General features: G+C 53.5%; 1 protein-coding gene across 2 annotated transcripts; it reads right to left on the bottom strand.

The window, feature by feature from the left end:
* Positions 1 to 11,005: 11,005 nt before the first annotated feature.
* On the bottom strand, positions 11,006 to 55,918 carry OLFM1 (olfactomedin 1). 2 transcript variants are annotated; one of them, XM_049896370.1, is made up of 6 exons: positions 55,586 to 55,918; positions 38,974 to 39,123; positions 32,899 to 33,054; positions 30,645 to 30,864; positions 21,714 to 21,820; positions 11,006 to 12,664 (listed from the first exon to the last, which is right to left on the bottom strand). In XM_049896370.1, exons 1-6 carry the CDS (start codon positions 55,679 to 55,681, stop codon positions 11,990 to 11,992), a joined length of 1,404 nt encoding a protein of 467 aa, XP_049752327.1. In that variant the 5' UTR covers positions 55,682 to 55,918; the 3' UTR covers positions 11,006 to 11,989. The 2 variants fall into 2 exon arrangements, with proteins under 2 accessions (XP_049752327.1, XP_049752326.1); XM_049896369.1 differs by lacking the exon at positions 55,586 to 55,918 and adding an exon at positions 41,058 to 41,294.
* Between the last annotated feature and the right edge of the window lie 14,445 nt (positions 55,919 to 70,363).

The following is a 70,363-nucleotide window of genomic DNA, read 5'->3' on the forward strand; positions in this document are numbered from 1 at the left end:
GCTAGGGGACAGTCACGCCTGGGCTTGTCTGGGCCAGGAACACAGCCTGGGATCAGGGTCAGGTGTAAATGAGGGGCTCCTGGTAATAACTGGGGTATGACTTCACGCATTCACAGTGACCTACGCACAGCCTCGATGGCTAGTTGCTGTGCTTGGGCTGGAGACCCGCGGTGAGCTGGTCAGTGGGGTCTTTGTCCATGTGGTGCTTAGAGGAGAAGTGAGGGGGCTAGAAAGCAAGCTTGCAGAGCCAGCCCAAGGTAGAACTGTCTAGAGAAAAAACAATTTACGAGTATTGCTCTTAAAACAACTGGTTGCATCTAATCAAATAATGTTTCTGTAAGCTCACTGCTAATTTATTTTGGAGATCAACCTTAGAAATTCTCCCAAGTTGGGATCTATTTTCTGATTCTCTGTATCTCTACATGCTGCCTCAGTTCTTCATTTAATTTTGGCGGTGCCGAATAATTCACACATACCAAATTGCTTCTCGCTCCCACAGCCTGATAAGGGAAGGACAGCCTGCCTCATAGGCTGCGGTGGGGGTGGTGAGCTGCTGGCTTCCTCCGCCCCTTCCCTGGGAGGGCCTGGGCGATTTCAAAAGAGCCAAAGCAAGGTGGGTGGCAGGACAGCCTGTTTCCCCTCAAGGTTCAGGACTCGGGGCTCCTGGGGCCCTTCTTTCCCTTTCTGTGTCAGAACCCAGCTCTAAGCTCCGAGAAGCAGAGATGGGAAGAGACCCTGCCCTGCAGCCAAGTGCTTCGAGGACACCGAACGGCCACCCCTCTGTAAAGTGACCGTCCAAGTGAGGGTGAGACCAATGGGTCCTGAGGGCAGGTACACACCTCTCTGTGTTCTTGCAGGCTCAGCATGCTGGGGCCCCTTGAGGTGGTCCAGAAAGATTTGTTTAATTGCAGTGGCGAATAGAAGGTGCTAGAAGCCAAGAACTGACAGCTGCCAGATTTGGGTTTGCATTTTCCCGGCCCACTCCCAGTAGGAGCACTGTCCCTGTGCCCCAGCATCCACCCCACTGCCTCCACCATGGTTCTTTGTAGGATGGGCTCAGGTCTTCACATCCCTTTTTGCAGATTTGGAGCTCAAGGCCCTGAGAGGCTCAGCTGAGGGAGTGTGCATGGCCCCCCAGCCCCAGGAGCTGGAGCGAGGATCCGGGCGGACTTTGAGCATTCACTACCTGCTTCAGTGTCCACAGACACCCTGTGGGTATTAACATCTGTGTGTTCTTTTTGAGTTCTTCGTGAAAAATGCCTCCCCTGAAAGCCAGAGCAGGCAAGGGCAGAGAAGGCAGGCTGAGGGAACCAAGAATGTGTCTCTTCTCCAGAAAATTGCCTTGATCACCCTAGGCCCCTACTTATATAATCATTATGGGGCCAAAGAGGCACCCACATTTTTCCGCTATTTTATTGCATCGTCATGGTAGGAATTTGCTGCTTTTGTACCCAGGAATATGGAGACTGTGGTCACTTTCTGGAATGGCCTGTTTGTCTCTTGGTCTCCCTCAGTCCCTATGAGCCCCTGATGCCTGGAGCAGCTCAGGCTTGTCTGAGCCTTCAACATGGAGCTCCGAGTGCATGAATGCTTGTATCTTCACGAGCTGCAGGAATCACCCCTGTTCACGTGCACCCCAGCCTTTTCGGAGGAGGGCAGAGAGACAGCCGTCTCCACAGGCACCCTGTTATGTCTAAACCCCTGCCCAGCCTGAGCCTTGCGGGCTGGGCCCAGAGTGGCTGAGCTGGTTTTTAGTCAAATACCTCCTTTTTGGGCTCCTTCGAGTGGCCCCACGCAGCCGGGCTTCACCTGCCATCGCCAGCTCAGCAGGGAGGGCGGGCACAGCCTAAGTGAGACAGGAAGGTGGAGATGGTAGGAGCCTTTTCCGTAAGTGAAGGAGGTGGCCGCCGAGCTAGGAGGAGGTGCCAGGGCTGGGGCAGGTTGGTGGCCTGCAGACCAGCGGGCACCCTCTCCATCCCTGCTGAGTGGGTGGTTGGGGGCAGTGGAGGGTCTGTGCTGAAGGAGCTAACAAAGGACCATGTTTTCAGAGTGACTGTGTGCTGCTGGTGTCCTTGTGGGGAGGAGTTGTTGGAGAGTCAGCCAGCGAGAAGGGGAGTCCTCCAGGAGTAACCCAGGAATTCAATAAACAAAAACGAAACAACGAGGAACGTGCTGCAGCAACGTCCTTCTCGGAGACCTTATTTTCCAGCCCTTAGCGGGAAGGGATTGATCAATAAGGAAATTACTGTTGCTTTTCACAGCGGCAGCTGCTGAACCTCCTGTGTTGCTATGGCCCTGCCTCCCGGGACCTAACTCTGGAGGAAGAAAACAGCACCCCTCCACACCTCCGGGGAGTGGGTTTCCATCCCCAGCCATTTGGGAAACTTCAGCCAATCAAGACGGTTGTGTGACATGGCTCTGATTTCTTCCAGCTCAGCTCTTCTGCAGGAGCTGGGGCTGGATGTTAAGGGACTTAGGGCCAGCCCAGGCCTGCCACTGACTTCTGCGCTAACTGGGACAAGCATTAACTGGTCCCTCTGGGCCTCAGTGCCTCCCTCCACCTGCTAAGTGGGGCCACAATGTCTTAGAGGTGGAGCAAGGGCGTGAGGTCGCCAGAGAAGGGCAGAAGCTTTGGCCCTGCGGCCCTGGCAAAGATTCTGGAAAAGGAGGCTGGAAAGGTGAAAAAGTTCTTTGACTAGAGACCAGGGAGACACTAAAGCCAAAGCTTTGTATTACCAAATTTTTTCCACAAATAACGCGTCTTCTATGCCTCTCCCCGTCTCCAGGTATTTCCTTAAGAGCCACTATGTCAATTTTTTTACATGTTGATGTGAAAAAAATTAGCATAGTGTGCTTATGAAAATACTTTGCCCCCCCCACCCGCCCGCAAGTGTGTTATTTGCATAAAAATACAGCTACCGGGTAGTGTCCTGTGTCCGTCCTGACAAACCTGGTGGCTGAATAAAACAGAAACCTACTGTCTCACAGCTGTGGAGGCAGAAATCCAAATCAAGGCGTCAGCAGGGCTATGATCTCTCTGAAGCCTGTCTCTAGGGGAGGATCCCTCCTGGTCTCTTCCAGCTCCCGGTGGCTCCTTGACTGTGGCCACATCACTCCAGGGTCTGCTCTGCCTTTACGTGGCCATTGTTCGCCTGTGTCTGTGTCTCTCCTCTTCTGTCCTATTCAAGGACACTGGTCATTGGACTTAGTGCCCACCTGGTAATCCAGGATGACCTCACCTTGATATTAATCGTATCTGCCAGGGCCCTTTTCCAGACAAGGTCACGTTCACAGGTTCCAGGTAGACATGTATTTTGGGAGGCCACCATTCAACCCACTGTCTCATGTCGATGAGGTCATGCTGAAGTGGGGGGGTCCTGTTCCCACCCGAGTGGTGCCCTTGTAAGAGGAGAGGAGACACAGACACGGGTATTAGCGTGTGAGAGCGTGTGTCCACATGTGTGCATGCATGCACACATGGGAGTCTGTCTACACATGTATGTGCACATGTGTTCATGTACACGTGGGAGTGTGTCTACATATGTACTGTGTATTCATATGTGCACATGTGTGCATATGCATGTATTTTGGGGGTGTGCACACACGTGTGTGCATTTTGGGGTGTGCACACATGCGTGTGCGTGTTGGGGTGTGCACACATGTGCGCATGCATGTGCCCACGTGTGGCAGGGCAATGGGATGGAGACATGGAGAGGGAAGCCCTGACTCCCAGCCTGCCAGCCTCGCCAGTGAGGGCAGAGTCAAGAGCAGCTGCCAGCCCTTCAGCTCCAGTCCTCCTTGGCCTGGGCCTCTTGTGTCCCCCATCCCGCCCCACTCAGTTCCTTGGCAGCAGTGACTCACCAGGACCCAGGAGCTAGAAGACAGGGCTGGACCCATGCCCGGCACACTGTTCTGGCATTTTCTGGTGCCTGCTGTGTGATGAATAAGCGGCTGATGACTCACCAGCTGGAGGGTGGGCCGAGTGTACCGACGAGCCAGCCGAGGGCCCTGGGCTGCTCAGCCCCCAGGTGTCAGTCTCTGTAAAATGGAGATGATGTGACACTCTACAGGGTGAGAGGACGGTGGCTCCGGGGCACTAGAGCCCTGGCAAAGCATCTGGGGTCAGGTACTTTGCTGTGAACCACGACAGACTGTTCAGGAGAGACACGCTGTCCCCAAACCTCTTCAGTCACTGCTGATTGGACAAAACCGGTGACGGCAAAACGTACCACTCTGATTGGAGTGTGATTCCCAGGTGTGACTTCACGGTCGCAAGGGCGAGGTGTCATCGTACATGAGCTTTTCAAGATCACTTTAAAAAACAATGAAGCAAGTGCGTAAGCTATAGCGATCATGAATGTTCACCTAGGGGAAAAATGAAAGAAAAAACTGCTCAGCTTATATAAATGGGGCCTTGGGCCTTGGGGCAAAATTCCCAGTGACAGCATCAAACACAGGTGTAGTAAGAGTGAGGTGCAGAAATGGGCCTGAGTACTGGGGGTCAGTCGGGGTCGGGTTCAGCGGGGAGAAGCTGGACGGTTTAGTGCTGAGGCAGCCGAGGAGCCTTTTGGATAAAGATAAAACTGGATCCAGTGGGCGTGGGTTTTATTTTGGAATGATGAAAATGTGTGGGAACTAGATAGAGGTGGTGTTTATACAGCGTGGTGAAGGTACCCAATGCCACTGAGATGCGTACTTTAAAGGGTTAATTTTGCGTTATGTGAATTTCACTTCAATTAAAACAGAACAAAACAAAAAAGCATTGGCCCCACACTTCACACTCCATAAACGCTGTTTTGGGTTGAATTGTGTCCCCTCAAAAATGTGTGTCACCTCGGCTAGGCCATGATTCCCAGTATTGTGTGGTTGTCCACCATTTTGTGATCTGATGTAATTATCCTCTGTGTTGTAAATCCTAACCTCTATGATGTTAATGAGGCAGAATTAGAGGCAGTTATGTTAATGAGGCAGGATACAATCTACAGGATTAGGTTGTATCTTGAGTCAATCTCTTTTGAGATATAAAAGCAGCAAACAGAAAGGAGAGGGACCTTCTACCACCAAGCAAGAAGAGCCGGGAGCAGAGCACGTCCTTTGGGCCTGGGGTCCCTGTGCTGAGAAGCTTGCAGACCCGGGGAAGATTGATGACAAGGACCTTCCCCCAGAGCTGACAGAGAAAGAAAGCCTTCCCCAGGGGCTGGTGCCCTGAATGCGCACTTCCAGCCTCCGAGACTGTAAGAGAAATTTCTGTTTGTGAAAGTCATCCACTTGTGTGTTTCTGTTATAGCAGTACTAGATAACTAAGACAAACCCCAAAGGCATCGAAGCTCTCGGTCTAAAAAGGAGACGGTACAGGCATCAGGAGAGAAGATGGATGAGGTCTTCAGAGACTCAGGGTGGGGAAAACTTTTCTAAGTAGGACTCAAAAACCAAAGACATTAAAAGAATGATTATAGTTCTGACTACATAAACACACACACCCTATGAGCAAAATCAAGAGACAAATGAGAAACTAGAAAATATTTGCAGCTTACACCATAGACAAAGGCTAACTTCCCATACATACAAAAAGCTAATAAAATTTGAGAAGGAAAAGACCAACGGCTGAATCAGAAAAAAGGGGCAAAAGGTCTGAACAGAAAGCTCATAGTTAAAGCTCGCCAGTGGCCTTGGTACAAATGAAAAGGTGGTTCCCTGACTCTTAATGAGAGAAACAAAAATCCAAGCTGCTCGGAGATACCACGTCTTGTGATCAGACTAGCAGAACTTCCAGATTTTCCAAGCATTCTGGGGGGAATCCGCACTCCCACGGATGGCTAGAAGGAAGGCAAACCGGTGCAGCCTCTCTGAGAGGGAATTTAACAGTATCAGGCAGAGTAACGTGAGCACTTACCCTTCACCCCTTTATTCCAAAGACACACGCCAAGGCAAGCACACAGCGTGATTTCCCACGAGGTTATTCACGTGGAATTGTTTTGAAGAGCAAAATATTGGAACCCCCAAGTGTACATACATACGGGCTGGTTATAGGCACTAAGCCACCTCTACACAATGGAGTCGTTCGCAGCAACCGGCAGGAACAGGGCTGGCCTCCATGTTCCTGATGGCACCTCCAGGACGGACTGTTAAGTGAGGACAGTGAGAGACAGCCTAGGATGGAAAGCAGGCTGCCTTTCGTCTGTATCGAATCATGTCATCTGCAAAGAGGGATAGTTTCACTCCCTCCTTCCCGATTTGGATGCCTTTCATTTCTTTTTCTTGCCTAATTGCTCTGGCTAGGACTCCCAGTGCAATGTGGAGTCGCAGAGGTGAGAGCGGGCATCCATGTCTTGATCCTGACCTTAACGGGGAAAGCCTTCAGTCTTTCTCGGTTGAGTACTGACGTTAGCTGTGGGTTTCTCATAAATGGCCTTTATCGTATTGAGGGATTTCCCTTCTGTTGCTAACTTGCTGGGTGTTTTTATCATGAAAGGGTGTTAGATTTTGTCAAATGCCTTTTCTGCATCCATGGAGGCGGTCACGAGGTCCTTTTCCTTTGTTCTAGTAATGTGGTATAGTATATTGATTTTCTGATGTTGAAACACTCTTGTACTCCTGGGATAAATCCCACCTGATCACGGTGTATAATCCTCTTATTAAGCTTGTGGATTCTGTTTGCTAGTATTTTGTTGAGAATTTTTGCATCTATATTCTTAAGGGGTGTTGGTCTGTAGTTTTCTTGTCATGCGGTGTCTGTCTGGCTTTGGTATCAGGGTGATGGTACCCTCATAGAATGGTTAGGAAGTGTTCCCTCCTCTTTTGCTTTTTTGAAAAGTTTAACTAGGATTGGAGTCTGTAAATGTTTGGTAGAATTCCACTGTGAAGCCATCTGGACCTGCACTTTTCTTTGTTGGAGGGTGTTTCATTACTGACTCAGTAGGTTGCTCTCTTCACCACTGAGTTCAGAGGATTCCATAGCTTATTCTCATAGCCTGTGAAAATAATCTCTAACAATGGATTTATTAAAATGAAATTCTGTCTTAGGAGACCCACTCAGAAACCATTCACCAAAGAGGGGCTGGGGCATCTTATCTGAGGGTGAGCTGGTCTGTGACCCTGCCCTGCAGATGTTGGCTGGCACCCAGGTGTTGAGCCTGCACTTGCCGAGAGAGGGAACACCATTCACAGGAGCCTCCTCCTTCCAGCTCCTAAGGCCCTGGAGCAGGGGAAGAGCCACCCTCGCCCCACACCTCTCAGTGAGCGCCCAGGAGGCCAGAGGAGCAAGGAGGAAGTGCATGAACACTGCTGTGGATTGAATTGTGTCCCCAACAGTATATGCTGGAGCTCTGACCTCAGTACCTATGGATGTGATCCTATTGGGAATAGGGTTTTCTTTGTTATGTCAACGAGGCCACCTCAGTGCAAGGTGTGTCCTGAACCTACCCACTGCTGAGTGATATAAGGGGCTGCATAGACACAGAATAAGGTCTCTGACTGGCACAAACTGTTATGCTTGGCTGCTAACTTAAAGGTTGGCGATTTGAACCCACCCAGTGCGTCTGCAGAAGGAAGGCTTGGTGATTTGCTCTGAGTCTGAACAGACTTGACAGCACCGGGTTTGGGCTTGGGTAGAAGCTGAGAGGCAAGAAAGGCCCTGCCCCTAGAGCCACACTCTGAATTCCGACTTCCAGTCCCTTGAACTGTGAGCAGATACATTTCTGTTCTTTAAACCCGCCTGCTTGTAATATTTCTGTTAGAGCACCACTAAGAGAGGCACCAGTGCGGATGTTGCCGTCTGCTCACCTGTGCCCCCCAGGAAAGCAGCCCTGGGGAAGTTAGGGAGTGCCGGGGTGCAGAGGCACACAGAGCCACACTGCTCGAACCCTGTCTCTGAGCACCCCAAAGAACCTCTGAACGTTGACTCTGGGCCAAACTTTTAATAAAAAAATTCAAACACAGATGTTCCACCCTCAGCCAAGATACTCAGTGATTGGAATCTGGGAGATTTCGTGGCGGCCTCGTGTTGTATTTACTCTCTGGGTGGGGCTGTTTTTCTTGCATATTTAATATCTTGGAGGAATATTTTCTGTCTCCAACACTGAGTCTGAGACAAAATTCCCTCCTGGACCCATCAGGTCATTATTTTGTCTTCTGGAGGTTCACAGGACAGATATTTGCAGGTTTGTCTTTGCCTTTGTCATTAGGGGGAAATTACCTGGGAATCAGCCTGCAATTACGGGCTGGAATTATAGCACAATCCCTGCCTGATTGGGCTTGGAAGGCTTTCTATCACAGGTCGTCAGTACGCATTACTCCATCATTAAAACTCAGGTTTTCCTATTAATAACCAGCTTCTCCCTCTCAGGGAGAGCTTCTGTGTGCCGTGTGCCATCATCAGCTTGGACATAAAAGGATTAAAGGACTTCCACTTGTCAAAGTTTTAACCGGACGCTCGTCCTGGGTGGTGTGTGTAAGGGCTGTCTTGCTGGAGGAGGACGTTTTAGCTGATGAGTGAGGGGTGGGCCTGGGGCTCCCCTAGCCCCGCTCCTCCCGGTCTCCACGACCAGGTCACATCTCAGGGTCTGCTCCTGCACCCGGCCAAGGACAAGGAGCTGCCGGCAACTACAAGAACGCAGCAATAGAGTTTTTGTATTTTTATCCTGGGCCTGTACGGGCACTTATTTTGGATACCAAAAAAATAAAAATAAAAAAATTCCCAAAGGCTGTTGAGTCTATGAACCAGTAATGGTCAACGGTAGAATTCTCACCTCCCATGCAGGAGACCTGGGTTCGATTCCCGACCAAGGTACCTCATGCGCAGCCACCACCCATCTGTCAGTGGGGGCTTGGGTGTTACTGGGATGCTGGCCTGGTTTCAGCAGAGCTTCCAGACTAAGACAGACTAGGATGAAAGGCCTGGCGATCTGCTTCCAAAAATCAGCCAACGAAACCCTGCGGATTACAATGGTCCAATCCCTAACCGGCCATGGGGATGGCACAGGACAGGGCAGCATTGTGTCCCATTGTGTGGGAGTTTGCTGTGCATCGGGGGACCAGCTGGCCCAACAGCAGTGAACAACAACAGCGTGTTGTATGTAGGAGAATCATCAAGGTGAGCCTAGAGAAAGGTGACCGTGGGGAGGTGGGGAGTTGGGGCAGGTGAGAGACGGTGAAGGAGGGAAGAATGAAACCTTCAGGAACCGAGAAGAACAGTAGTTTTCCCCTGGAGATGGGGGTTTGGGGAGCTACCTTTGACCTTTGAGTTGGGTCCTGGGGTGAGGAGGGAGTCAGGGCAGTGGAGACAGGCTGCAGGGGAAGGCACCCTGGGGGGCAAGCGGGCCTCATGGTGAGACCTGCCCAGTGAGGTTTGGGTGGGGGAAGCAGGAAGTGGGCCCTGGGGGTGCAGAGAGAGGTCGCCAAGTTACAATGGCCTGCACCAGGCAGCAGGCAGGGCCTGTCTGCGTGAGTGGGGTTCTGGGCAGTTCCTGGTCAGGGTGCCAGGCCACCCCGTGTCACAGAGTCACGGCTTTAGCGGCCAATGAGGAAGGGGACTGTGGAGACCAGACCACAGTGCTGGAAGACGGCAGGGCCCTTTGAGCAATGGCCCCTTCCGACTCTAAGTCAATACCTCCTGGCACGTTCAGAGTCCTCCTCTGTCCTTCCCGTTCCCGCCCCGATGGACAGGGCTCATCTTCGTCCTGGTTCTCATCCTAGTTCCCGATTGTCAGGTACGGCTGGATCACAGGGTGCCTCTGTGACGAAGCCGGGCCTGATCCCCGAGTGCCCACAGCTGCCCCTTCTTGGCCGCTCACCATGTCAGCCAGTACCGGAACCAGTGCCAAACATTCCTGTACAGTCTCAGACTGGCTCCACCGTCTGCACCCAGCACTACAGAGCATGGATACACCCTTCTCAGGAGCCACCAGCAGCCCTGCCTGGGGACTGGCCTGCCGATTCTCCAGGACAAATGATGGTGACTTGGGAGCGTGTTTTGGAGCCATCATTTCCAGGGCTCCTGGTTTTGAGCCCAGGGCAGGCTGGGACATGCTGGCAGGGCCAACTGGCTTTTCTGGATGCCCCACACTGCTGCCCTGCATCCACCCTGCTGAGGGTGCCCATGCCCCAGCAGCAGAGGGGAGTGGAGAGAGGTGGGTGGCTTGCTACGCCCTGTGCCCTGCACTGGGGCCCTCTTCTGCTAAAGCTGAGTCAGGGAGAATCACATGGACCTGTTCCTTTCTGGCTGGCACAGGCCCCAGTGCACTCCAGAAGGGAGATGAGATGTGGCTTATCCTGTGAGACCTCAGGGCTCACCCAAACGGCAGAGCCCAGCCAGGCTTGGAGAGACATGGCCCGGCATGGACTGGGCTCCTCGGGGTTGCCCAGCCAAGAGGTACAGGAGGTTGACCCTCTCCAAGGCCTGGGGGTGGGGGCTGCAGACCTAGGTGAGGTAGCCAGCCAGGGAGAGGGGGGATTGCTTGTAGACCCTCAGCAGGTGTTGGTGTCTTGATGGGCCTCACCTACCACCCCCACTGTCTACAGCGGGTGCCTGCCCAGACCGTCTAGCAGTACCACCCGAAGGCAGAGATGGGGGACCTCCCAATGGTGCAGACTTTGAGTCTGAACAGCACTTGGGATTCACCTGGCCCACCAGGTGCCTTCAAGTCGATTCCGACTCATGGTGACCCATTTGTGTCAGAGGAGAACTAAGCTCCACAGGGTTTTCAGTGGCTGGTTTTTCTTAAGTAGGTTGCCAGGCTTTTGTTCTGGGTGGACTCGAACCACTGATCTTTGGTTAGTAGGCAAGCATTAACCATTTGTACCCCACGGACTCCTGGATTCTCCTAAGAGGAGCCTGGGGCTCGGACTCTGAGGGGGATGGGTGCATCCACGGCATGCTTCCCAAAAGAAGAACCCTTCTTCTTTTTCTGAAAGGACCACCCAAGCCCTGGGACGTATCTGCAAGGATCTGGAAGTTTCCGTCAATTTACAAATCCTCAGAAATGACAAGCGAACCAAAAATGTCTCCTAATATTTTTATTGTTCCTTGGATAACTGGAGAGTACAAAGTTTTCCTCTGGTTTTTTTTTTTGTTGTTGTTGTTGTTGTTTACTTAAAAAGTGTACTTTTCTCACGCTGTTGCCCTCACGAACATTCTTTCCCCAACGGAAACGGGGGTTTCCCTAGATAAGCCCCTCACATCCACGGTTATGTCACTTGGGTAATTCCACAAGAGGAGAGTAATTTCTTTGATTATTATCAACATGAACTTGATTATGTCTCTATAAGGGTGAACACTGATTCATTTATTTTCTTTTTAGGAACAAAAACCGTCCATTGATCAATCCACACTACGGCATGGCATTTACAACATTCACAGCATAAACTGAACACACAGAGCTACCACCTCAAGGGAACAACAGAGGACACTGCACGATATATCTACTGACACGCAAGTTCAAATGATGGGGTACAAGGACTTCATTACGCACGCGGCAACCATCGGCTTGGTAAGTACTAAGACACGGGTCCAGGAGCTACTTGAGCCTCGGCACAGTTAATCTAAGAGACGACACACCAAGAAACAGGAGCGGAGATGGGATGTCAGCTACGCTAGCCTACGTCGACCCGGCCGGCCCCTCGCTGAGCCCGGTAATCACACCCATCGGGCTGACCACGTCTACAAAGTATCCATGCGATCCTAACATGGGTTGCTCTCGGGGAGAACTGGCCAACAGTCATCGCCTTACTTCTTTAGTGTGTTATTTGACCAGGGGGGAGGGGGGGCAGCGAGGCTTGGACTGCAGTTCCAGCTGCAAATACAGGGGTTTCTTCCGAAGTCTGCTGCCGGCTTGAACTGGAGGAACACGGAGGTAACGCCATCACACAAACGTCAGAATCCACTCTGCTGATGATTCGCAAAAATCAGTATCCGGATTAGTATTTTGGCAGCCGTGTCACGGGAATTTCCTCGTGGGTGAGGACTGGGACCCTGGGCCTCCAGGCGGAGGGACTACAATTCGTCCGACCGGATGACATGGAACAGGGTCACGTTGTAGAGGATCTGGTGGCCATTGTTCCACGCGTAGAGGGCGCGGTCCTTGGGGTTGTAGTCCAACATGGAGATGTGGGAGTATTTGTTCTGGAAGGGGATGTCGATGTACTCGTAGGTAGAGGTGTTGGTCTGGTAGGCGTAGTGCACCTTGGTGCCCCCCGAGTAGCCGTTGGTGACGTAGAGCGTCCCGCAGATGATGAAGGCCTCCCCTGCGCTGCGCTTGGGGTAGCTCGTGTTCCAGGTCTGCAGGATCTGCAGCGAGACGGGGTCCAGCCTGCTGAGGACGATGTTGCCGGCGTTCTGGTTGGTGGCGTAGACGGCCCACAGCCCACTCTCATCCGCCATGAGGTCGATGTCCGAGTGGCCGCCCCAGGCGTAGTGGTACATGTTGTTGTACCCGGCGTAGTCCAGGCTGCGCGTCTTGAGGATGGTCTCTGTCTTCAGGTCGAACCTGATGACGATGTGACTCTGGAACTTGTTGAAGTAGATGGAGCCATTGTAGACCACCTGCCCCGTGCCGGACCAGGGGTGGGGGAGGCGGTGCGATGTGAAATTGTCCGTGTTCATGAAGTCGATCATGGATCGATATTCACGGACAAAGCGGTTGTTGTGGTAGCCGTCCATGTACCAAACCTGCGGAAAGAACAGACCTTGTTAGCATGTCCAGAGGCTGGCAGGTCGGCTCCTCTGGGGTGGGCGTCCCTCCCCAGGCACGGAATTCACTCCACACCCAGGACAAGTGAGAAGGAGCTGAGAGAACCAGGAAGGGACAGTCAAGATGAGACGATGCCATGTCCTTCCTTCAAACCCACAGCGCCCTGAAAAGAAGGGGACAGGATTATTTTCACCAGAGAAACAAACTGCCCAGTTTGGCGACAGGCTGGGGAAGGAAACACTACCCAGAAGGGGTGTAGGGTGAATGGGGTAGGGTCCCCACAGTCTGACCAACTTTTTTGTGAAAATATACACAACAAAGCATACCCCAATTCAATCATTTCTACCTGTACAATTCAGTGACATTGATTCTTCAAGTTGTGTAATCATTCTCGCTATCCTTTTCCAAACCATTCCACAACCATTAATGTAAACTCACTGCCCCCAAGCTTCTTATCGAACCTTTCGAGTTGCTGTTGTCAATTTGACCCCATACAGATAATTCTTTAAAAGAGCACAAAGCTCAAGGCAGACATTTTTTTCTAATTAACCCGAGCTATAAAAAAAAAAAAAAAAAATTTTTTTTTTTTTATTGGTTGGTTTAAAGATGACTTCAGGGGACAGTTTTGGTTTAAGGTTTAATGATATCTCAAGGCACTAGTTTCGGGGGGTCACAGTCCAGCTATTTGCAGGGCTGCTGCCGCCCAATGCAACCCAAGTGGGTGATGAAGTAAACCACCACAGGTTCCTTCACCTAGCTCTCTGGCTGGGACGTGGCCACATGTGGTCAGTGGCCACATCTGTGTGCCTGCTGCTGTGTCCCTGGCCAGGGGTCTGGCACACAGTAGGTGGACAGAACTCAATCAATGTGTGAAATTCCACCCAGTGAGATGTCGGAGAACAGGGCCTGGCTGCCTGGGCAAGAATGGACGCTAACAGCAACGGGCAGCTGGAACCTGCAATGGGGCCCCGTCATCAAGATCTCAGGTGAGGCGGTCTCCCCGTATTCCAGTGGGGCACCGTGCTTCAGACTCCTCCGTCCCACCAGGCCATCTGCTGGGCGGAATGCCACTAGTGTGGCCCTTGGGACGCAGGGAATGTGCCCACCGGAGAGGAATCTGAGCTTCCTGTGAGGTTGTCAAAACCCACCAAGGAGCCCAGAGTGTCCTGAGTTTGGGGCTACGGAGGGAGAAACTGCTGATTACTGTGTAAATGCCCGTTGACACACGAGCTGCCTAGACTTTTTACAAAGCGCTTCAGTCATTTTTCACCAATGTGGGAGCAAGTCAGAAAGCAGTATGAACAGTCCGGGGGCACTCTGCCAGGCGGACGCCGCCGTGTGCATCTGTCTGGCAGTGAGACGGCGGCTCCATCCATCAAGGGCCTTGGAGCACAGACAGATTAAGGCTGTGGCAGCTCTCAGCCGTGGCATCGCACACGCATTAGAAATAAAAGAAAGTCATAACCCCGTTCCTGAGACATCCATTCAGATGCTCAGAGGCAGCTACACTTTTTGTTTACTACGTTTTTTTTTTTTAAACTGGATGTCAGCTGAGGCTTTTATCCTTAGCCTCCTGCCACGCCAGCCCTCAAGAATGTGGGTCATGTAGTGCTGGGAGGGGTCGCAGAGGTACCCGGGGCCGCAGAGGTACCCGGGGCCGCAGAGGTACCGGGGCCGCAGAGGTACCGGGGCCGCAGAGGTACCGGGGCCGCAGAGGTACCCGGGGCCGCAGAGGTACCCGGGGCCGTGTGCTGAAACCCCCGATACCATTCCCAAAAGGTGGCCCTCCTGCCTCCGCTTGGCCATCTCCTGCGACAGGGAACTCACTACCTCTTTCGAGCCTCAGCTCAGAGGACGATTTCCCTACCTTCTCTACAGCAGAATCACCTTTCCCCATCTTGGCACCAAAAAACCAGCCGCTTCGAGTCAGCGCCAACTCATGGCGACCCCATGCATGTCAGAGTGAACTGTGCTCCATAGGGTTTCCAGTGGCTGATTTTTCAGAGGTAGATTGCCAGGCCTCTCTTCTGAGGCACCTATGGGTGGACTCTAAGCCCAGCTTTTCAGTTAGCAGCTGAGCACACTAATTGTTTGCACCCCCAGGGCCTCCCCATCTCAGTACAGAGAACACTGCTGAATGTGCTCCCACGTCAGCCTCCCCGTGAGCAGGCCCTCGACAGTGGGGTCCGGGTGCAGGGCCCAGGACCTCCTTCTTGTGCCCAGAACTGGGTGAAATTTGCTTCAAATCACTACGAATTTTCAAATAGCCTTTTCCTCCTGTGTCCTGGAAACTGGGCGCAGGGCACACAGTTTCTGAAAATGTAATTCGGGGTGAGGGGTGGGGAGTCAGCAGGAGACAGTGAGTGTCCAGTAACCAGCTGGAAGCCCGGGGGCAGGGCTCGGGAGCTGCTTTGTAAGCTTGCCAGTTTCTGTGGTGTAAATATTCCCCACGGCCAGGTTGGAGCTACAGGTGAGCAGCCACTCTGCAGAGGAGAGGCCCCTTGGTAAGGGCCCCCCTTCTACTGCAGGGGCCCCCTTCTTCCATTACAGCCCCTTTCTCCCACCGTTGCCCCCCTTTTCCACCGAGGCCCCCTCTACCTCCAGGCTTCTCACTCTGTTCTCACTCTGAAATACTTTACCTTTCCCTCCTCTCCAGGCCCCAGGCCTCAGGTCATATCCTGTTACCTCCAGGAGCCCCCACCCCTCAGCTCTCCAGCCTGCGGGAGCCCTGATTCCTAGAGGCCTGGAGCCACCGGTTCTCACTCAAATCCTGCGAGAACTTCCACACCCAGGCCAATCACAGCTGACCTCAGGTGGGTCCAGACCTCCGTGATTGTCTGAAGCTTCCCAGGTGAGTGATATGCAGCCAAAGTGGAGCCTCAGGACCTGGGGGCTGGCTGCTCCCCACAGGGTGTGCTCACGCCTGGGTGGTTGGTAGGCTGACCCAGGTCCCCTTCCCCGGCCCGGGCTCCTGGCCTTGGCTGTAGCCCCTGAGAAGCTTGAAGAGGCCCTGCGTTGGTACCTCCTTCTCCTCCCCTGCCCCCGAGATTCTGACTTCATTAGTTTGAGGTCTGGCCTGACTACAGGATTTAAAAATCTGCTCACGTGATTATAATGTGCAGCCAAGGCTGAAAACCACAAACCTATAGCTACACAGTGAGCATGTGAGACAATAAATTTCTGTTCTTTAAAGCCACCCACTCGTGGTACACTTTGTTACAGCAGCACTCAGTAACTAAGACAAGCGTCAGATCGGGACTTGAACCCAGGACTCCCGGCGAGCTGCTGGGAGCATGTCTGTTGGCCGTCCTTCTCTAGTCTGACGGAGGAGGGTCACAGGCCATGCCACACACATCCCTGGAGGGTCACTGAGGCCAGCGCCCACTCCCAACTGCTGTCAATTCCCAGAACTTAACCCTGCAGTGCGGCTGAGGGGGCCTGAGGAGTGCTCTCCTGGTGCCATTGGTCCCTGAATTGCCTGCCTCGGGCCTGTGCCCGTGGCCCTGCCGGGACACCCCTCCTGTCGTGAGGGGCGCCTTGCCAGAACTGACAGCTGCCGGTCAGCTCCATCAGGAGCATGCAATTTGTGTGTGAATACCAGGCTCCCCAGCGTGAGGTCCTGGAAACGAAAAACCCAAGGCTGCTGGCACGTAGGAACACTGGCCTGCCCGCGTCTAGACTGCACGTGGTGCCCTGTGGCCGGGTTGCCTGGGAATGTGGGATTTTCCTGACCGTCCCTACCACTTTCATACACTTTTGGCGAAGGGGCCCACCTCAATGAAGGGCAGAGCATGGCACCTGTCCTGGCTTTGAACCTGGCTCCACCGGATGAAACACGACTGATGGGTCCATGGGTGGTGCGGCGGGGTGCTATTTAAAGGCCTTTGCTTAGTGGCTTGGACACCGAATTCAGTCTTTGCTTTGTTTTAACAAGCATGTCACATGCCTCCCTGACGGAGTTGCTAACGTCAGGAGACAGGGCTGTGGGGAGACACACGCAGAGGGAGCCGCTCGGTGGATGGGGGGGCGGGGCGGGGAGGAGTGGAAAGAGGCTGCTTCAGGCTGAATTAGACACGTGAAGGCTGGCAGGGAGGGAACAAGGTTGGCAGGGAGTGGGAGAGACCAGCGGCCCAGAGCTCCCCAACCCTGCAGCAAAGGCTGGAAGGGCTCTGCTGTCTGTGGGGTGCCTCCTGTGTAGGACAGACACAGCAGCATCTACAGAACCCAGAGTGTGCCGGACAATGTGACCTTCAGAAAAAGGGGTTCCCTGGGAGCCTTATAAAACATCTGGGTGGCTCTGACACCGTTTAGATGACAGCTAAGCACTTTTAAAAGAGCCTGGGTGGTGCAAGCGATTTGCAGTCGGCTGCTAACACAAAAGTTGGCAGTTTGAACCCCTCAGCAGTGATGTGGAAGGAAGGCCTGGCCATCTGCTTCTGAAAAGATGACAGCCAAAAAACCTATGGAGCAGTCCAGCTCTGTAACATACGGGGTCACCAGGAGTCAGAATCGACTCGACAGCAAAGGGTTTGGTTTGGGTTTAAGGACTTTAAAACACCAGGCTCAGTCATCCCTGTAAAACCCTTGCATTTCAGTAATCGCACCATCCCATTTGCAAATTAACGTTGTGGGCATGGGGAGAGGGAAGCTCTGGCCCCTTCCTGGTGTCTGAGGCCAGTGGCCTGAGGCTGCTAAGGGGCAAGAAGGCCAAGAGGAGGAAAGCCAGAAGACAGGTTCCAGCAGAGTGTCCACGGTCTCAGCTGTGTGGCTCTGTGTTGGGAACTGTGTCCCTCGTACGCATGCAGTCTCCCTGGGGAGGCCACGCCTAGCAGGTGATGTGGGCCCCTGCTCAGGAGCTCGACCAGCCCCAGAAGGGCTGGCCCTCCTCCACAGCTAGGTGAAACAGGACGTCTCCTGCCCAGGGGACCTGGGTCAGAGCTGGCAGGAGGGGAAGGAGGGGCTCCGGGAGCCGGCGCTCTTAGAAATACATTGAGGCTCATTGCTGAGTGGAGACGGCCTCCGACCATGGTGCCTGGTCTAGTGCCTGGCTTACTGAGCCAGGAAGACTGAGTCGGAGGTGCTCTAGCTCACCTTTGTTTGAACGCCAGGGCACAGGCATCAAGAACCTGAAGGTGGCCGGGGCACCCTGGGCTGGCACCTAGTGTCCCTCCTGCCAGCTCTTCTGCAGGCCTGGCTGCCCCCAGACAGGCTCTCCCAGGATCCCCCTCGGGCCTGTGTGGGTCTCCCCTCACCCTGCCATCACATCCTCTGGTCCCAGCAGCCCAGGCTGAATTGCATGGTAGCCTGCACTGAAGCCAACATTGATTTTTAGTTTTTTTTTTTTTTGGAGTGAGTTATTGGTCTCCTGTGTCTGTGTGATCACAACTGGATGGGAGAATGGAAAAGATCAAAACAAAGCAGGAACAAACACTGCCCCTGGGTCAATGACAGGCCCTGGGACATGTCTCATAGCAGGACGGGGATGCAGGCGCTGTATTGGGTGAAAGACCCGGAGGGCTGGAGCCCCAGTTAGGGCAGAAAGCAGCCCGGCGGGCAGCCAACACCCCACGTGCTCAGGCCAGCGCCCAGGGCCTCTGCCAGCCCCTCACCTCAGTGCCCGTCATAGGCATCTGGCTCTTCCTGATGGAGGGCCCTCCTCCTTTGCTCCTCCTCAGCAGCTCTGCCACCACTAGAGCCATGTGCTCCTGGAGGGGAGCAGGTCATCAAGCAGAAAATAGAGTCTAATTATCAGAAGACTCCATCATCACCTGACAGCTTGGGGCCAGCACCCTCATTGTGCCGTGCAAAGAAACATCTGGGGCTTCCTGGAGCTGCGTGTGGTGTCTGCAAAGAGGGTGATCTGATCAGTGCTCATGACAGCAGAAGAAAGCCACGGTCAGATGGAGCCAAGAGCCGTTTACCCTCTGCAGCACTAAAGGCATTGATTGGTTCCCCGCCCCCAGAGCCTAGCTTGGCTGCCTGGGCCTGTGGGGTAGCTTTTCTGCTGTGTGTGGTGAGGGGGAGGGGAGTTTGCAGGTTGGAGGGGAGAGGGTATTGGAGCGGGGAGGCTGGCATCAGAGGGCTTGTCTTATATTGGAACATCAGTGCCCAAGATACACATCTGTTCAATAAAGTCATCGCCCAGCCTTTTCTGAGACCTTGGGCAAGTCACATGACCGTCCGGAACCTGGTTTCTCATTGACGCACTGGAAGTCATGATGACCCCACGGCGGGAGGGTTACCAGGGGGTCAACCAGGACACACACGCTGCAAAGCGCTGGGCTCTGGGCTGGGCACCCAGGGAACGCTTCAGAACGCAGCTGCCTGCTGGCCACTATGGTGTCCCCTGGTGGTGGTAGTGTTAGATACTGTCGAGTCGATGCCAACTGGTGGAGACACCCCTGTGCGCAAAGGAAAAGTGCTCCACAGGGTTTTCAAGGGTGTGCCCTTTCACAACCAGATCGCCAAGCTTTTATTCTGAAGCACCTCTGAGTGGGTTTGAACTGCCAACCTTTCCACTAGCGGTCGAGCTGCCCGGGGACTCCACTTTCTGGTGTTAAAGGCATTGATACGTGTTTGCAAAGCGCTGCAGCAGCTCCTGGGACTGGACCTGCCTCTGAGGGTCTGCCTCGCTGCTGGGTTATCTCTGGGTTATCGCTAACATCACCAACACCTGGGCTGAGGAGAGGCTCCTGAACTAACCTCTCCACAGGGCAGGTTTTCGAGGTGGGATGCCCAATAAAAGCCGTCAGAGCCACAGTTAGCCAGCTCCACTGTTAGAAAGTTCCCAAGCCTCAGAAAATAAAAACAACATTCCCCCGCAAAATACCCGAACCCAGCTGTATCCGAGGTTTGCTGGCCCGGCCAGGGCTCTCCAGGAGGAAACTCCAGGATGCGAGTCTGGAGAGGTACTCCTTGCCATTCCTGGGGGCCTGCTCTCACTGGAGGTCCTCGGGCAAATGCTACAAACTTCTGGAAGACCTGTTAGCCCTGGCCTCTCCATCCTTCTTCCCCGGAGGAGGAGCTGTACCAGGGCACCTTGCAGGTCCACAGGCTTCAGTGGTGGGAGGGGGGCTGGAGGGAGGAGATCCCGAATCTCAGGAGAGGAAACCTGACCCACCTATTCCCATTAAATATCCTCTGGACCAGGCAAGTGAGTCTCAAACTTCATAGTCCCTTTTCAACATGGCCCAGAGGAGTAGTGGAGTTTTTTTTTTTTTTTAAAGCGTGTATTTTCTCATTTCCCAGCACGCCCCAGGAAGACAGGGCTGGGTCAGAGCGTCCCGCTGTTGGATGCTCCCTGTTGGATGCTCGCTCTGCCTGATGACCATCAGGTGGGGACTGCATCCCTCCCTCCAGCAAGAACCTCTGGCAGGGTCTCTGGTTTTCTGAGACAGGGGTCGCGGGAATCCCAGAGGAGGCTGCTAGCAACGGGGACTTGAAGTATCACAACTGGGGTGACAGGAAACAGAAGGAAGCGGTGGGCGAGTGGGGTGGGGCAGGGGAGCAACAGGAGGGAGGCTTCTAAATGCCCAGCTTGGTGACTGGGTCCCGTGGCCAGACAGCCTGGCATCAGCCCCATCAGGCAGCCATCCTTCACCTCCTGTCCCCGAAGGGGCCAAGAGTAAGCCTCAAGCAGATGGAGGCAAACATGGGGCTTGTTTCTCCTTTTCTGAGATTTTGCCCAGGGGGAAGAAAAAAGAAAGCGCTGAATAAGCGCAGGGCCTCTTTTCTAAATCAAAAAGGAACAGGGGTTTCTATCAGCCATGAAAGGAATGGCAAATGAGATACAAATGAGATGTCATTACGGTACAGAGAACTAATGGATGCTTCTCCTGACACAGAAGCAGGAGTGGGGAGCCTGGGGTCTGGAAGGTTCAGCTGGAAAGAGACTGAACGCCAGCCCAGCCCAGTCAACCCAGTCAGCCCAGCCTACCTCAGGCTACTCCAGCCGAGTTCAGCCCAGCCTAGTCCAGGCTAGCCCCACCCCGCCCAGAGCACTGGGCCAGCGCCACACCTAAGTGGGGACACTGAAGGGGATCGGCCTGCTTTGTCATTTGCCACAACCATCCTCATCTTGCACCCCCACCCCAGCAGCCTGTGACTCTGGGTTAGTACACAGAGAAGATCGCAAATAGCTTTCTGATCGACCCACTGTGGCTGGGAGCTGGCAGGGAAGAGTGGGTCTGCACACAAGATGAGGTCTTGTGAGGCCTTTACCAAACAGCTGGCCCTGGCTCTCCACAGTAGGGTCTATACCTCCCTTCAGCACGGCCAGTGAGGTCCCTGACCTCTCTGAGCCTCAGTCTTCTCATCTGTGAAATGGGCTGTGCAGGTGTCGGGGAGGAAGCCCCCGGTGTTCGGTGTTCATCCTGTGACCTCCCTTCACACCCTACAAAGTGTTATAAAAGCCCCTGGTTTGGAAGAGGAAGTGATAGTTGTAACACATTCCCCTTGTCTTCACCAGTTCCAAAATGAAACGACAGTGCCCTTTCTCTATGAGTGTTGTTATCGCTGATGTCACATTGCTACCCCTCTCTAAAGTAAGTTCCCCAACCAGAGAGGCAGGAAGAGGGAGTGGTGGGGGAGGCCGAGTGGGGAGGGAGGGGGGTCGCTCAATGGAGCTCTCGTGGCAGGCAGCCCAGCTGCCCACTGACACTGCTCAACAACTGCCTCCCCTGGGACAAGCTAACCTCACTCCCTGAGGGCCAAGCCACTGAATCAGCCCACCATTAACCTCCCTCACCCGGGAAGTCACCTTCGGGGTCTGGAGTTAAATCCGGCTTCCTGGGTTCCCCATGTAAAGGGGAGGCCCCTTCTGGTTGAAGGCTAATAGCATCCACTAGAGGGGACCTCTATGAGGGGGTGGGCCCTCCCCAAAGTCTTCCCAGGACCAAACACCCCTGGGGCACCCTAGGTTTGCCAGTTCACGGGCCCCTGGGTGATGATGTGAAGGGGAGACCAGGGCCCCACCCTGAGGAGGGTGCACCTGTACAGATCTGAGATCCCGACCACGAGGACACTCACCCTGTTGTCACCTTCAGGGGCCAGAGGGTCTGTCATCCAGGATCCGAACCTCGAGCCGGAAGTCTTGACAGTCACGGGGTCACTGATGCCTGTCAGCTTGCCGCAGGCTGGAAAAGAGTGCACCCAGGGTGCGGGGAGAGGGACATGAAGGCTGTGGCCATGACGGCCGGCCAGGGGATTCCCACTCAGGACAAGGCTCAGTATAAGTCATGGCACTCTCCAGAAGTGCCCCACCCACCACCCTGGGCTGATGCACCATCAAAGACCTCACTACCCCCCACGCCTCTCTCAGACCCCCGAGCAGCAGGAAGGCGGCTACTTTAATGCGGGAGGTGGGGGCCTCTGGGAGGTCTCCTGGAAGGGGCGAGTGGTCTTTCTGCCTGCAGCCAGAGCCCAGAGTCGGGGGCACTGGGGACAATGGCTGGCCACAGAGCCTCAGAGTGGGTGGGTCTGAGATCAGGGCACAGATGGAGGGCAGGGCAGAAGCTGGACCTGCAACCTCCCAGGTCACCATGGCCAGTGTGGCCATCATAGCACACCTGTACTCCACTCGTTCGACCCTGAGCCGCCATCTTGTATGACTATTTCACTCTGCAAATCCGTGAGCCTCAGCCCACCTCTGAAGGGCATATCCCCGGACCCCAGCTCCTCCACACCAAGGGCCTGGCTCTCCCAGAGACCACAGCGGGAGGTGGGGCGCTCTGCAGGGGCAGGCTGTGGGGGCCCATGGATGCCCTGCACCCCATGAGACCCCCACCTCCCAGGATGGACCCTGGGGGCCTGTGGCTCTGCACTCCCCACTGTGTGACCCCCTCCTCTAGGGTGGACCCTGGGGGCCGGCGGCCCTGCACCCCCAGTTCGATCCCTTCCTCCCTGACCCATGCGGCCCGCCCCTGCCGCTGCGTTAGCATATGTACACAACGGTCTGCAAAGTTCAAGGAAGAGCCGGGTGCTTCCAGAAGATTGTAAGCTATTTAAGCCAGGGCCGTGGTTTAGCCAGGATAATCCTGCAGAGCCTGTGGGGTGGGCTCGGGAGGGGTGGGGTGCAGCCGCCCGCCTCCCCTGCGAAGCCACTCTGTCTGCACTGAAAGTGGGGTATGCGTGTCTCCATCAGTGAACTGTCACAAGATGGAAGGAGGCCTCCAGCCAGGCAGAGCGAGGCGCACTGAAGGTGGGGTATGCGTGTCTCCATCAGTGAACTGTCACAAGATGGAAGGAGGCCTCCAGCCAGGCAGAGCGAGGCGCACTGAAGGTGGGGTATGCGTGTCTCCATCAGTGAACTGTCACAAGATGGAAGGAGGCCTCCAGCCAGGTAGAGCGAGGCACGGCCGTCCTCTCTGTTGGTGGGAGGCCGAGTCTATAGGCAACGTGGGGGCTCCAAGGCGGGACGATGAGCCACCTACACGCAGACGAAGGCTGGTTCTTCACCCAGCTCCACATCAAGCCACGCTCGAGGTCTAAAACCCAGCCACCTCTGCTGCGGTCTCCTGCCCAGATGTGAACAAGAAATGCCACCACTGTCTCCATGGCCTTGCCCATCTCTGTGATTACCTCCCTCTTCGGCTATAGGAGGCCCTCTCCCACAGAAAGTCGTCCCCGCCCAGGCTCCCGGGCAGCAGATATCACTGGACCGTGAGTGCACCTTGCAGGGCACCAGGCTGCAAGGCTGAGAATCATGGCGCACCTGCTAGGCTCTGGCCCACCTCCCCGTCTTCCCTAACCAAGCACAGTCTAGGTGGAGAGATGGAGGGAAGGGGCAGGGAGGCTAAGAGGCCCCACCTTGTCGAGAAGCAAGAACAAAGTGGGCAGGTGTCCTGGAAACCTCATGAGCGATTCTTTTCCATGACTGTCCTGGGCTGACTTGCCCCATGGCCTTGTGGGGACTCAGGGTGGGGTGTGCTGAGGCCTCATCCTGGGCAAAGGAGAAGCTGGGGATACGGGACTCCCACCTGGCTCTGTTCAGCCCTGTCAAGGGCAGGTCCCACTTTGTGCCCGTTGACTATGGGGAGCCCTGGACAGCAGCTCCCTCTGAATTCCCAGGGTGATGGTTGAGGGATAACCAACAGGGACCCACTAACCCCATTAGCAGCGGCGCCTGCCCGCGGGGCCTCATGCTCCCACCCAGTGGTCCACATATACTAGAGACACACCACGTCCCCAAAGATTTCCATGGACGCCTGCTCATTACTGACCCAGGGAGAGTGGCCCATTTGTGGCCTGGAAGGAGAGTCCAAAGGAGCCATCTCCCCAAGGGGGCGTCATAGCTTGGGGAACCTCAATAGGCTTAGGGAACACCCATGTTCTGGACTCCCACCGTTCACATTTCTATGTCAACACATGGAGTCGTCCGTGACCTTGGCTGTCAAGAAAGCTCTGCTCCAGCACACCCCTCCTGCAGGACGACGTCCTGACGGAGACCAGACGGCTCTCCCTCCTCCGCATCACACTCCACAGGCCAAGAGGGCGGGTCGTCCCTGGGCAGGCCAGACACCTAGCCCCGAGCCTAGGTCTTTCATGCCTCCACACTTTTTGCTCAAACTGTTTCCTCCGCCTGGAATGCCATTCCCCCTCTTTCCCACCTGTCTTTTATGACTTGACCCTAAAGGACGCCTCTTCCATAAAGACTTCCCTGAAGCGTTCTCCACCCCCTTCTGAATGCCTCCAAATCTTGTCCTTGCTGACGCCATGCTGTGACCACATTTCCTGGGGCCTCAGATGCGCCTCTGCCCCTTACTGCCCCACTCCTTACGCGCTCTCAGAGGGTGAGAAGCCTGTGTGTTCAGCCGGCTTCCCCCAAAACTCAGCCTGGGGATATGTACAGAAATGTTTGCATGAATGAATGAACAAACAAATGGCTCACCTCCTCATCCACAGGAACATGGGCCCCTGGGTGTTACACTGAGGCACGACTTCATCTTTCAACAAGTCCTTATCTGTCTACTGCTTCACTATCTGTTCCAGTGGAGGGGCGGGAAGGGAAGGAGGGTGACCCGCTAGAGTATGGTGCTGCGTCAGGACTCCAGTGGCCCACCTGCCACTTACTAACTGTTGGCCAGGGAGCTGATCTGCATTTGTTTTGCTTGTCTGCAAACAGGGGCATGGTAATGGCAATACCCACCCCAGATGGTTGGCAGGGAGTTAATGGAATTAAGGAGTGGACCGTGGGGACATCAGCAACCAGGCCTGGCAGGCAGTGAGTGTTGGTGGGAGTCACAGGCATCACCATCGCTGTGAACTGAGCCGGAGGGCTCTGGAGGAAGGGGCCTGCCTTGTGCTGTGGCCCAGTCCTGTGCCACCGAGCACCACTGAGCGCTGCCAGCCTGTGGTTTGCGGGGGGCGAGGGGTGCATGGGTCTAGGGAAATACTTCCTGGGGAGAAAGCTCCTGCCAGGAGCCTGGGTCTTCCATGTCCCAGACACACCCTGACACCAGGTCACTGTGGGCTCCTGGGGTCAGCATTACCCTCTCCAAACCCCTCTTCGAAAATGCAGACCTGGCCCAGGGAAGGGGCCTCAGAATCACTAGTAAGAGGGGACCGAGGGCTGAGCTGGCCCCGTGAGTGCCCTTGCCTTCAAGACTGGCAGAGGGCACGTTCCCCAGGGCCCACTGGGCTGGAGCCAACTGCGTTAAGTCAGGAGTTATTTTTGATTCTCCATCCAGACTGGCTCTGCCCAAGGCCTCGGAGCTGACAGGACCTAACAATGCCCGAGGCAGAGAGCATGGAAGAATCTTGGCACATTCAGTTCAGAAAAGTGTCTCTCATCACGCGGGCTGGGGACGCATGCACGCAGAGAGGCTGGCCAGCTCTGCAGGACGATCCCCGCCCATGTGAGGCAGCCCCCCAGCCCAGGAGGGTCTCTGGAAGGAGGACGCTCTGCAGAGCTGGGGACTGGGACAAACAGGTACCCTGCAGGTGCCACACCCTGCCTCTTGCTGTTTGCAGAAGGAGGCTATTTCCAACTACAGCCTCAGTGTTCTCAGATGGGTGACCTGAACTGGCCTGGGGTGAAGCCCCTGCCACGGAACTCAGGCCAGCATCCCTGTTGATGGGCAGCACTGACACAGGCCAAAGAAGGCCAACCCTGCATCCAGAGATGAGTCTGGGCCTGTCACCGGCCTCTGGCCTGTCCCCCTGGCCCCAGCTTTCATTTCCTGAGCATGAGAAGAGCTGGCTGGAAGACCTTTGCAAAGCTGGGTGTGTGGACCAACAAAGGTCCTCGTGGATGAAATACTCTGAAAACCAAACAGCTTCCCAGCTAGGCCGAGGGCTCTGGCCCAAAGCTTGGGCTGCAGGAGCTCAGGGTGGGGGCCGGGGATGCGGGACCACTCAGCCCCTCCCCATGCTCATTCAGAGTGCTTCCTGGACCCAGAAAGGAGGGTGATGCTCTGCCAGGACCCACTAAATCCCCAGGTGAGAGCCATGCACTGAGACCAGGCCTCACCTCCTCCGTCACCCTGAAGATCTCCTCCAAGCCAAGGATCTGACACTGACGTCACTGGGCTCCCCCTCTCTTTCTCTCTCTCTCACCTCCATGGAAGGGGCCAGCCTGTGCTGCTACTTAACCCACTCCCTGGCTCCGTCCCGGCCCCTGGGGAGGAGTAAGGGCCACCTCTCTGCCTCCGTGGCCCTTCTTAACATCTCCAGCGCTAGGGAACAAGAAGGAGACCCACACTTGTCTCCCCAGGACAAGGTGTTAAAGCCCAACCCTGACACCCCAAACTGGGGCAGGAGCCCCCAAGCCTGACTTCACTTCCGAGATGCCAGGGTGGGCTCAGCTCCACTGGTGGGGGCTTCTGCAGCTGGTGCTGTGGCTTTTCTCTGGAAGTATTCCCAGGGACACAAAAAGACCTCTCCCTTCCCTTGGCCCTGGAGCCAGCGTCAGCTATACTTATGTGTGTGTGGTGATTTCTTTCCACCCTTTCAAAGGAAAGAGACAAAGGAAGCCTTTAGCATCAGAGGCACCAGATGGAATAATGGGGAGAGCCCCTCAAAGTCAGCTGCCGCATTTTACAGAGAGGGCAGAGGAGGCCCAAAGCTCACGGGCACTTGGTGTGCCGGGATAGCCAATGCATTGAGTGGGTTTGGCCCGGCCAGGCCTATGTCAGGTTTTAAGTTTCTGGCTTTGCCCAGTTAGCCACGGGAACTCCTGGCTGCTCAGATCCATGTGGGTGTGTGGCCGAGTGGGACTCAGTGAAGTCCCCTGCACCCGCTCAGGGTGGGCCACTGGCAGCTTGGCCCTCCCTTGCCCAGGATAAACAAGAGGACTTCAGGGCAGCTATCGCCACCAAGATGCCTCCCCACAGAAGATGCCCCGGAGATGGGGAGCCCAAGCCCATTCTAGAAGCCTTTCCAAATGAGAGCTTTGGCTGGGTTCTTACAAGATACTGGCTTGGCCACCAAGAAAAACCTATAAAGCCCTTGGAAAACAAATGGAACCTATAGTCCCTGTTTGGGTTTTTTTTTTTTTCTATGTACGTCTGGGGTCAAAAAGTGTCAGCAGTTTCAACTTGCAGAGAAGGTGGAAAGAAGGGGAGACCAATTCAGAGCAATTCTGGAGAACTGTGAGGAGACGTGCCCTTCTCACTGTTTCACCGGGAAGCCAACATGCATACCGCTCACCAGACCAAGGAACCCCCGTCAGACCTCACACCAGAAGAGCCCAGGCACAGAGAACACGGTCAGCTACCGGGCTGCTGCAGTCTTGCACAAGTCCTCCCCACCCAGGATGGCTAACAAGGCTTGCTGGCAGAACACCAGCTTCCTCTGCGCTGTGCTCACTGCAACCTCCAAGCAAGGAGGCAGGCTGCTAAGATGGTCTTGAGACCGGTGCCTATTTGCAAGGCTCAAGGAAACACTAAATTAAGCAGCCCCAGGATATTAATTTGGTCCTTAAATTACTGAAATTGAAAGAAAGCTTGGGAAGGGGGAGGAGCAGCAGCTGCTAAACCTATTTGTTTCTTTTCTTTCTTTCTTTCTTTCCTTCCTTCCTTCCTTTTTGCTTTTTGTTCTCTATCTACCTATTATCTATCACCTACCAATGATCTACCTATTATCTATCTTCTGTCAATCAATCAATCTATCTACTATTTATCAATTACTTGTCTTCTATTTAACGATCTATGTATTAACTACCTTCTATCTCTAACCCACTGCCAAACTACCTTCTATCTCTACTATCTATCAATTATCTATCAACCAACCTATCCACCTACCTATCTGGAGCCTTGGTTGCACAGTGGTTAAGAGCTCAGCTGTTAACCAAAAGGTCGGCAGTTCGAATCCACCAGCCTCTCCTTGGAAACCCTATGGGGCAGGTCTACTCTGTCCTAGAGGGTCGCTATAAGTGGAATTGACTCCACGGGTTACAGGTTTAAAGGTACCTACCTACCTACCTACCTAACTGTATTATCTATCCATCTACCCACATTTTATCTCGCTCTCTCTTATGTATCCACCTGCCCATCTTTTATCTATCAATTATCTATCAATCACCTATCTTCTACTATCTATATTCTATCTATCATCTATTACCTATCTTATGTCTATCTACCTGCCTACCTATTACCTATCATCTGTCTACCTATCCACCTATCTACTTATCTCTATCTACATACCTGTCTATCTATCATCACCTATCATCTACCTATCTACCCATCATCTATCCCTCCACCCTACACGCCGGCTCTGCTCGAGGACACCATGGTGCCTGAGGTGCAAAGGACTCCCCTGAGTGCATAGCACCCCAGGGATGGGGACTCCCTGTACTGTACTGCACAGGGGAGGAGGAGGAAGCTGAAAGTCGAGATGGTAAATGCTCTGGGAAAGCCACCTGGCTACCTGGTGGCACTCACTACCTCAGCACACCACCTCTCGGGACAGGGTGCTCGTGGTTCGGCGGTCCTCAGCCACCAGGGGCTGGTGAAATGGAGACCCCAGGCCCACTCCAGAGATGCTGATCAGGGGTCTGTTTACACATCACACTCTTCCTGAAGAAAGAGGTAAACACAGAGGCCTTTAAAGCCACAGGCTGTGCTCCGGGGTGGGAAGAAAAGGCCACGGGGCCCATTCATTCTCTCTTTACTCCCAAATCAACCTTTTTAGCAGCCCAAGGGTAACCATGTGAAAGCCCAAGAACCTAAGCTGCAAGGTAAACTCACCCAGCTTCTAAAAATAGGCTGGCACAGATGGGAAGGCCGGTGCCTCCTGAGAGGGACAGCCCCTCCCCTCGGAAAAGACCTAAACGTCGCGGGGTTCATAACTTTTTGCTCTGCATTTCCATTTTGTTCCCCTGATCCTTCATATTTTGGAAAAGGTGGAGGATTTATCTTGGCTTCTCCCTGGTATGCCCAGCTTGTATGTCAAGAAGGCGGTGGGGGGGGAGGTCTCTGCTTGTCGGGAAATGACAAATGACCACCCCATACTCCAGATTCTTCCGAGGCTGAGGGACCAGCCTAGGAGGGGTGTCTGGAGGGCCTGTCCTCCCAGCCAGGATGTGAGAGGTGGGACGTGAGCTCAGGGTCACTCCGGGTGGAAAGCCAGAGGCTATGCCCAGAGGAAACAATCGCAGAGCCCAGCGGCTGTAACCATGAATGATTCAAACATTCACACAGACTCCTAGGCTGTCACAGCCCAGACCCTCCAGGGACAGTCTCAGTCACGCAGCCCTGACACACCAGGCCCCAGGATGGCATGGCAGCACATCACTGAAAACACCACAGCAGACAACCCCTCCTGTGACAGCCCCCCTGTCCTACACACCCCAGAACGGAGTCGCTCTTCAATCCCACAGTTCTCATCGTCTTCTCTGAAACCTTTGCATCTTTTCTGTCCCCTTCTAGAGCGGCAGTACAGGGGTCGTCTAGAAGTGGGGGCCTGATAAGACAAAAAGGAGGCCGACTCAGTCTTCCTCCTATGGACACTCCTCTGTACTGCACGTGCCTTACAAGAAAAGGGATTCTTAAAGGTATTAATTCCTTTTTGGATATTTTAAATTTGTAGTAAGGCTTTCGGGGCACAGAGGATAAAAAGTTATAACAGCAGATGAGGCCTAAGGCTAGCTTCCTCCTAAAGCAAATTTACCCTAAACGCTGCCCAGAATTACCCTTAAAGGTATTTAATATGAACACGAACAACCTTTGTGCTAACAAAACAAAACAAAAAAAGCCGCTGGTGAGAGGGCCCAGCTAACCTTTATTAAGAAAACCTAAAAATGGGATTGGAATTTCAAATGGGCTATTTAAAAGTGAACTCAGACACTAGCATGTTAAGATTTGTTGAAGCAATTAACTGGAATGTCATGAGGAAAGTGGGCATTTAATCACGAATAAGAATCCAAATAGGTCAGCCCACACTAGGGGTCCTTCCTAGAAAAATGAACGGGAGCAGGGGGCTCGTTTGCTCAGAGGTTCCCCCTTTTCCTGACTGGTAGGAGGGGCCCCCTCCCTGGCTGTGGGTGTCAAATTTTCCACTGTGATGTGATTGGATTTTATTTTCCTTTTTTATTCGAACTACGCATGATTCAATTTCTCAAGCTGTTTCATCAGCCCTCCTTGTCAACCTGGAGAGAATGAGGTGTGTTTTTCCAGCCCTATTAAATTGTGTCTTAGCAATCCACCCCAACATGTGCGCGCGTGTGCACACACACACCTATCTGATAGCATCCCTTTTTCCCGTTATCCTCCTCAGTGGGGTCTGTGAAGTAGACTTCACCCAGGACTGGGTCAAAGCCCTGGGGGGTGAAGGGGGTGTAATGGGTGCTCCCTACAGGCCTCCTCCAGTGTTCCTCAAGGCAGCCCTACCCACAAACCCTAACCAGCCATCACCTCGCTGCTGAAGCCAGGCGGGCGCTGTCCACTTCAGCACCACTCCCTAAGCCTGTGCCGCGTGGGGAGGTGGCCGGTGCTGCCACGCCCCGCCGGGTTCTGGGCCTACCTAGTTTTTGCATGCATGCACGGAGCCTTTCTTCAAGATTGGACACTCTGCTCTGCAGTTCATCGTAGTCATAGGCGCCAATTTCCTCTTGCAGCTCGTTAAGCACTGACGTCAGATTCTGGACCTCCTCTTTAAACTGCATTACCAATTTGGCATCGGCCTTGTACTCTTCCAACACAGGTATCAAAGGCCTAAGTTCGTCCATTTTCGCTTTTATCGCCTGCAAGGTTAAAATAAGCTGGGTTCAGTGCGATGCGTGCAAAAACTCGCCACACCCTGCCTTGGCCTGGCCGGTCCCTACGTGAGGGAGAAGGTGCACGCTGCTGCTGTATTTACAGGGTTATTTATTCTGGTCCCCGTTAGTCAGGAGAGCACATGAATCAGTCTTCAGAACACCAGCATATTTGGGAAAGGTCTTTATTGTCAGTTCAGAATGCCACATCTGAGGGTTACATGCTTTCAGTCACATACACAAAGTTCTTTTTTTTTTTTTTTTTCAAAAAATGCATTGACAAGGGTTCAAACTATTCATGAAATGAATCTACAGTCGCATGCAAAGGAGGATCGTGGTTGTATTCAAGGCTCCTGATTGATATGGTGCTAAGTATTGGAAAATCATAGTTAAAATGCATGGTGCAAAAAAGCTCTCTGGCTCTCTTTCATGGTTACATGGGAGTGAACTGCTTCTTCAGTCACTGCAGCACTGAAAAAAGTCTTTTAAGTTAGCCCTGCAAGCAAGAAAATGAGACACTGTTGAAGAGCTAGCTCACTAGCCTGCCTTACACAGATAGCCACTAACACACAAATATGCTCATGGTCACTTACAAGAAAAGGAAAGGAAAAAAAACAAAAACAAAAAACACGCTTGAATGCTGGGGTTAGCGGAAACAAACTGCTCAGATGGTTATTTAGATTCCTTCGCAGCAATTTCTGTGGAAATTCTGTATTACAATTTAAGCATGGCAAAAAGCAATGGATTGCTTTTTCTTCCCCCTCCCAAAGCATACTGCCCCCCCATTTTGGAACTCAGAGAGATGCCTGTGCAGGCGAAGCCTACAAATACGAGCTGTCCGCCCCCCACCCCCGTGTCCCCAGGCTGCTGTTTATGCCCCTGCCTCTAAGAAGCCCCTGCCACTAAGAAGCCTGAGTCTGCCACGGAGAAGGGCACGGGCCCTTTGAGGAGACACAAATGTTCTGTGGCCAGACAGGTCAAAATCTATTTCCAAGAGAATTCACGATGACGTGTCGGGACAAGGACAAACTGTCCACCTGCCTTCGATGAGAACAACCATCTCATTCCCCTCAACAGGATCGGGCCGCTATTACGTTATGTATAATATGGATTTATAACGTCATTAGCTTGCTGTTCTGTCTACCTAATGGACTGCTTTTAAAAGAGAATTAGTTCTTGCTTCACGCAGAGAATGCATCAAAGAAAAACATTAGCCTAAAAAGGACAGGGAGGCAGGGAGGGAGCACAGCAGCCATTTTCGCTTGGGTGGGCGAGGCTGTGTAATTGGGCCCTGGCGTTTGCATCCAGCCTCCATCCCTAATTAACATGCAAGTGTGCCTTAATCAAGAGGCGTGTCATTTCTCAATTTAATCATCTCGAAGCTGAGCAAATGATAGGTGTGTATAGACATATTGGTACCTATGTATATGTAATCTTACGTCAAATGAACTCTGGCTCTGATATCCACAGCTGCCTGGGGACAAACGACCCTTGCCCCCCGCCCCCGACCCAGTGAGAAAGACGCTGGCTTTTCCCTCTTTTTTCCCTGCTAAGCTGCCTTGTGCCTTGTCACAGCTGAATTAGGTCAGATGTGAAAAAGTGCCCTGAGTGATCTGGCTCAGACTGGCTCTAATCAATTAAGCTAATACACGGCTAATATGATTTACCTGTAGCAGCTGTGGGATGACAAAGGCTGTGACATCCCGTCCCCAGCTAATTGCCACTTGGCTAGGGAAGCGCAGGACCTGGGACCCCAGCTTCGGACTCCAATTGATTGAAGCTAAGGTGTGCTGGGAACCGCTAACCCGGCCGGTACCTGTCCAGGTGTCTTTCGCCAAACGAGGGCAAGGACAGGTGACCTCTGTCTCTAAGGACAGCAGGCTGCACGGCAAAGAATGACCCTTGCTATGCCTCTCTGCAGCCCCAGATCTCTATTTCTAGGGCGGGGGAGGGGGCAGGAGCAAGTGCAAAGGGAACACAAGCCCAGCCTTGGAGGTGGAGAAGGAGGAGGAAGGCACATACCTTGAACTGCCTGGCCAGGTGTTGCTTATGACTCTCCTCCACCTGTTTGAACTTGGACTCCAGTCCTTTCATCTGGTTCTCCATCTTCTCCACGTACTGCAAGTCTCTCTGGGTCCGCCTGTCCAGGACCTCTATGGATTGAGACATGTTTTGCACCTGTCAAAAAGGCAACAGGTCAAGGAGCAGCTGGAGCGGTGCCAAACGATCTCATGTGCCTCCTAACACATGACACTGACCTTTCCTACCCAGCCAGCGCCTAGGGAGCCAGAAGACGCCATGCGTTATTTACTGGTTAATCACCAACATCGAGGGTTGTTACCACCAAGAGTTCCCCAAACAGAGCAAATTAGCTGGGTAAACATTTCCTCTGCCACCTTCTAGAATGCGTCCCTACAATTCCGGATGCAAATCCGGGGTGCGGGAGACTGCACTTGTTCACTGAGATGGCTGCAGGCACGGGGCTGTGGCTGATCCAGCCTTTTCTTTTTTGGGGGGTTGGGGGGGTGGGGGTATGATTTCTGTTCTGCAGGAGGAAATCCAGCTAAGCAAGCATAAATACCAACAGAGTGGAACGGCACTGTCGGGCTGCCTGCGCCCCCCAAGGATAAATTCTCTTTCATCCTAAAGCTCACTGATGTCTTGCTGAGGAGGGTGATCGCTTAAGTGCGGGATGAAGGAACAGGGAATGGCTCTCCCAGCTCCGGCATCAGGCCCGCTTCCCCTCTCCGATGCCATCCATCATATCCACAATGTCATAAGTAGATGACTGCTCTGTAAACATGTACATTCAGAACACACAGCCCGGAATCAATCACCCAGCAAATGAAGGATCGCTGTTTTACATCTTTACAGGCAGCTCAGAATTGAGTCTAGCCTCAAGATGGAACTTTAATATTCAACAGGATTCCAGAGAGCTTAAAAGAAAAACAGTTTGAGTGCGGCCATCTGCCAGTGCATCTTATTTTCAGGAAACAGGCTTGCACTCTGTGCCATGCGTTGGGGACTTTGGGAGGTGGGACGTCTCTGGGGCTTCCTGTGGTGGTGTTTGGGTCATTTTCTCAAATTCTAATCCAATTACTGGGGAAGCCGATACCTTCACAACAGCAAATATTCATTCTGATCTTGCTGAATTTGAAAATCCTCTCCCTTCTAGGAACAAAATTGTTTGGGTCCAAGGCTCAGCTTTGACTGGTCAGTGATGAGAAGCGCTGGGTGCGGGGTTTCCACCTCCCTTTATGTCCTCCGCCCAGCAAATAAAATTAAATTTAAAAAGAGAGAAAGAGCAGCCAAAGGAATTCTTGGTAGGAAGAAGACAAATAGTGCTTCTCTCAGCATTTAAAAAGGAATTTTATGACTTGTTATTTGAAAGTAACATATATACAAATTCAGTTTAAAACTTCAAGTTTGTAAAACACAATGTGGAGGTGACTTTTACTTGCTCTGATCCTTTCTGGCTAGAACGATTTGCGGAAACTGAAACAGTTGCTCTGTTACCTGTTGTCCCCAGTGCCCCATCCCCCTCTCATTCTGCCACCTTGTGTGATGGCAGCACCGCTGCGGAGAAAAGCTGCAAGTCTGTTTCCGTTCATCCTTCAAGACCTAGTCCACATGCCACCTCCTTCAGGGAGCCTTCCCTGACATGCTGAACCAGCAATGGCTGCACGCTCCTTGGAAACAACAGCATCACCTTGTTGGCAGAGTGCCCTGCCCAGGAGTAACCCACGCACCTGTCTCAGGTGTCGGGGGGGAGGGGCATGGCCTTCATGCTCATCGGTGACCCCAGCACAAAGTCTAACACCTGTCTCTGCGGCCACGTGGCTGGGGGGAAGGGACAATGCAAATGATAGCCCCAGCCCAGCTTCCCCTCAGCCTGGCCACAGTAGTCGGGGTTACCACTCGGGCTGGGCAGAGCGGCTGAGCCCACCCGGCTGCGGTCTCAGGCTTCTAGCAGGAGGCCACACACAGCACGATGGCCTTCACGCTCGCCAGACAATAAATGCTTAAAAAATTTAAAGATGTCAGGCTACTCAGCTGCCTACAAAAAAGCCTTCTCCTACAATCCCCTACTGTGAAGAAACACTTTCCTTCCCGGCCAATTAGCACAAGGGTAGGGGAACCCTGGAGTGGTGACTGAGCTTAAAGTCATAGTTGCTCCCCAGCTCTCTGGGCCCCAGAGTACCACTGTCTACGTGCCTGAACACTGACTTTCTCTTACTTGGAGGGCGTGCCCCTGAAAAGCCGGCTGACGTTGGCTCAAAGTCATGCCACTACTAAATGGCACGGCCACCCCACGCCCCACCCAATGCAAGGCACGGGGGAGGGGGGCGGTTATCAGAGCATGCAGCAGACACACCCCCAGCCTCAAGGCAGAGACCAACTGCAAGAACTTACTCAGCCTGTGCCAGGCACTGGGACTCATCATTTGATCTTTGAGATATTGTTTGATCTGATATCTCTATCATTTGACTGTTACCAAACCCTAGGAGGTGACACAATTTTGAGTCCCACTTGACAGATGAGACCAAGGCTCAGAGAGGCTGAGCGACTAGTGTACTGTCACACAGATGCTTCTTCTGGGACCCCAGCCTCTGCCTTTAAGCTCAGGGCCAGGTGCTTCTTCAAGAGAACACAGCTGTCTCCCCACCTCCTTCCACACTTGCCTCTCAACAGAGGAGGGAGTCGGTGGGCTTCAGTCCTAGCTGGGGACTCCAGGTCACTTAAAACTGGAATCTCTGTTGGGGGACCTGGGGCTTGTGCCTTTGGAAAGCACGTGGTGGGCCTGGCGTGGATCCAGGCTGGCAGAACCTGGAAGGACTAAGTTCCACAGTGACCCTGAGCCCAGGGACTGGACTAAGGCTGGGTCAGAGGACGATGGACAGCCTCCCTACTTCTGCCCCCGGCGGTGCCCTCTCTGCACCCCTCCACAGGTGAGAAGAGGAAAGAGAAGGAGCAAAGGAAGGGAAGATGGAGGAGACACAAGCGTGAGAGGGAGGAAGGAGGGGGCAGCCCGTTCCTTTAGCACACACAGGGCATGGAGGAGGGACAAGTCCTCTGAAGATAGAGTGGCCATTAGGATCTAGAACAGGGTTGTCATTTGTAAAGCACCAACCTGGTGACAAGCCCCAAGACTCATGTTCCCAGGGGCTCCTAGAGCTTTCTGGAATGTACTTTTGCCCTGTCTGTCCTCTTGTCCTCCCCGCAAGCATCCCCTCCCCAGAGCCCTGGGTCCAGTCCTGCAGTGCCCCTGCCCTGCCTTCCAGCAATCCCAGAGGCGCCCCAGCTCCTTCTTCTGTGATTCTGAATAATCAAAGCCTCAACTGGGCTTTGGGCTAGTTTGGCATTAAAACATGTTTGTAAAACCTGTTAGTGCACTGCACTTCAATTCTTTAAAATCATTTACTCAGGGGGCTACAGATGGCAGAAAAAAATCACACTCGATTCCTTAAAAGGTGAACATGCTCCATTAGCCCGAGGGAGGCCCTTCTTCTTGCCCAAGGAAGCCCGGGTCTCCACACCTGCTTTCAGACTGCTGGCTGGGGCCGGGGGCTGGCAGCAACCAGGAGCCTTCAGAGCCTAGCAGAGACAGGAAAAGCCTTGGGACTCTCTCACGCACCCCCGTCCTTGATAGTTGGGGAAACTGCGTCCAAGTAAGGGCACCTGCTTTGCCCCCAGCTGTGCTCAGGAACACATTGAGCTAGGCTAGAGCTGAAGAACACTGCCCCCAGCCCTGGGAAGGTGACTCTGTCCCTTCCCAGCGAGGAACTGTCCTGTCCGCACAGCCCAGGGTCTGTCCCTCCAACCGCAGAGGCCGCCCTGCCCCTCACGACCTCCTCTCTTACCCTAAGCTGACGCCCACTGTGGACAATACAAAGTCGGTCTCCAAGAGTCCAGGCTTTCCTGTGTGTGGGGGTGTGAGGGTGCGTGCATGTGTGCATATGTGAGCGTTTGTATATGCGTGAGTGTGCATGTGTGTGACTGTGTGTGTGTATGTGTGTCCGTGTGTGTGACCATGTATGTATGCATGCAACCATGAGTGTGTATATGTGTGTGTGTGTATATAGTGGATGTGTGAGTGTGCGTGTGACTGTGTATATGTGTGAGTGTGCATGGCTATGTGTGTGTATATGTGTATGAGCATTGCGATGTATGTGTGACTGTGTATACGTGTGTGCGTGTATATGTGTAAGCATGCACGTGTGTATGTGTATATGTCTGTGTGTACCTGTGTATGAGTGTGTGTATACATGCAACTATGTGTGTGTATACTTGTGCATGTGTGATATGTGAGAGTGGGCATGTGTGTGACTGTGTATATGTGCACGAGTGTGTATATGTGTGTGCAACTACTGTGTGTGTATGTGTGTATACATGTGTGAGCATTTGTATATATGCGCATGTGTGTATATGTGTGTGTGCACGTGTGACTGTGTGTGTATGTGTGACGGCGTGTATGCATCTATATGTATATGCGTGTATATATGTAAGTACGTGTATATGTGTATGCGTGCCTGTGTCTAACTACGTGTGTATATGTGACTGTGTACTGTGAGTGTATGTGAGACTGTGTGTGAGTGTGCATGTGTACATATGTGTGACTATGGGTATGTGTGTAACTGTGTACACGTGTGTGACTATGTGTGGACATGTGTGATTATGTGTGTGTGTGTATCTGTGTGTATGTGCGTCACTATGTGAGCATGTGTTTGAGTGTGGCTGTGCATGTGTGTGACTGTCCACACTCAGGGTGTGAAGGATCTGTCCCTGCCCTACATGTGTACCCTGTGAAATTCCCCTTCCCCTGGGGGGAGTGAGCAGTGGGACAGAAGGGTCCATCTCATTTTTTTCTCCCCCTAGTAACTCCCAGGGAACCCCAATAGTCAGGTTGACCCCAGGATAGAGGGTTCTTGGGTCCTTGGGCAGAATGTGCCAGGACACCCTCTGGCTTGGTTGATCAAGAGAAGGCTGCCTGGGTGTAGTGAACGAGGCCAGGCCAGGAGGGATGCTAGGACACCTGGACCCAAATTTCCACCTCTGTGAAATGGGGCAGATAACCCTGTTGACTCCACCTGGTTCCTGTGAAGATTAAACTAAGGGATGGGTCCACAGTGTGCATGCACACTGCAAGGGCTGCTCCCAGCTGTGTTATGAAGTAATTTACCATGCTTTCACAGCAGGAAGGCAGCCTTGTGGTGAATACCTGGCCCTGCCATTAGGCAGGTGCAACCATCCAAAGTCAGAGAGAAGATCCCCATATGTAAAACCTAAACTCCTGTGCTTCCCTGGGCCCAGAAGAGCTCTCCCAAGTCAGATGCTGGGCAACAGCCTGAGACCCCTGGACTACAGCTTGTGAGAATCACTCCAAGAGATGGAAGCCAGGAAGGGGAGGCCCTGCATCCCATCTTGCCACTCTCTGGATCTATTCATCTCCTCTTGGGCCACCCTGTGGAGTCTCCACCCACCCACCCATCCATCCATCCACACACCCATCCCCCATCCATCTACCCTATCGTCCATCCATCCATCCATCCCTTCATCCATCACCCTATTATCCACCCATCCATCCACCCATCCGTCCATTCATCCGTCCATCCATGCACCCATCCATCCATGCACCCATCCAGCCTTTCATCCATCCACCCATCCAGCCTTTCATCCATCCACCCTATCATACACTATCATCCAGCCATCCATCCACACTATCATCTGTCCATCCACCAGTCCATCTCTTTATTCATTTACCCTATAATCTTTATTCATTTACCCTATCATCCATCCATCCATCCATCCATCCATCCATCCATCCATCCATCCATCCATCCATCCATCCATCCATCCATCCATCCACCCACCCACACACCCACCCACCCATCCATCTACCTATCCATCCATCCCTTTATCCATCTACCCTATCACTCATGCATCCATTCACAAATATTTCGAGTGGGGACATGCAGGAAAGAGGAACGAGTGAGGCCCTGGAGCTGGGATAGACCCTCAGGCTAGCCCAGCACTGGTGCTGGCATGAACACTGGAACAGCCCTCTCATCTTTCCTCCCTCCTCCCCCATGCACTCACCTTCTCTAGCAGCTGCCTCAGCTGTTTTGTGCGGGCATCCCGTGAACACATGGTCTGCTGGGGGGCAACCACTGTGCAGATACACCTGCCCTCGCTGTCCTGGGCAGAGCTGTACACCTGCCAGCTCTCCTCAGGGTTGGTGGGCAACACCTGGAGAGGGAAGGGTGCAGCAGGGTGAGGTGGGTGAGGGAGAGGGAGGGAAGCGGGGGAAGTGAGACCACAAGGCAGAGCATCAGAGACTGCCACCAGGGGAGAAGGTCCCCATCCAACCCCAGGGAAGAGGCAGGAAGAAATGGTCCAAAGACCCTCTGACAACAGGCAGGGATGCAGGGGCACAGGCGCCCACCAGGGTCCCCAAGGCCAGAAGGGAGACAGCAAGGCATCACTCTTGTCACTTCTTTTTAAAACAAGTTCAACCTAAGAAATGTGTGAAGTCGTGGCATCTCCTCAAGCTGCTGTGTAAGGTGGGACGAGGGGTAGTCGGAGGCTGGGGCTAGGTGGGGAGCCAAGGCGGGGAAGCAAGTGGCTGGCTGGCTTCTGGCGTCACGCAGCTCAGAAATAAGACACCTCCTCCGTCAGGCAGGCAGGGTGCTGGCACGGCCAGGCCGCCCTGCCGCTCCCTGACACTTGGAGGAGGATGTACCCGTAGTAATAGCCGAGACCCAGCAGCCGATTAGCCTGGAGCTACAGCGACCCATAGCCATCCCAGGGCGGCTCCAACTCCAGGCGGCTCCTGCCCACGCACCATTTGGTGGATTTCACCAACTTGGGTGGCACGCTGTGCACAGTCACCCCAACCTCAGTCCTGAGGCGTGCCCAATGACCACCAAGGAAGCCAGAGCCAGGCCATGGTGCGGTCTCCTGCAACCAGCCCAGGTGGTCCTGAGGACTCGGTACACAGGGAGGAAACCCAGCAGGAAAGCACACGCCCTCCTGCCAGCCCGCCAGGCTGCCGCTCCTGCTGTCTCCTCCACCTTTCCCTCCACTGGACTCGGTCACCTCCCTGCTATTTTTAGCCTGGGGATGAGAGGAGAAGTTGGGAGCGGAGAATCTATAGTAGTGATATATTTAATTTCATTCACTGCCGCCTCAGCAGCTCAGGACCCAGGGGGCAGGGAACGCAGTCATTGCCAGGAACCGCTGCACAATTCCTGTTTAAACCAGGGCCAGGTGGCAGTGATTACGGTCTTGGGAGGGGGTCACATGGAGTTCTAGCAGAGCTCCGAGCCCTCAGCAGCAAACATGGAGCAGGAGCGGAGAAGGTGTCCTTCACCTCTCCTTTGCTTAGAGGGGCGGGTCTGGGTGGCCCCTGCTTAGGCGCTTCTGGCTCCTTGGTGGTTGTCTGGCTTGGCCTGGGCTCCAGACACCTGCTAAGTCAGCCCTGCCTCAGAAGCAGCTGGCCACTCATCCCTCTTCCCAAGGCCTGGAGATGGGCAACTCCTGCAGGCAGGACGGGAGGGGTTTGGGAAGGCAAGGGGTGCTCACCGCAGCATACCCTCCTAGGGGCCCCGCCTGGTCCCTCTGCAGCCCTTCTCTGTGAGGACCTAGCTGGACCTTCCCAGGGGACTGGGAAGAAGGACGCCTTGGAGTCTTGGGCTCAGCTCGTGGCTCCGCGGCCGGGTCCAGTCCGGCTTATAGGAAGTGGGATTAGTTCCCAGCCCCGACTGGGGTCTAGCCCCGACTCCATCCCTTGCTTGGTGAGTGACCTTGGACAAGTCCTCTAGCCCCTTGGCCTCAGTTTCCAAACCTTTACAATAACAGTCTTAAAAAAAAAAAAAAAGATTGTTAACTGAATGGAGGCTAAAACTCGCCGAGCCCTTAGCCGGCGTCCCCTGCCCCACGAGGGGACCGGGCAGAGGAAGCATCGCCCCAGGAAGACCATGGAGGGACAAGGGGCCGGGCTGGGGGCTTTGGAAGGCAGGGTCAAGACCGCAGCGAGGAGGGTCCGCCCCGGGAGCCCGGCCGTTGCCCCCGCTCCGCCGCTCGCGACCCGGGTCCCTTGCAGCGCCCGCCTGGCCAGGGCTGGGACCGCGGAGAGAGGGACGAGGGAGGGACGCGCGAAGCCGGCGGCGGGGCGCACTTACGCCGGTGCTGCGGTCCAGCGTCCCGCCGCTGGCCGCCGAGAGCTTGGTGGTGTTGAGGCCCACCAGCGAGGGCAGCGTCTGGGACATCCAGTTGGTGATCATGGCCATGGTGCTCAGCACAACCCCGATCTTCAGCAGCGGCACCGACATCGCGCCTGGCGTCGCCTCCTGGCCGGCGCCGCGCCGGCGCCGGCTCGCGCTCCCCGGGCAGCCTCAGGCGGCGGGCACCGCGGCGGGCAGGGGCGCCCGGCCGTGTCCCCGCACCCCCTCCGCCCGCCGCCGCCGCCGCCCCGCCGCCGCCATGCGCGCCCGGGCCATTGCCGCACCGCCCCGCGCGCCGGGGAGGGTGGCCACAGGCGGCCGGAGCCCGCCCGCTCGCCGGTGCCGCCGCGTCCCCGCGCCTGCTGGTGCCGCCGCGCTCCGCTCCGCCGCCAGGAAGGGCCGCCTGCCTGAGCTCGGCACGGGCTGCGCGGGGGCCGCGGCCGAGGGAGGCGGGGACACGCGGGCACGGCGACGCAGTCCGCCCGGAGAGGGGTGGATGCTTCCTCACTCGGCTCCCCGCCGCCCCCTGGCTGCTGGCCGCGAGGGCTGCACTCCCTGGGCCGCGGAGGTGGATCGGGGTGACCGGGAAGATGCAAACCGCACCCCCAAGTCATAAGGAAACAGCCCCGCGTGGGCCTCAGGGGCGATGCCCGCTGCCCACCCCCAGCTCTTATCAAGCCTCATGGCCCAGCTGCAGCGATGCGCAGGGCACCCCTCAGGCACCCTTAGTGCCTTGCTTTGGAGATGAAGGTTGTCCCAGGAGGCCCCCTCCACCCTGGCTGCCAGGTCAGGCTCGAGACTGCCCCCCAGCCTGGGGTGCTGCTAGAAACCCACGGGGCGGAGGGTGGGGGGGTAGGGGGGTGGGCTGCTCTTGGGTCTGGCTCTGAAAGCGGCCCCTCCTGGGGGGTCTCCAATTCCAGGGTGCCTGGGAAAGGAGGGTGGGAGGAGAAGCCGCTGTGATGGTTCTTGGCAGCAGAACTGGGCGGGGGGGCGGGTGTGCCCTGCTATGAGCATACAGGGGTACAGGGGTGTGGGAGCAGTTGCAGAAGTGTGCGTGGGACTGGGGAGCTGAAGGGGCCACCCCATGGGGAGTGTGATGGGGTGGGCCTGCAGGGATGTGGGTTTGGGGACCTGGGTATCATGGATAGGGGCGTGTGGTTGAGTAGCCTGGGCGCGTGTCCTGCCTCCCTGCCGGAGTAGAACCTGAGTTCTGACGTCCAGGCAAGGGACAGAGCTACCGGCACAATGGGCTGCTGGTCAGCACCAGTGCCAGGACCCAGGTGGGTCTGTCAGAAGCCGCTGGCCTGCCTGGCCCACACACCTGAATAGAGCTTCTGAACTTGCAGAAGGTGGCTAAGGGCAGAGCAGGGCTGCTTCCCCAAGCCTTCCACTAAGCTTCCCCAAGCCTTCCACTAAGCTTCCCCAGCCACTGGGCGGCAAGGACTGCCCTGGTTCCTGGGAGCGAGTCTCTGCCAGTGTGGGACTTCATCTCCTTCCCGGGCGGGTAGGGGGGTGGGGGTGGGGGTGGGGGTGGGGGTGGGGGGTGGATCTGAAAGAAGGACCTTGGATGCAGGGCCCGGCCCTCCCGGTGCCCACCTAAGACAGGTCACCGCTTTCCAGGGCTGGTCCTTCTCCCTGCCCAACCTGTTACGGAGAGGACTCCCTAAAGGCCAGGTGACCCTGGCCTGGGTGCAGGTTTGAGACCCTGCCCGTTCCCTGAAGAAGCTCCTCAGTTTGTTTTCCTGGCTAATGAAAAGGTTGAGAAGGGCTAGGTGGCAAGCGGGTCTGGGGTGAATGCTGCGGATTCCAACTGTTGTGGAGGGGCGCCACCTACCAGCGCAGGCTGGTAGTGCAGGCTCTGCTCCGCACCTGGAGCCTTAGCCACAGCGCGGCTGGCTGGGGCGCTGGAGGCCGGCGGGTCCGCAAAGGGCCGCCTCCCCGTCTTGAGAGCGCCTCCGTAACACAGATTCCTGGCCACAAGCCCTGTCTGCCCAAATCACCCACACCCGCTTTCCACTGCACAAGCAAAATGACCACTTACTGTTGGAACAACTTCAAATCCAGCCCAACCCAATCGACAAAACTCTTAGTTCATCTCTGAAGCCACAAACACTGATTTAGCGCCTAGCCCTGCTGGTGCAGCAACTACGCGCTTGGCTGCTGAGCGAGAGGTCGGCGGCTCACACCCAGCCAGGGGCTCCGTGGCAGAAAGACCTGGCAATCTGCTCCCATAAAGACCACAGTCTGGAAGACCCTATGGGGCAGTCCTACTCTGTCATACGGGGTCGCTAGGAGTTGGAATCAACTCGACGCGAGCCAGCAACAAGTGGGAGGAGCAGGGCCCAGTGTGCCACGGGTCCCAGGACAGAAGAAACAGCAGCATGACAACGGCACTACTGGGGCCCCTTCCTGGGGCTGGGAGCTGCACATGAGTCCAGACTTCCCTACGACCCAGGGAGCAGACACCGTCCCCGGAGCGTGGCGGCACACAGCCTCATCTTGCGTGGAGCCTGGAGCCCGATGGCCTGAGTTCCAACCCCAGCTCTGCCGCTTACTGGCTGTGAGCCTTTGTGAGCCCCATCTGTGCCTCCGTTTCCCCATCTGTGAAATGGGCTTAATAATAGAACCCTTTCTTTCTGGGGTGACTGGAGCCCTAGTGGCACAGTGATTAAAGCACTCAGCTGCTAACTGAAAGGTCAGTGGTTTGAACCCACCAACTGCTGTGGGAGAAAGATGTGGCAGTCTCCCTCCATAAAGATTACAGCCTTGGAAACCCTATGGGGCAGTTCTACTGTGTCCTATAGGGTTGCTATGAGTCGGAATTCACTTGGTGGCCATGTGTTTTTTTGTTTTTTTTTTTTGTTTCCCCTGGTATTAGGAGGATTACATGAGTTAATGGAGGAAGAAGCTTGGCACCTAATCAAGGTGTCAGTCACTGTTCATTGTCGCACCCTCTTTGCAGAAAATGAAACTGGATCAGAGAAGACCCACAGCCAGGTGGCCTTGGGAGAGCTGGCCCTGGAAACAAAGTGTGATGCTCACGGAGACCCCCGCCACCTCCCTCCACAAAGACCACCGAGAGAGGTGCTGCTGCTGCGATGTTCGGGTATGGAGGAGGTGGTGTCAGATAGGAAAATAACCCCAGCAGCCAGAGTGACATTCTAGGAAGTTTAAGCCACAGATGGGTAGATAAAAAGAAAAATATATATATACACACGGGAAAAGCTCTCCTGATTTTGAAGAACTTCCGCTTTGATTTTATGCCGGTAATGTCCCGTAAGGATTTACAACTGGTACTCTAAATTCAAAGAGAGCCAACTTGGCTGGGCTTTTGCACCGAGGGAATGAAATCCAGGTAGTTTGCAATGATGGGGCCAAGAGCAACTCCACAGAGCTGCTGGAGGCCAGGAGACCAGGGACACCCCCTGACCCCTGGGACAGGCAGTCAGGCTGTGTGGGGAGATCTGAAACCTCCTTGTCACACGTCTCTGAGACCAGGGACACCCCCTCACTCCTGGGACAGGCAGTCAGGCTGTGTGGGGAGATCTGAAACCTCCTTGTCACATGTCTCTCGAGCATGTGGTCATGTTGGGGAGCCAGGGCGGGGGCACTGCACCCCCTACGGTGTGGCTGAGAAGCACTCTCTCAAAAAGACAGCTTTGGTTATTTACACTGAGTTTGCCAAATCTGAGCCAGGCTTGAAATTCCTACACGGCCTCCTCCCTAGGGAACAAAGCTGACCCCAGGAGGTCAAAGGATTTGGGGGTGATGGGAGGCAGGCTGCCCCCACCCACCGTGTTGCTTTGAAATCCTAGCTAATCCTCTCTTGGTCACAGGGACAGACACACAGTCCTCCATGCCCTGAGGTGGGGTGTGTGGGCACAGCAGGGGTGTCAGGGGACAGGGCCCTGGCCCCGAGCCGGAAGCCTATACCCCAGCAGCTCTCACCAGCCTGGAGATTCAAGCCCAGTCACCGCAACTCATTTAATCCCAATCCCAAATCATCTCTAGTCCCTAAAACCCACGGTGCAGGAGAGACGCTGTTTCTAATTCCTTCTGAAGGGGTCAGTGGGGAAGCTGGGGCCAGTGTCTTTTCATCTGGAAGGCTACAAGGCATTTCCAAAAGCAAGCCATGGGTCTTAGAACGAAGCACTTGGATTAAAGGATCCATGGAGTCGCCCACACCAAGTGCTCCTAAAGAGGAATTGAAATCCCCATTTCCACACAACTTCCCCAAAGCAAGGGCCGCCTGTCTGCAATTGTGTCTTAATGTTCAGGAAAACTCGGAGGAGCAGGCACCCAGCCCCAGCCTGCACTGAGGGCTCTGCACGCATGGAGCCACCTGGTCCTTCCAGAGGCTCCTGGGGCCGGTGCTCTGTCACCTCCACTTTACAGATGAGGGCTGAGGCTTGCAGGACCTGTCCTGGTTATGCAGTGAGCCAGCCTCTCCTCAGAGCCAACGTGAGCGTGGTAGCACCCTTGCCTTCCTGAGGTCCTGCAGGCCCTTCAATCTCATGGGTCCCAGAAGGAAAGGGCTGCATGGCCGCAGGCCCTGGCCAGTTGCACAATCCCACGCGAAGGCCGTTCCGTGGGAGCACCCCAGGCCTCCCCACCAAGCACATGGGAAGGGCAGGAAGGCCGCCCCTCCCTATCTGGGCCACCTGCCTTGATGAGTCCCACCTCAGCCAGGTCTCTGTCCTCCTGCCATCCTGTTTTCAGGCCTGGCCCTCGCAGTAGGAGCCCCGGTTTCCCAGCTCTCAGAACAGGGCGAGTTACGTAACTGAAAGGATGCTCCTGCCTCCAGTCCTAGGCGACACACCCACGCGGAGTGCTAAGAACACCCTAATCCAGCCCACAGCACCGTGTACTGGGCTGGGTGGCACATCCGACCTCCTCCATTTCACAGACAGAAAGTGGGGGCCCACGGGGAGAGGACTGGCTTGGGGCCCAGACCAGGCGTGGCTGCTGGGAGGAGAGGGTCCCCGGACCAGTTCCTGATGCTTCATGGCAAAGGGGCCTCCGGCAGGACAAGCGGCAGGTGCTCTTTGGCCACTTAAAGGGCTGCATATTTTCCTCCAACGAGGAAAGCTACTTACAGAGGAGAGAGACAGGGCCACTTCCGCCTCTCCTGCCCAGCGTGCGCCTTTGTCATGCACTTTCTGAGGAAGAACATTCTGGAGCAGGGAGAGGGCTGGGCCCAAGGGCTTCTGAGAGACCCCTCCTCTGGTGGCTGCCCCCATGGACTTGGCCTCAAGCTGGCAGCTAGCTTGGGAGGACCCAGCAGCCACAGAATGCCACTATGGGTGGTCCGAGCCAGATGTCCCCTTTAGCTGTCACCTCTATTCCACCTCCTTCGAGGCCTCTGGGCTTACCAACAGGTGGACAGGATCACCATGTCCAGACAGTAGGACACCAGCTTGGCTGTGTAACCTGCGATCCTGGGTGGTGGGAGGTGGAGGACAGGCCCCACGCCACATCTGAGCTGACGTGTTAGAGCCCCCGCGTGTCTCGGCCAGAGTGGTGCCAGCCTGCAGCAGGTAGCCGAAGCCTGGACAGAAATACACCCTTGTCATTGACACCCATGGCATTTTGGGTTTGTTTCCACCACTGGCAGAAGCTGACTAGCACAGAGCACTGAGCTCCTTCCACGGCCACCTTGTCCTGCCTTCCTCTCAGTTTCAAGCTCCTTCCTATGGCGTCGGGATACAGAGTCTCCATTTGAACGCCTCCAGTGACAGGGAACTGACCCCTTGAGGGTGCATTCCTCCTCCCCCATTGTCGTACAGATGTCACTGGTGAAGCCACAACTGGCCACATTTCCAACCACCAGGCCAAGTCTGTATCTACCCAGCACAGAGCAAAGCAGCCCCTCCCTGCCAGGCCCTCCTCACACACCCTCCGCTCCCTCTCCGGCAAGTTCCACATTGCCTTTATGAGTGTGGCCTCAGACAGGCTCAAGTCCAAACCACAGGGGAAGCCACAGCCCCGTGTCCCCTTGCTGTCCCGGCAGAAGCGGAGCCCAGGTCTGGGAGCAGCATCTGAAGAACCTGGTGGGGGTGGTTGAGAAGCCACATCACACCCTGGGCTGAACTCACAGCTCTGGGTGGGGGCGGGGGGCCACACATGTCACTGTTTTCTCTTTGCCAGGTGTGGGGACACACCCTGACGAATTAAGGACAGCCTGGTTTCCACCGGTAAATCATTGATCCCCAGGTGAATTAAAAGGTGGTGTCTTTACCCTGGTGGCATAGTGGTTAAGAGCTACGGCTGCTAAACAAAAGATCAGCAGTTCGAATTCCACCAGGCGCTCCTTGGAAATGCTATGCGGCAGTTCTACTCTGTCCTATAGGGTCGCTATGAGTCGGAATCGACTCGACGCAACAGGTTTTTTTTTTTTTAAATAAAAACACCTAAGAGTCAAGCCTGGCATCCAGCCAAGTATTTAGGAAATGCCCAGGGACACAACACTGGTGTAGATCAAAAGACTCTGGGGCTCCAGACCCCTGAGACCAAGTCCCTTCTTCCCAGAGGACCCAAGGGTCCGACACACAGTCACTCTAGGAGCACAAGCCCTGCCCTCGCCTCCATTATCACACGGCAAACAGACCAGGGCCCTCTCCTGCTGAGCCTAGACTTGGCCTCGGAAGCTTCTTGGCGAACTCCACCAAGGTCAGTGCCGTCTCTGGGGAGACACCTGCTTTAGAAGCCCGTGTGTTACTTCTGGAATACAGGACCCCTGACTTGGCCCAGGCCCTCTCCCCAGCTGTCACTCCCAACTGATTAAGCTCGAGTGCCAACAGAACACGACTCCAGGCGGGGCTGCTTTGGGAGAGGAGCATGTGGGCATGTGTGAGTGTGTGCGCACACGTGTGAGTGTGTGTGCGCACATGTGTGTGTGCATGTGTGTGCATGTGTGTGCATGTGTGTGCATGACTAAGCATGTGTGTATGTTTGTGCGTGCGCGTGTGTGTTCCTGTGTGCACGCGTGTGTGCATGTGTCTGTGTGTGCACATGTGTGTATGCATGTGTTCCTGTGTGCACGCGTGTGTGCATGTGTTTGTGTGTGCGTGTGTGTGTGCACAGGCATGTGTATGCATGTGTGGGTGTATGTTATGGAGAGCGGGGCACAGCGATCCACGGATCTGGAAGCAGCGGCTGCCCCATTTCTCTGAGTCTGACTCTGTTGTCTGAACACCCAGGATGCTGGGGTGAGAAAGGTATTTACAACCCACATGTGTTCTTTCTTCCATCCCCAGACACCCAGGCATCACCTGAAGCAGGTGGCCATTACTTTCTTTTCAGAACCACTCACGAGGACCAGTATGCATGCAAGGGAAATCTCTGCGGTGGGGTTTAAGCTCCCTGAGTCTGTAGGTAGAAGGGCTGCCTCCCCATCTGGTTCCCACACACGGCCTGCTAAGACTCGGGCACAGAAACTTCTCCGTGGAACTGAGCTGCTCTAGGTGACAACCTCTGGGCCAGAGATATGACCTGACCATCGGAGGGCCGCGAACCCGGCATCTCCCGTCTCTCACCTGGACTCTTCGATCTAGACTCTGCTCAGTCACTCTTCTGGTACTGACCTTCAGATTTGAACTCTACGTAAGGGACATACAGGCCGCTTCTCGCCACCACAGTCAGAGCAAACGGACGTCTCTGTGGAACAAGCCGAACGCTAAGCCCATGTCTTTTGCACACTGACAGCAAAGAGGCCACCACCAGCTGTTACTTAGACAGCTGTCCCGAGCCTTAACCTGGACGCAGAACAGGGGGCAATCTTCCCCAGACGGGACACTGCGAGCAAGGCCTGGCCACACGCGGACAACAGGCGTTCTCTGCCCGGAGTGCTGCAGGTCACGCCAGGGCGGCAAACAATGTCCACAGACCCACGGGCTCTTAGACGGCGTAGAGAAGAGAGGCTATGTTTGCTAAGGACCTCAAGTCCTCCTTCTTACTTCTTGGGTCTCAGGTCATCAAGCCAACGCCAGGACATTCAAGGGGGCACAGAGCTCCCACCTACACTTCCCTTCACACCTGCCAAGGGAGGTGTGGAGCCGAGAGTGAGCGCTCTCTGGTATCCCTGCGTCTTCGAGATGAGGGGGCCTGCCCAGGGTGCTCCATCCATAGCGGTGGGAAGTACACCACACCTCAGGGTTCTGGTTCCCGTCTGTGCTCTTCCCCCCTCACCCTGAGTGCCCTTTGTCAAGGGCAGCAGCGGGTGGAGCATGTAACCACGCTGCTAGGAAAGGCTGGCTCGCCTGGCTCTCTTGGATGCACTGCCTAGAAGACAGAGCAGTACCATGTCAGCAGACACCTCCCTTTACGGGTTCTCAGTCACATCCAGCTGTTTTCTCTGCTGCTTTTTTCTCTCTCTCTCTTAACAAGAACATGAACTTGGGTGTCAGACAGACCTGGGATGGTGTCTTGGGTCTGCCACTTACTTGTTGGGTCACTGGAAGGTTACTTAACCTTCTCGCGTCCATTTGCTTGTTTCAAATGCGAGGATGATAACACAGGGTCGCTGTGACTGTCATGACGCCCTTGGGATGGAGCCTGACACACAATAACCCTCAGCATCTGCTAATCTGGTGTCGGCTTTGTCGCTCGTACAGACCTTCGGCTGCAGGGGAGCGTCTCATTTGGAATAATCCGAAGGAAAGGAGAGCCAGGCGTCTTCACTTCCCGCTTCTCCTCCCCGACCTTGGTCCCATCTGGGGTGCCGATCGGCCACGTTCCCGACTGGCCATGGCCCTGCTGTGGTCCTGGCCATGTGGCCACTAGTTTCGGAGCCGTGAACACCATCCACAGCAGGTATTGGCTTCTCTCCCTGCCAGCACGGCTCCCGGCCACCATGCATCTAATTCCATTTAGCTAGTAATTAGTTTTGTATTACTTTACATGCTGATGTTAATACTGATTACAGGGCCTGATAACTTTAGTAATAAATACAACCCCAGGCAGAAAATTACTTTTCTTTTTATTGGTAAAGGCGGGAGTCAGTGGTACGAGACACAGATTGCTTTATGAGATGAAGCAGCCGCCTTGTGTGGTGGATTTACAGCCTAATGCCCCCTCCTCCCCGCACCCTGGTGTCACGGAGCTTTCCAGCCCAGGAAGGCAGGCCTGGGACCTGAGCATCCCTCTACCACTGGCTGGCACTCTGGGGGGCCAAGGGGCTCCATCCAGCCCACCCTGGAAGCCATGCCAAGACTGGAATACATTCCACGCATTCTGAAAAACCTGGCTTAGGGAAAGACTCCAATCCCGCCCAGACCACCCACCATCCCATTCTATAATGGCATTACCACTCCACCCCATATGTGAGATAGAAGCTGGGGGGACATGAAGGGCTGGGGCAGCTGTTCCCGACATCAGTGGGGTCATCTGGCCCAAGCATAGGCTTAAGCAGGTTATACAATTCAGCTGTGTTCTTTTTCTTTTTTGTTAAATTTGTTCAAAGGAGTGTGTTGAGGTCTTTAGTTCCAGAACTAGCTAACTCCAAGGATGAGAGAAGGGACTTGAAGTTGTGGGCCTCACTGAGGGTGAAGTCAACACTGTCTGCTCTGTGACACCTTCCCTTGTCCACATACGGCACCGACACCCTTCCCAGAGAGCGGCTCGGCATCTGTTCCGTTCTCTGCTGGAGAATCTAGGCCAGCAAACAGCTCACTGAATTCCAGGCAAGCAAACAGTTGTTGTTGTGTGCTGCTGAGTCTATTCCAACTCATAGCGACCCTACAGGACAGAATAAAACTACCCCATAGGGTTGCCAAGGCTGTAATCTTTACGGCAGCAGATGGCCAGGTCTTCTCTCCTGAGGAGTCACTGGTGGGTTTGAACTGTCTGCCTTTTGGTTAGCAGCCAAGTGCTTTAACCACAGTGCCACCAGGGCTCCTTAAGCATACAGAACCAAAAAAACAAAGCCAGTGCCGTCGAGTTGATTCCGACTCATAGCGACCCTACAGGACAGAGTAGAACTGCCCCATAGAGTTTCCAAGGAGCGCCTGGCAGATTTGAACTACGGACCCTTTGGTTAGCAGTCGTAGCACTTAACCAGTACACCACCAGGGTTTCCAAGCACACAGAAGTCACTCAATAAAGCCTGAGAAGAGAACCACAGCATCACAAGAGTGGGTGCTCAAGGACAGTCCATGGTCATTTACAGCTCGAGCCACCTGGCCTTTCCCGGCCTGGGGTCTGCATGGCCGGTGAGCAGACCTACACCTCAGTCTAAAATCCAGTACCCTCAGCACACAGTTACTGAGCACTGGACACAGGAGTCAAGGTTCCCAGACCCTCTCGAGGCGACAGCCTCTGTCTGAGGCTCCCCTCCCCGCCCTAAGCTTTCCCCTGCCCCTGCCCTCGGCTCATGAGTGAACTCAGATGCAACCTTGACACCCAGCTTGAACGCCACCCCTTCTCCAAAGCTTTCTCCAGCCCCTGGGGCAGAGCTCGCCCCTGCCTGCACACGGATCCTAGAACACGTGGTGTAGGCAGCTCCTGTGCCACGTACACAAAGAACCGTGGCAGAGCCATGAGTCCCCCACAAAGCACGTCAACTGCGGATGCCACATGGCAAGGGCACACTCAACACTGCAAACCCAGGTTTAACTGAGCCCACAGCTGGTGCCCACGGAATATGTGCTCACCACAGGAAAGGATGAGTGAGCCGATGAAAGAATAGGCTAGAGGGTTGGCAGTAGGGAGATGTCTTAGAGAGTTACCTAGTTTAATCCTGCTTGTTTTAAAAAGGTGGCAGTTCAGGCTCAGAGAGGTTAAGGGCCCTTCTCAAAGTCACTCAGCCAGTCCTGGTGGAATTGTGGTAAGGGTCAGGCCACCTGGGTTCAAGCTCAGTGCTACACAGTTTCCCTGGCTATCTTAGGCTGTCATATATATATATATATATACACACACATATCTATATGTATATATGGAGAGAGAAAGAGAAGTTCATTTTAGGGAAATGGCTCACACAGCTATAGAGGCTGGGAAGTCCCAAGTCTGTGGATCAGGCTGGAGGCTTCTTCTGACTCACGTAGCTGCAGGGGATGGCAAACCCAAGATCAGCAGGTAAGACGGCAGGCCGCTGGTTCTCAGGCTGTGGAGGCTGAAAAATCCCAAGATCTGCAGGTAAGCCACTAGCTCGAGTCCCAAGAACCGGAGGTCAGATGAGGATCCAGAGAGAGCAAAAGCCAGCAAACTTTGCAGAAAGTGCATACATATTGGACACAGGCCACACCCTCAAGGAAACTCCCTTTCAGTTGATTGGCTATTCATAGCAGATCTCATTATGGAGGAGATTACATCATTACATAGCTACCAAATTGCCTCATAACTGCCAAACCACTGAGGATCACACCCCAGCCAAGTTAACGCACAACCTTGACCATCATGCTGGCCCTTTCACGCCATCACAGACAGGGACATGCTTCCACCTCAATGGAAGGTGAGGCAGGATAGGGTGGACTCAGAGCTGGCGTGGCCCCACCCTGCCCCACCACCCAAGACTGAGAGATCGACACTTTGGCACGCATTGACCCTTCGGCACGCTGGCTGGGAAGCTCAGTACCTCACCTGGCCACTCAAAGAAGCTTGAAATGGCAGCCTTTCATTGAAAAGCATGGAGTAAGACCACGTGAAATCTTTCTGTCTGAGGACAAAGCTCTCCTGGGCCACCAGCCTTGCACATAGTAGGCCAACAATCAGTAGTTGGCTTGTGATTGATCAGCTTGTTGTAAGCAGGCTGGGGGGAGGACAGATGGTTGGGTCACATGCTCTCCTCCCACCTCCATCTGCCTGACCCTCACGCAGCACTTACTCGGTGCAGGTAGAAATTGCACGCCCCTGAGCAGCTCCACTTGCATGCACACAAGTCCATAAACACAGTGGCCCTGGAACCTTGGGTCCATGTGCCTTGGGAAGACCCTAAAGGTGAAGGGCTATGGCTGTGGGGGAGGACAAGGGTAGCAGGGGGAGGCAGATACAGCACAGCTCAGTCCCAGAGCTTGTCTTCCCTCCCAGGGGCAGATTAACCAGTAAGCGAGGTATGCAAGGGCTTACTTGTATTTACTTACTCATCTGTGGTGCATAATGTCTCACGGGTTTCCCCAAATCTTTCATGTGGTAAAAAACAGGTGAAATGCGCACTAGAGATTCGTAAGCGCAAGTAAGCCCGTGTGTACCTTGTTATGGGGTCATCGTCCTTGTTCCCTTCTAAGGCTCAGGGTGTTATTCTTTGCAGCTGTGAGCAGCATTGCTCAAGACCCCATGCCATGTGGCTTCTTAGGACTGGCTCACTTTGGGATCAAGAAAGCAAGGTTTTAGGGCAAGGGTGTCCCCAAGTAGATCTCAGATTCAGAGCCACCCTGTCCTGCACCCATACCACTCCCTTTCGCTGCTAAAGGTGAGTCACCTGAACCAACCCAGTGGGGCCTGACTGGGGGGACAAGGGTACCTGGGGAGCTCTGGGGCTTGTCCAAAGCCAACCACTCTCTGTAAATATGAACTGGTTGGAATGTTCTAGCCATACAAACCTTTGCTCGAAACCCCAGGCCATTAGGGCTCACAGGTCTCCAAGGGGAGATGCTGAGAGCAAAGCCTCAGAGCCAGTGCAGGAGGGCAGGACCATCCCTCGAGGGAGGGACACATTCCCTCAGGGAACCATCTGCTGGGTTCAGAAAGAAGAACCTCCCAGGGAAGCAGAGAAAACATCTCCCTCCCACCCCAGGGGAGGGCTGCCAACTCAGGGAGCTGACCAGGGTTCTGAAGGTGGCCAGCAGGCCCTGGCTGGAGGCTGAGGATGCAGGTGTGTGGAACGGGACTGGCTGAGACTCAGGAGGCCAGTACCCTTGGCTTGGATGCGCAAACACTCTTGCCACCCAGACGAACCTTCTACTTGAAGTTGAACCAAAAGTTTCTCCCAAGAACAGGGGACCCTTGAAAAAGACGTGTAGAGGAGGGAAAGCGTTTTGTGGTCTGGGAATGGAGGCTTAGGGGTGGCTGGAAATGAGAAAGCCATTGAGGCTTAGGGGCCCTCAGGGCACCCCTTCCAGGGCCACCCAGACCAGCAGCTGTAGCCTGTGCCGCCCGGCTGAGATGCCTACATAAGACCCACGCAGAGCACTTGGCAGAGCAGCTGTCGCTATCAGGACCTGCCCAGCCCTTTCCTGCACATGCACACTCATCCCCAGGGGGTATGTGTGTCTGTATGTGCACATTTGTCTGTCCATCCACAGGACCCCAGCCCCTACCCTCAGCCAGTCTTCCCCTGTGGCCAAGAGGACCACCCCCCACCCCAGACCTTGCAGAACCACTCTAGGGGGCTGGCCAGTTGTCTGGGCAGTGCCACGGAAGGAGGTTCTGAGGGTCAACAAAGCCCCTCCCAGACACCGGGGCTTGGGCTGTGCTCCTGGGGCTGAGCCAGGGAGCCAGCAAGGGCTTCAGGACAAAACAAGGGAAGCCTGCCCCAGAGTTTTCTCTTCTTTGATCTTCCTCTTGCTCCCTCACCCCCTCTTCTTCTCTCCTTTGTTTCCTCTTTTATCCGGAGAGGGAGGTAAGCAGGGAGGAGGGAGGGAAGGAGGGAGGGAGGGTCAGGGGCAGCTGGGGCCCCAAGTGCTGGCTGCCCTTTCTCCTCCTGGATCTGCAACTCCAAAGGCCACAGTCTCTCAGCTCAGAGCATGGCACACTGGCGCCATTGGAGAGGACATTTTAATGTCACTCCCAAGCAGCCTGGCTCCGAAGCTGGCAGGCTCTTCCAAGCACCCTGGTGCCAAAGAAACACTCCCAGCCCATTGCACAAATGTGGCTTCTCCTCCTCCCCCTAGACCTGCCTGGTCCCAGATGCATTTTAAGATGGAGAGACTGGCTCTCTATGAGTACATTGTTCAGGGATGACGAGCTTGGCTGGAGACACCCGCGGTCCCCGCACATACGCCCTGCATGTCACTCACACTTCACACTGAGCATGTGGAAACAACCTCAAGCCCTCCACACTGAGCCCACCATGCGCCCATGCACCCCTGCCGGGTCTCCACAATCCCCCACCTGGTCAACAGCTTCATAGAGCCGCCAGGGCAGCTGTGCCCAGTGGGGGTTGGCCATGGAAGGGCCGTGGGATGAAGGGAGTTGGGTCGGTTGGTCTATCTGTGAAATTGCAAGGGGCTTGGCCATCGCGCTCTCCATCACCCCTTCAGATGACAATAACAGTCACAGGAACCCCTCGTGTTGCCCTCTGAACTTCTCGGCAGGGAGTGGGACTAGAGGGTCCTAGGCAGAGGGGCGGCGGCTCAGCAGCGCTGGGCCAAGGCTGGGAGGCCGGGGGGGCGCGGCCCCGGCCTCGGGCTCTCTGTACCCCTCGGTCCCCCAGGTCCTGCCTCGGGGCAGGGGGCGCGGGGGCGCGCGCGCGCACGGAGCCGCTCCCTGACTTGGCTCCCGAGGGCCGGCCCGGCGCCACTCGCAGGGAGGAAAATGGCGTTGGATGCACGTACTTGAGTGAGTTCGGTGCCCATCAGGATGAGGAGCAGGAGGCTGAGGAGCTTCCGGGCCGGCGGCATGTCTCGCGGCCACCTCCAACGTCCTGGCATGCGGGGCCCGCGGTGTGGCGGCGGCTGCGCGGACGCTCGGCTGGCGGGCAGCTCCCGGTCGCGTCGCTGCGCGTGTCCTGGCGCTCAGCAGCCCGAGCCGGCGGCGCGCGGGATCTGCCGGGCGGAGGCTCCGCGCCGCATTTTTATCCGCCCGCCGCGTCGCGCCGTCTCCCCGCGGGGCCGCCCCTCCCGGCTGCCGCTCCCCGCGCCGCGCACGGGCCCAGGCGACGCGCCCGCCCCGCACCAAGGCGCGCTCGCGGCCGCGGTGGGTGCCAAAAGTTTGCTCGGGAGGGGCGGGGACGGGGGTGCGCAGAGGGACCCACGCGCCACGCTCACGCGCGGGAGGGGCAGGGCGGCGGCGGCCAGCGGGGAGGCAGGCTGGGACAGGATGTGACATCAACGAGGCGGGGGAAATTTAACTGGGAGAAAACTCCATCCTGGCTGGCCTTGGCCGTGGTGGGCTCCAGGTGCCTGGGACCAGATAGAGGGGTACCAGCGCTGGGACTGCAGGCGAGGCTTGCCAGAGGAAGGGAGTGGCCGCGCCCAGTGGGTAGGTGGGGAGACGGTAGGCAGCTGGGATCTGGGGTGGAAAGACTTGGTGCCTCCAAGAGGTAGATCCTTCGAGAGGTAAAGAGGCTCGGAACCAGGATGCTTCCAGGAACAAGATGGGGGTGGGGCAGAGCTGGGACGCAGTCATCTGGCTTGAAGGCTGTGATTTTCCTGTGCCGGGGACTGGTATGCCGCTGTCCCCTCCGTGGCTGAAGTGGGCTCAGACATTAGGGACAGGGCTTCTGTCCCCGGCAGGGCGTGTGGGGGAGGGTCTGTCCTAGATTCTGGTATACCTGTGAGCATGTGGAGGATACCCACATGCCTGAGAATGTCCCTGTCCGTGTGCAGGGGATGTGTGCACGCATGTGATGGGCGTGGTGCAGGGGATGTGTGCACACGTGTGATGGACGTGCAGGGGATGTGTGCACATGTATGGTGGACGAGCAGGGGAAGTGTGCACGCATGTGATGGACGTGCAGGGGATGTGTGAATGGGTGTGATGGACGTGCAGGGGATGTGTGTACGGGTGTGATGGACATGCAGGGGATGTGTGTACGGGTGTGATGGACACAGTGCAGGGGATGTGTGTAAGCGTGTGATGGACGTGGAGGCCCCGGCTTCGCCTACCCAAGGCAACTTGCCTGAGTCAGGAACTCTCTCGTGCCAGCGTCCTGGCTCCAGACGCTGCAACCCTGGAGGTCACTGCCTTAGTCGCCTAGTGCCGCCGTAACAGAAATACCGCAAGTGGGTGGCTTTAACAAAGAGAAATTTATCCTCTCACAGTCTAGTAGGTTACAAGTCCAAATTCACGGCGTCAGCTCCAGGAGAAGGCTTTCTCTCTCTGTCAGCTCTGGGGGAAGGTCCTTGTCCTCAATCTTCCCCTGGTCGAGGAGCTTCTCTGGCACAGGGACGCGTGTCCAAAGGACGTGCTCTGCTTCTGGTGCTGCTTTCTTGATGGTATGAGGCCCCCCACTCTCTGCTACCTTCCCTTTCCTTTTATCTCTTGAGAGATAAAAGGTGGTAGAGGCCACACCCCAGGGAAACTCTTTTGCTTGCATTAGGGAGGTGACCTGCCTAAGGGTGGTGTGACAATCCCACCCTAGTCCTCTCAATATAAAATGACAACCACAAAATGGAGGACAACCACACGATACCGGGAGCATGGCCCAGCCAAATTGGTACATATTTTTGCGGAACATGATTCAATCCGTTACAGTCACCCTCCAGCTGGCGTGGAAATGGGCTTCTCCTTCCTCTCTCTGCACCCTCACCTTCCACCTCCTTCCACAGGCACTCAAACTTGAGATCTGAGGAGTAGGCTTCAGGGAGCTTGCTTGGGGGCCCCATTTTCCATTTAAATCCCCCATTTTCTTGAAGTCCCCAAAAGCCTCTGTTTTCTGAGGAGACAAGATTGCAGTAAGTACTTAGAAGCGTCTCCATGTCAGCTTCCATTGTTTACTCTTCATCTGGAAAACAAGCTCTAGAAAGAACGGACCTGTCAGTCAGAGGCTCCAGACCCAACAGTCAGAGCAGACAGAGCTGCGAGAGGCATCTGGTCCAGCTTCTTACTTCTCAGATGGAGGAACTGGAGCCCCCGTTGTGGGGGAGCTAAGCATGGTCAGCCAGAGAGCTCCTGCCCTGTCACCATGCCACCTGCTCTCAAGGGACACCCACTGCCCACATGTCCTCAGAGGAAAGAGGACGGGGGTCTTCACTCTGAGAGTCTACGCCATGGAGCAACTCTGGTCTCTGAGCCCCAGAGGGCAGGCCTGCAATCGGGGGCACGTATGGGGAGCGGGGGCTGGAGTGAGGATGGGGTGGGTCTTTCGGTAGGAGGGGGCCTCCGGGCCTGGAGGTATCTAAGCAGACAGAGCTCCTGATGGAGTCGGGCAGGCAGAGTGGATGCTGGGAGTCTGAAGTCAGCTTCAGGGGAGGAAAAGCGTGGTGTGCAGTGATCCTTTCCTCCCTGCCTGCCGCTCGTTACCCACCTGAAGTGTTGGTGTCGTCTAAAGAAAGACAGCTGTTCGTACGACCCCTTGGCCTCTTGGCATCCGTGATCTCTGAGAGAGGCAGGAAGGGGATGGAGAGAGCAGGTGTTTGGAGCTGGAGGGGCTGGTGTCTCTAGTCGTGGCTCCTGAGCCTCAGTTACCACATCTGTAGAATGGGAAGTGGGAATGAAGGACGCCGGAACTGCCTGTCGCTTGGGACCCAGTGCAGGGATGTGCAGTGACAGTTTGTAAGCACAGAAGACCTTCAAGGCGGGCTGTGAGAGGGCTTTAGCCCCTTCGGCTCAGTGGGCGTTCACCCAAAGTCTCACCTCCGTACTGGGAGGGGGCTGGGATATCCATGGATGACAGAGGAGAGACAGGCGTGGGAAGGTGTGCCACACGCGAACCTGGCTTTTGGGTTTGGTTTCTCAGGTGGACTGAGCCTAGGATCCAATTTTGGCAAGAATTGGTTTTATTTTTAAAAATTACACATGCTCATTACGGTGCGGCCGCTGTTAGCCGCTGTCTAGTCAACTCCGGCTCACGGCGGCCCCTCGTTCAACAGAATAGAACGTTGCTCGGTCCCAGGCCGTCTTCCCAGCTGTTGGTGTCTGCCCAAATCCTCGGTCCCAGGCCGTCTTCCCGGCTGTTGGTGTCTGCCCAAGTCCTCGGTCCCAGGCCATCTTCCCGGCTGTTGGTGTCTGCCCAAGTCCATTGTTGCACTCACTGTGTTATTCTGAGTGCCTTCCAACCTACAGATAAGGTTCCATTGTGATCCTTTGGGATTTTCATTGGCTAATTTTCAGAAGTAGATCTCCAGGCCTTTCTTCCTCGTGTGCCTGGAAAGCTCCGCTGAAACCTACCCACCAAGCCTGCTGGTATTTGAAATACTGGTGACAGAGCTTCCAGCATCACAGCAAGAGGCAAAGCACTACAGTCTGACAAACGGACAGAGGGCTGGTGGCTCATTATTGCTTTTTAATAAATAAAATACAAAGAAGAAAGTAACAAAAAGACCCCACTGCTGAGAACATCCAGCATTGACATGGGGTGGTCACAAGGCAGACACGTCTTTGTGCACATTTTCAGAGGACGTACGACGTAGAAGCATGAGATCAAGACTTCTAAGCCTGACAGCCTGGGTTCGAATCTTGGCCCTGCTGCTTTCGAGCTGTTGTGAGCTTACGTGGGTGAACCTCTCTGTGCCCCAGTTACTTCCTGGGAGTGGAGCCCCTGAGAGCAGCCCCAGCCCAACGCACAGCTTGGAGGTGGGAATGAGCTACATCCCATAGAGCCTCTAGGACCCTGCCTGGCATGCGGCAAGATCTGATTTCCTAGAAGAACCTTTTAAGATTGAGAACAAAAAGTTTACAGAAACTATCAGCCATTTAGAGTCAGACTTTTTTTTTTACCTTTTTAAGTCTCAGTTTTCGACCACATCCAAGAACTTCCTGTTTTGAAAGGCTAGGCAGTTTTCAGCTTCTCTGACTTTCTCTTTCCCTTCTATAAAAAAAAAAAAAAAAATTTTTTTTTTTTGCTTGTATTAATTTTATATTGTCAGGATTTGTTATGGATTGAATCGTGTCCCCCCAAAACGTGCATTGGATTGGCTGGGCCATGATTCCGAGGATTGCGTGGTTGTCCTCTGATGTGATTTTCTTCTGTGCTGTAAACCCTACCTCTATGATGTTGATGAGGCAGGATTAGAGGCAGTTATGTTAGTGAGGCAGGACTCAATCTACAGGATTAGGTTGTATTTTGAGTCAATCTCTTTTGAGATAGAAAAGAGAGAAGCGAGTAGAGAGACGGAGGACCTCCTACCACCAAGCAAGAAGAGCCAGAAGCAGACCGTGTCCTTTGGACCTGGGGTCCCTGCACTGAGAAACTCCTAGACCAGGGGAAGATTGATGACAAGGACCTTCCCCCAGAGCCAACAGAGAGGAAGCCTTCCCCTGGAGCTGGTGACCTGAATTTGGACTTCTAGCCTCCTAGGCTGTGAGAGAATAAGTCTCTGTTTTGAAGGCATCCACCTGTGGCGTTTCTGTTACAGCAGCGCTAGGTGACTACAGGATTTCTAATACTTTTATCCATCCCTGCACCCAAGACGCCCTTGTTATTTGGCCCTTGTCTGGGAGGGGAGTGGACTCGATGTTCCCCTGTCCTGCAGGGCTTCTCTGAGTTCTTATGGGGCTCACCCCTGCTTGGCTGAAATCCAGGCCCAGTGTGGTCATGCCGGCAATGCCACCGCCTCACTCCTGACAAATCCAGATTCTGGTCTTCCTTCTTATCCTGACAGCTGAAGAGCCGCAGGGCAGTGAGTGATTCCCGTGTGGGTCTCAGGGCTTTGGGTGGCTCTGGGCAGCTGCCCAACTCTCCCCCGCCAGCCCCTGGAATCTCAGCTGAGGTGGGGCCCAGAGGCAGGGGCCTGGTGGCCCTGCTTTCCTTGTCAGCTAACACAGTAGACCCTGGCATACCCCACTCATCCACCTCTTCTGCTGTCTTCACACTGGGACCCGGCCAGCAAGCTCTGCAAAGGAACTTCCTTTCATCCAGGCTCCCCAGGACACCAGCAGATCAATATGCCTCGTGTTCCTTTAAGACAAGCCTCCTTCTGTGACCGCGCCTCAGTGAAATGTGACAAAGCCGTTGCTAAGGCAACGGCACTAACTCTCCTCTCTCCTCTCTGCGTATTTCCAGCAAATGGATGGGGCCCTGCACCCAGCGAGTGGTCCAGCCACCGGTGCCAGAGCCCTCCACACCCCCAGCCTTGACCCTCTCGGGAGTGAGCCCCCACAGCCCCCCGGCCCAGACCCTCTGTGGCCCAGCTGACTTCCTCTGTTAAACGGAATCTCATGAGTGACAAGAACTTCTGGAGAGCTGTCATGGATTGAAGTCTGTCCCCTGGAAAGATGTATCGAAGTCCTAACCTAGCTGCGAGTGTGACGCTGTTTGGAAATAGGGTCTTCAGAGATGTCAACATGAAGTCTTACAGGAGTTGGTAGCAGCCGTCGAGTCCGCTCCGACTCGTGGAGACCCCATGTTCAACAAAAGACAATGCTGCCAGGCCCTGCGCCATCTCACGACCACTGGCAAGCTCGAATCCGGGGTTGCAGCCACCGTGTGTTTCGAGAGCCTTGCAAACTAGGAGCTCATCTTCCAGCATTGTATCGGGCAGCGTTCCACTGTGCTCTGTAGGGTTTTTTGTTGTTGTTGTTACCGTGGTACAAATGTACACAACAAAACGCTGGGCAATCCAGCCATCTCTACACATACAATTCAGGACACTGATGACACTCTTCATGTTGTGCAACCGTTCTCGCTACCTTTTCCAGATTATCCCGCCTCCGTAAACTCCGACAGGATGTGAACTCAATACCCCCTAAGCACAAGCTCTCCCTCCCACTCCTCCCACCCCTGCGCAGGGCTTTCGTTGGCTAGTTTTCAGAAGTAGGTGGTTTTCAGACATAGATCACCAGGCCTTCCTTCCTAGTCTGTCTTAGTCTGGAAGCTCTGCTGAAACCTGTCCCCCGTGGGTGACTCTGCTCGTATTTGAACACCGGTGGCCTAGCTTCCAGCATCACAGCAACACGCAAGCCACCACAGTGTGACAAACTGACAGATGAGGGTGGACCGCCTGCATGCTCCCCGAGTCTCCATCTGGCGAAGTCTCTTTCCTGACTCCAGGCTCCCGTCCAGCTTCCAGCTCACATCTCCCCTTGCTGTCTAACTGTGGCCGACTTGTCCACCACACAGCTCCTTATGCTGTGCTCCAGCCAAACCAGCCTCCTGCCGCATTCTTCCCCCGTCCCAGAAGGGGGCAATTACGCTTCTCCTGATGCTCAGGCCACAAGCCTGGGAGCCAGGCCTGGCACCCTGGCTTCTCTCAAGTCTCCCATCCAACCCGTCAGCAAAGCCTCCAGGTCAGCCCTCTGAGGCTACAGAACCTGCTCTTTCCTGTGGCACAGCCACAGGCTTGGCCTTGCCCCCATCCCTTCTCGGGTCCTTCTGCGCTCTCCCCGGCCTGCTCTCCCGGCAGCAGCCTGCTGTGGATGTAGGCTGTGGGCTGGAGACCCTGGCGGGCCAGACCTGGTCCTCACAGAGAGGAAGCTGCTGCAGGCTTCAGGTAAGGAAGGGCCTGGCTCTGGTTTGTATGTGGACAGCTCCAGTGGCTCCTCTGTGGACAGTGGCCTAGAGGGGACCCTAGGAGGACCGAAGGTGGGTCCTGAACCATGAGGGGTCCCATGAGTGACCCCACCGACAGGTCAGCTTAGGGGAGTGGGGGAGCCCACGGAGAAGCGTGAATTGGGTGGAGAATTTGTTTCGAGAGAGACTGGGGACAAGGTAGGAATAGCTGGGATGACCTGTGAGTATTAGGCTTGAGGAGAGATAAGGAGGGCTGCCTTTATAACCACCTGGCACAGACCCGGTGTTGGGGACTGTGCGTGCGTGTGTGTGTGTGCACACGCGTGTGATCGTTCTCGCTAATCTATATTTAATCTTCTCTGCTTCTGCCTTCTTTAAGGGAGGAAACCAAGTCTCAGAAATGCTGAGTGCCTTGCCCGAGGTTGCGCAAAGTGATGGTTCCCTGGGTTTCCAGAGCTTGTGTGCCTCCCACTCTCTTGAGTTGCTCGCTAGGTTTAGGCCAGCTTGGATCTTGCTGGTTTCCGCTCCTGGGACAGAGGCCTGCTTCTGAATTCCAGCCGGGTACCCAGAGCCGTCAGGGGTGCAGACAGATGGCAGAAGAGCAGCCATGTGCTGAGCAGTGGGTGTGGGGCCAGGCCTGGGCTGCGCCCTCCTCAGCCCTTCCCACTGCTTCTTCACCCTGTGAGGGGCCACTGCTGTAGCCTCATTTTACATCCAAGGAAACTGAGGCAGAGGGAGGGGATCTCTGGCTCAAGGTCGCAGGGCCTGGGAGTGGCTGAGGCTGACTTAGAGCCCGGGCCCCCTGGACCCAGACCCCTGCTCTCACCCGCTGGGTCCATGGCCTACAGCTGCCCTCTCTGTTAAACAGGGGCTCCCCTAGCCCTCAAGTGTACATGTGGGGGACAGACTGCGGAGGTCTGGGGCTTCACCTGCCCGACCCTTATCAATTCCCTGGTGCAGCTGGAGAACAAAGACCTGAAAAGAACCAAAGGACAGTAACTGCCCCAGTGAAGGATGTTAATCTAGAAAAAAAGAGGCAAAACAAAACAAAACACATCCGTTTCCAAGAGGAGCGGACAAAAAACTGATAACTCTGACAGCTCTGTTCCAAAACACCCGAAGTCATTGCTGTCCAGTGGATTCTGACTCATGGCGACCCCATGTGCTGCAGAGCAGAACTCCGCTACAGAGTTTTCTTGGCTGTGATTTTTATGGAAGCAGATTGCCAGGACTTTCTTCCACGGTGCTGCTGGGTGAGTTGGAACCGCCAACCTTTCAGTTAGTAGCTGAGCACAAACTGTTTGCACCACCAACCAACCGATTGCCCTCAAGTGGCAATCCTGATTCATAGTGACCCTACAGGAGAGAGTAGAACTGCCCTATGGGGTTTCCAAGGAACAGCTGGTAGATTTGAACTGCCGACCTTTTGGTTAGCAGCCGAGCTCTTAACCACTGAGCCACCAGGGCTCCGTTTGCACCCTCAGGGACCTATATACCAGACCTGCTATTTAGGAGGAACCACCAGGGACTTCCTGGCAATCCACAGGCACTGAGATGAAGTTTAGGTGGGACGCAGGCACTTCCAGGGCCCATGGAAGGCTGGCCAGGAGGGCCGGTCAGAGGCCTTCCCCAGAGCCTCTTTCCTACCAGATGGTCCAGTGCCCGTGTCCCAGTGGCGAGCACTCAGAGGGCAGGATTCTGGAGATGTGCTTCGGGGCAGCACTGCCTCAGCCGCAATCCTGATGGTCCCTCCTTCCTTTGGTTGTGCCCTGGACCACACCCCCACCCTCGCTGAAGGGACTCATCTGGGCTCAGTGCTGGGACTTGGAAAGCTGAACCTAGCCAGCGGGCTTTGCACAACTGACATGTTCACAGAGCAGGTGGACACACAGACGTCCTTGGGCAAGAGCTGAGGAGCCCCGCTGGAGCTGGCATGTTTGTCTGCCGGTTACCTAGTGCACCTTCCCTCTGCTTAAACAAAGCTTTCTTGGGGGCCAGCCTGTGAGGGTGCTGGCTAGGCAGGGAAGAGATGAGATCTGGAGTCCAGGGAGTAGCCAGTCTGCTCTGAGTACTCAGGAAGCCCGTGAGGGGCCTGGCCTCTGGGCCAGCAGCACTGTCCTCCTCTGTGGACTGCCTGCTTCTACTTGGGGACATGCCCGCTCTGGCAAGACTTGGTCTCTGGGGTGGGCACTCAGCATCCTGGGGGGACAGCCAGGCATCAGGAGAGAGGAAGGGGAGACAAGACAGTCAGATGGTACCACAATGCCAGGGGTGAGAGCCTCCTTCCTGCCTGAGCCGCCACTCCCTGGTTTTATTTAGATGACGTCAGCGATGGGGTTCATTCCCTGTGTGAGCCACTTCACTAGTGTATCTGACCAAACTTTTAAGGGAGAAATAATAGTATTTGTACGCAAACACTTCCAAGAAATAGAAGCGTGTATTCGTTTCCTATTGCTGCATAACAAGTGACCACAAACTTAATGGATTAAATTAATGCCCAACTATTATCTCACAGTTTCTGTAGGTCAGAAGGCTGGCATGGCATGGCAGGGTTCTCTGCTCAGGGTATCGTAAGGCTGAAATCAAGGTATAGGCCAGATTGAGTTCTTGTCGGGATGCTCTGGGGAGAAATATGTTTCCAAGTTCAATCTTGTTGTTGGCAAAATTCTAGGCCTAGGCAAGTGTCTTAGGCTAGGTTCTCTAGAGAAGCAAAACCAGTAGAGCATATAAATATATATAGAGAGAGATTTATATCAAGGAAATGGCTCCTGTGGTTGTAGAGGCTGGAACGTCCCAAGTCCTCTGGTCAGGGTTCTCCTCATGCACCCAGCCACAGAGGCTGGTTGAAGAGTAGGGTTCTTGTTTACAGGCTGTGACGGTCTGTGAATCTCAAAGATCAGGGGATAAGATCATGGGTGAGCTGGTAGCTCAAGTCCCAAGAACTGGAGATGAGATGGACAGGAGGCAGCTGCAGGATCCAGAACGAGCAAAAGCCACAAGCCTTGCCAGAATGTCCACTTATATTCGATGGAGGCCACAGCCCCAAGGAAACTCCCTTTCAACTCAGTGACTACTCACAGCAGATCCCATCACAGAGGTGATCACATAATATCAAATCTCGTCATGGAAGTGATCACACCATCATACGACTATCAAGTCACTGAGGACCATGGCCCAGCCAACTTGACACACAACCTTAACTGTTACAGCGGGTCTCTTTCCATCTGTGGGATTCAGTTTCCCCTCCTGTAATACAAAGCGTTGGCCAGGCGCCTTCTGATCAAACACAGGGACCCCTTTCTTCTGGCCCCTGTGGCTTCTGCGGTGCCCTCTCCTGGTACCTCCCCTCTGCACTCTCATCCTCCACTGGCCCCATCTCCAAATGCCCAGGGCTCTGCTCCCACCAAGAACGGCCCCCGGCTAGGTACAGCCACACCTGGGGCTTCACGAGGAGCAGCCCGAGCCTCCACGCGCCTCTGCGGCAGCCTCTTCACGGCCATTCTTCCTGCTCCATCGCAGTCCCTGACACCCAGTGACACCAACTGTGTATTTTCCTTTGCGAAGCATCTGTTCACACATTTTGCCCATTAAAAAAATTGAATTGACTTCTTATTGAGTTGTAAATGCTGTTTATATATTCTGGCAGGTATATGTATTTTGAATATTTTCTGCCATTCTTTGCCTTTTATTTTTGTTTCCTTAACGGTGTCTTTTATAGATCTGTTTATATTTTATGATTTGTGTTTTTTGCATTAGATCTAAGAAATCTTTGCTCCAAGGTTATGAAGATTTTCTCCCACATTTTCTTCTAGAAGTTTCATAATTTTAGCTTTTGCATTTTGCTCCATGGCCCATTTTGAGTTTATTTTTATACATGGTGTGAGGTAAGGGTGGACGTTCATTTTTTCCCCTGTAAGAACACCCCACTGTAGCAGCAACATTTGTTGAAAAGACTTTCCTTTCCCCTCTGAGTTGCCTTTGCACCTTTGTTGAAAATCAGTTTACCATGTTTGTATGTGAATTTTTCTGGACTCTATTAGATTTCATTAATTCATATGTGCACCCTTTTGCAAATATCTCACTGTCTTGATTACTATACCTTCATAGCAAATCTTGAAATTAGACAGTGTTAATTCTCCAACTTTGTTGTTCTTTTTGAAAATTGTGTTGGCTACTTTGAGTCATTTGCATTTTCATACAGATTCTAAAATTAGCTTGTGAATTTCTCCAAAACACCTTCTGGAACTCTGACTGGGTTGCACTGAGTCCATAGACGATCTGTTAACGTCCCAACAATGCTACAGTCGTCTGATACATGAGCAGGGTATTTACTTAGCGTTTATTTACTTATTTTCCGTTTAGTTAAGGAAATGAAAGCCATCTTTAGCCTCTCTCAGCAATGTTTCGTAGATTTCAGTAAGAAGGCATCACATGTTTTTTGGTTAAATTCATCCCTTTATTTATTTATTTTTGGCATTATTGTAAATAGAATTTTTAAGATTTCATTTTCTAATTGTTATTAGTGTATAAAATTATGGCTGTTTTCTGTATATTAATTAACCTAGTGTCCTGCTACTTTGCTAAATTCACTTATTAATTCTAGTAGTTGTTTTATAGACCTCTTTTTTAAAAAGAAAATTTTTTCTTTTTTTAAGAATTTTTTCAGGCAAGCAGTCATTTCACCTGCAGGTAGAGACCGATTTGCTGCTGCTTCTTAAATCTCTATGCCTTTTATTTCTTTGTCTGCCTTTTCCAATGATTAGAACCTCCATTAAAATGTTGAATGGAAGTGATGACAACAGGAATCCTTGCCTTGTTCCCAATCTTAGGGGAAGGCATTCCACGCCATTAAGTAAGACGTTAGCTATAGATTTGAAGTATTACCGTTTATAATTCTTTTCTACTCTTAATTTTATTATAATTGGATATTGAATTTTGTCAAATACTTTTTCTGCATCTATTGAAATGATCATGTGGTGTTTCTCCTTTATCCTGTTAATATGGTAATTAAATTGATTGATTTTCAAATGTTAAACCAACTGCACATTCCTGAAATAAACCGTACTTGGACATAACGTAGTATCCTTTTTATATATTGCCAGATTCGTTGCTAATATTTTGTTAAGGATTTTTGTGTCTATATTCATGAGGGATTAGTCTGTAGTGTTTTTTTTTTTTTCTTTTCTTGTAATGTCTTTGTTTTGGTATTACTATTATGCTGGCATCATAAAACAAGTTGGGAAGTTTTCCCTTCTCTGTTTTCTGAAAAAGGTTTGTGTAAATTTGAAGTTACTCCTTTGAATGTTTGATGTAATTCGCCAGTTAAACTCTCTAGGCCTGGAGTTTTGTTGGTGGGAACGTTTGTTTTTCCATAAAAATTCGTTTTTAAAATAGATATGGAGATATTCAAATTTTTTCTTTCATCTAGTATAAATTTTGGTAAGTTGTATTTTTTAAGGAATTTGTCTTTTTATAAAAGTTGTCAGATTTGTTGATGTACACTCATTATCTTCTTGATGTCTGTAAGGTCAGTGATAACAAGCCCTCTTTCATTCTTGATATTGATGATTTGCGTTCTTTCTCTTTTCGTGGTCAGTCTAGGTAGGGTTTTGGCAGTTATTTTGTATTTTTAAAAAATCAGCTTTTGGTTTGTTAAATTTTTCTGTTTTTTATTTCATTTTTTTTGTGGTTGATTTCCTATCTCTTTGAATTCTTTTCTTACCTTTGTTTTCTTCTTTGTACTTACTTTAGGTTGGCTTTTCTCTTCTTCTAGTTCCTAAGGTAGATTTTAGACCTTTATTCATTTTTGATACAAACATTTTAAAGCTATAAATTTCCCTCTAAACACTGCTTTGACTGCATCTCATAAATTTTGCTATGTTGTATTTTCTTTATCATTTAATTTGAAATATTTTTTAATTTCCACTGTGGTTCCTTTTTTGACCATGGATTATTTAGAAACATGCTGTTAATGCCCATGTTGGAGGCTTCCTAGATATCTTACTGTTACTGATTTCTAACCTCTTTAGTCAGAGAATATATTCTATATGGCTTCAATTTTCTTAAATTTATTATATTTGTTGCATGACTCAGAGTATGGTCTTTCTTGGTAAGCAGACCATGTGCCTATGGAAAAAAAAAGTGTCTTTTTCAGTTGTTCAATGTAGTGTTTTATACATATTAATGGTATCAAGGTGACCAGTGGTGTTTTCCAGATCCTCTATGTTTTCATTGAATTTTTCCTCTAGCTCATCAATTAATTGCTGAGAGAGGGCTGTTAAAATCTTTCATTACTATTGTGGAATTTTCTGCTTCATTCTTTATTTCTGTCAACATTTCATATAGTGTACAACTCTTATTAGGCACCCACACATTTATGATTTTCTTGTCTTCCTGGTGAGTTGGCCTCTTTATCTAAATGAAATATCTGTCCTATCTTTGACAATGCTCTGTGTCTTGACATCTATTTTATCTGATATGAACAAAACTACTCCAACTTCTTATTCTTACTGTTTGCATGTTATTTATTTCATGCATTTACTTTAAGTTTGTCTTTATAGTGCTTCCCCTATAGACAATATATAGTCAAGTCTTGCTTTCTTTTTATCCATTCTGATAGTCTCTGCCTTTTAACTGAACTATGTATAAGAAGGGAACCCTGGTGGCATAGTGGTTAAGTGCTACAGCTGCTAACCAAAGGGCCGGCAGTTCAAATCCGCCAGGCGCTCCTTGGAAACTCTATGGGGCAGTTCTACTCTGTCCTACAGGGTCGCTATGACTCGGAATCCACTCAACAGCACTGGGTTAGGTTTTGGATGTTCTTCATTCATTCCTGAAGATTCAGATTTCCTTCTGGCATAATTTTCCCTCTGCCTGGAGAAACTCCTTTAGCATTTCTTGTGTTGTAGGTCTGCTTGGGACAGATTTTCTGAGTTTTCCTTGAACTGAAAACATCTGTATTCATTATTGAAGGCTCTTCTCATTGAATATAGAACTCTGGGTGGAGAATTTTTTTCTGTCTCAGTGCTTTGAAGATGCTGTTTGGTCTCTTCTTGCCTCCATTGTTTCTGGTGAGAAGTCTGAGGATATCTAAATTGCTCTTCTCTTATACAAGCTGTCTCGTTTTTCTCTTGATACTTTCACATTTTCTTCTCATCATTGGTTTTTAGCCATTTGACTATGATGAGCCTAGACGTGGTTTTCTGTGAATTTGTCTTGTTTGGGGTTCTCTGAGTTTCTCGAATCTGCAAATTTATATCTTTCATCTAATTTGGGAGTCTGGAGGCATTATTTCTTTCCATATTTATTTTTTTCTCTGACCTATTCTCCTTCGTCTCCTTCTAGGTCTCCAATACTTCTATGTTAGATTTTCGAAAACCTCCTAACAGGTTTCTGAGGCACTATTCATTTTTGTAGTCTCTTTTTGCTCTCTTCTTCAATTGGATGATTTCTGCTGCTCTGTATTCAAATTCACTGATTCTTTCTTCTGTCATCTCCACTCTGCTATTAGGCCCTTTAGGTAAAATTGTTATTTCAAATGTTTTAGTTTTCAGTTCAAAATTCCATTTGGTTCCTTTTTACATTTTATATTCTCAGCTATGATTTTTTTTTTTTTTAAATCTTTCCATTCACCACGAGAGTGTTTTTCTCTTTTGAGCATTAGTTAAAATCACTGCTTTAACATCCTTGTCGAGTAATTCCAACATTTGGTTCGTCTCAGAGTCTTTTTCCTTGCACACAAGTCACATTTTTCCGACTTTTCAAATGCTGGATCATTTCCGTAACTATTATTGTTATGTTGTGGAGACTCTGGATTTTGTTATATTGCTCCAAAGAGGGTTAATATTTTTATTTTCACTGCAAATCTCAGTTCAGGCTACTCTTTTTCTGCCCATGTTCCTGGGTGCAACCAGGGTCCTGGGCAGGGTTTTTCTACAGAATGTGGGGTTCCTTCTTGGCTCTCCCCTTTTCTGGGTCTCCTCTCATTCTTTAGCACCCCTGC

The sequence above is a fragment of the Elephas maximus genome, chromosome 9 (genome assembly GCF_024166365.1).
Source record: "Elephas maximus indicus isolate mEleMax1 chromosome 9, mEleMax1 primary haplotype, whole genome shotgun sequence".
NCBI classification, from domain to species: Eukaryota; Metazoa; Chordata; class Mammalia; order Proboscidea; family Elephantidae; genus Elephas; species Elephas maximus.

Bases quoted from the DNA above. Each gene is read 5' to 3' on its own strand.
- OLFM1 (XM_049896369.1), bottom strand. From the start codon at position 41,207: ATGTCGGTGCCGCTGCTGAAGATCGGGGTTGTGCTGAGCACCATGGCC. The intron at 39,124-41,057 runs GTAAGTGCGCCC...TTCCCTCTCCAG, and splicing joins CGCTGGACCGCAGCACCGGC to GTGTTGCCCACCAACCCTGA. The intron at 33,055-38,973 runs GTGAGTGCATGG...CCTTTTTGACAG, and splicing joins TGAGGCAGCTGCTAGAGAAG to GTGCAAAACATGTCTCAATC.